The 56,815-nt window shown below is 36.3% G+C and overlaps 1 protein-coding gene across 7 annotated transcripts; it reads right to left on the minus strand.

The window, feature by feature from the left end:
* Nucleotides 1-4,934: 4,934 nt before the first annotated feature.
* NBN (nibrin) lies at nucleotides 4,935-56,612 on the minus strand. 7 transcript variants are annotated; one of them, XM_031650074.1, is made up of 19 exons: nucleotides 56,404-56,612; nucleotides 54,595-54,728; nucleotides 53,830-53,876; nucleotides 53,256-53,404; nucleotides 52,616-52,775; nucleotides 50,108-50,211; nucleotides 42,964-43,081; nucleotides 42,149-42,342; nucleotides 36,134-36,231; nucleotides 30,113-30,242; nucleotides 26,639-26,911; nucleotides 24,596-25,043; nucleotides 19,180-19,251; nucleotides 17,536-17,688; nucleotides 14,665-14,778; nucleotides 8,497-8,546; nucleotides 8,376-8,397; nucleotides 6,967-7,061; nucleotides 4,935-6,224 (listed from the first exon to the last, which is right to left on the minus strand). In XM_031650074.1, exons 4-19 carry the CDS (start codon nucleotides 53,327-53,329, stop codon nucleotides 6,173-6,175), a joined length of 2,157 nt encoding a protein of 718 aa, XP_031505934.1. In that variant the 5' UTR covers nucleotides 53,330-53,404; nucleotides 53,830-53,876; nucleotides 54,595-54,728; nucleotides 56,404-56,612; the 3' UTR covers nucleotides 4,935-6,172. The 7 variants fall into 7 exon arrangements, 6 of the variants coding, with proteins under 6 accessions (XP_031505934.1, XP_031505933.1, XP_031505935.1 ...); XM_031650073.1 differs by lacking the exon at nucleotides 53,830-53,876 and having other exon boundaries at nucleotides 56,404-56,595; XM_031650075.1 differs by lacking the exons at nucleotides 53,830-53,876; nucleotides 54,595-54,728 and having other exon boundaries at nucleotides 56,404-56,572.
* Between the last annotated feature and the right edge of the window lie 203 nt (nucleotides 56,613-56,815).

Consider the following 56,815-nt stretch of genomic DNA (forward strand, 5'->3'; position numbering starts at 1 on the left):
TTTGGGGAAGGAACAGGGTAAAAAAGGTAAAGATGATGACTGATAAAGCATAAAAAGAATGAAAACCTTCAAATTAAAAATAAAAGGATGGCATCCTGGTTTTAATCATGATGGAGTAATAAGAATGGGGCTTACCCTTTACTGTAAGAATCAACTACAAAACTCTTGAAAATACATAAAGCAGTGTTTTCACACAGTTGTAGACAGCAGTCCAGGACTGATTTTTAAGAGAAGAAACAAGCGGTGAGCTCCATAATCACCCTGACTTTCTGCTTGAAGGTACTTTGTAAACTAACATAAAGTGGAGTATGTCTGGTTGGAAGAAAATAACACAGTATAGGGTTCCTGCTAGAATTTGCTGAGCAGAGTACTGGGGAGGAGGAAGCTGCAGAGAAGCAGCTGCAGAAATCTGCATAATTTTCTTACATGTGGCACAATACTAAACAGTACAGGGAAAAACCATGGGGCTTTAGGGATTAGCAGCTGTAAGTTAGGGGTTGAGTGGAGACTTTGAAGGTATTCAGTTCTGGAAGACTTTGGAATTCTGGCCAAATAGCAGAGCCACCACCTCAAGCGTTCAGCTGAAACCCCAAAAAGGCCATGCCTTGCGAATAGGGGTACCTTAATTTGCCCCAAACTAAGCCGCAACAGGATCAAGCAGGTCTGTGAGTAAATGAACTGCCTGCCAGCACAAGACTTGACACTCCTCAAGGAAGACAAAATCCAGACTGTAACAACAGCATCAACAATGTCCAGCACACAGTAGAAGATTACTGGGTGTCCAGACAAGAAAATGTGACACAACCAGAAAAAACAAGCAATCAAAACATCTAAGAATTGATACAAATGTTGGAAATCGCAGACAAGTACTTTAAAACAGTTAATATGTTCAAAATATTAAAATGACACTAAAGAAGTGGGGAATCTCAGAAGAAATACTAAGAAGTGAACATTGTATAGCTGAAAAGTACATTCTGAAAAGAAAAATTCACTAGATGAGCTTAACATACAGGATACTGGAGAAGAAAAGATCAATGAACTTGAGGACAGGTTAATATAAACTATCCCAACAAAGCATAAAGAAAACTAAAAAAATAATTGCCAGACTTGATGGGATAATATCAAGTGTCTAACATGTATAGTTGGAATTCAAAAGGAGAGGAAGACTGAGCCAGAAAAATACGTATTTGGAGAATAAAAAGAAAAATTTCCAAATTTCATTTAAGAAATCTACAACCCATAGATCCAAGAAACTCACACTGCAAACAGGATAAAAAGGAAATCACACCTATGCACCTAACAGATTGCTGAAAAGTAGGAAAGTTTAAAAGCTGTCGGAGAAAAAAGGGAACAATGATAAGAAATACATGACTAGGAAAAATGCAATCAAGAAGACAGTCTTAAATATCTTTGAATTGCTGAAGTAAAAATACTGCCAAACTAAAATTCTATATCCAGTGAAAATATTCTTCAAAACAAAAGTGAAATAGTCGTTTTTGGATATGTGAAAGTTGAGAAAATATGCTGTCAGAAGACCTGCACTGCAAAAGGTAGAAATTCTTCACACTAAGGTACATGATACCTGCATGTATCTACATGAAAGAAAGAAAAATGCCAGAAATGGTAAATAAAAATTATGTATTTTTCTCATTTCTTAAATTATTCAAAATCCAGTTGACTGCTGAGAATGTGTTTAAGCATAAACAATTTAAACAAAAAGTAAAAAATTGTATGATTTAGGACATGTAGAGTAAAATATACGATAATTATAGCACTGTACAGAAGGACAACGAGAAGTATACTTCCCCCCTCCACGCCCGAGAGAGGGTATCACTCTGTCTCCCAGGCTTGATTGCAGTGGTGCAATCTTGGCTCACTGCAGCCTCAACATCCCAGTCTCAAGCGATCCTCCTGCCTCAGCCTCCCAAGTAGCTGGGACCACAGGCAAGTGCCACCACACACAGCTAATTTTTTGTAGAGATGGGGTTTTGCCATATTTGCCCAGGGTGATCTTAAACTGAGCTCAAGCAATCTGCCTGCCTTAGCCTCCCAAAGTGCTGGGATTACAGGCATGAGCCACTGTATGCGGCAGAAGTATACTTTTATCAGGTGTATACATTATACAATTAGTGGTGTGTTATTCTAGATAAGAATCCATATCCTTATGGTAACTACTAAAAACAAGTAAAAGGTACAACTATAAAGCCAATAGAAGAGATGAAATGGAATACTAAAAAATAACTCAAGGCAGAAAAAGAGAAACAAGGGACAGTGAGAAAATAAGCATGATCATATACTCCAACTCAACCACAGCAATAATTATATTTACATACAAGTGGCTTAAGCACCACACACTTAAAAGCAAAGATCATCAGATTGAATAAAAAGCTTCAACAAGGTTTACAATAGCTTTATCTAAATATAAAGATACCAATAGGTTATAAGTAAAACTGGAAAAAGACATACCATGAAAACACTAATAAAAGACTTCAAGACAAGTATTAGAGATAGATATTTTATCACAAAATGTTTAGTTAATGGAAAACATATCAATTCTAAATGTATATGCACCTAATTACTGAGTTTTAAGATACATAAAAGACAATGGAGAACTAAGGTGAGACAAACTCACAATCATAGTTGGAGATTGAGTAGACAAAATCAAAGGATGTAAGAGATATTCAATGGCATTACCAACCGCTGATCTGACATATATAGAAAAACTACACTCCTAAACTGCAGAATACTCATTCTTTTTACATGCAACCAGAATATTCACCAAAACGGGCCAACAATATGCTTGCCCATAAAACAAGTCTCAAAACATTTAAAAAGATTAAAATATTACTGAATATGATCTCTGACCACAGTGGAATTTTAGAAATAGTAACATATAGAAATAAATAAGAATTAACTATTATATCTTTTGGTAGATGGAAAAATTATATTTGGAAATTAGTCCATATGTCAGTGAAAAAAAATCACAGGGAAATTGGGACATTTTTTGAGCCAAAAGATCACACAAGTAACCAAATTTATCACATGCAGCTAAAGAGGTGTGTTGAGTGAAATTCTAAATACTCAGTTTTGAAGATGGATTTAAAATCAATGATCTACAATGGACTAGGGAAAAAGAGCAAATTAACCCTAAGTAAGCCAAAGGAAGGAAAGTGAAAATCAATGAAATAGAAAAACGAGAGGCCGGGCGCAGTGGTTCATGCCTGTAACCCCAGCTACTCAGGAGCCTGAGGCAGGAGAATCGCTTGAACCTGGGAGGCAGAGGTTGCAGTGAGCCAGATCGGGTCACTGCACTCCACCCTGGGTGACAGTGAGACACAGTCTCAATAAATAAATAAGTAAATAAATAAATAATAGAAAAAGGACATACACTAGAGGAAAATTAATGAAATTAAATGTTCTTCAAAAAATTTTAATATAATTTATAAAGCTCTAGCTAGATAAGAACTAAAGAACACAAGATTCAGATAACAAGAGACTCCACGACATATTACAGACATTTTAACACAAATACTATAAACTTTTATACCAATACATTTCACAACTTACTGGAAAATGTGAAGTCCTTAAAAGACACAAACTACTGAAACTACTAGAGGCAGAACATCTATAGCTCCTTGAGAGAAAAAATACAGACATTTAACATTGCATTGATAGCCACTGTGACAGGTAAGAAAAAGAGAAGACAAAAACAATTGGAAGGAAGAAGTAAAACTGCCTGTATTCACCAATGACATGATTGTGTACTTAAAATCCTAAGGAATCTGCGGGGAAAAAAAAAAAAAAATGCCAGAATAGGTGAGTTTAGCAAGTTCACAGGATCCAAATTCTATACACCAAAAGTAATTGTATTTTCATATAGAAGAAATAAATCATTGCAAGATGAACTTTTTGAAAGTATCATTTACAGTACCAAAAAAAATGCTTAGGGACAGATTTAAAACAGATGTCCAAGCCTCTACAGTGAAACTACAAAACAATGTGGAAAGAGTAGATCGATCGAAGTAAATGAATAGACATATTACATGCATGGAATGGAAGATTGAATATTTTTAAGATGTCAGTTCTTCACAAATTGATTTTTAGATTCAGCACAATAATTCTAGCCTATTTTTGGGATAGAAATTGACATGCTCAGAGGACTGATGTATCAGACTTCTAGACTTCCTACATAGTCCTGACTTACCATTTTTCGACTAGATGGTAGTATAAGAGTGATACACATTCAATAGAAAGCCTACTTTGAATTTTGTTCTTTTCCCTGGCTAGTAATGTGCCCATACAATACTTAATCTTGCAATGCTGGACAGCAGCAGCAAGCCGCAGCTCCCAGTCAGCCACAGCATCAGGAGGGTAAAAACTGATTCTTGCTCTTTGTGAAGAACACTATTCCTGCTAAACCGTCAGTGTCAGTGCCCTTAGTGCCTTCAACCAATGCTTCTACTCAAGCCTAATCAGTAGGGAAATTGATAATCCTGTTGCTGTAGTATTCCCCATCATGCCGCAATTTTAGTGCAATGCTTCAAACATTCTTCAGGCCCAGTGTCCTTTCAGCTGTGTATGTTAATAAGTAGCTATACAATCATTGTTTTTTGCTTTCAGTTTAGTATTTAATAAATTAGATGAGCTATTCAGTACTTTACAATGAAACAGTCTTTGTGTTAGATGATTTTGCCCAACTATAGGCTAATGTGTCATGAGTACATTTAAGGTAGGCTAGGTTAAGCTATGATGTAGGTTAAGGTGGATTAAATGCACTTTTGACTTAAAATACAGTATTTTCAACTTACGTTGCATTTATCCCAACTTAAGGAGCATCTATGCAGCTACAGTAATTCAAGGCAGTGTGGTATGAGTGCAAGGATGGACAAACATTTCAATGTAACAGAACAGAAAGTCCAGAAACAGATCCACCATTATGGTTAACTGATTTTTTACTAAATGGCAATGTAATTTAATGAGGAAGGGATAATTCTTTCAATAAACAGTGTTACAATGACTGGATACTTGTATGGGGGAAAAAAGAACCCTGATCCATAATTCACAACATACATATCAATTCAAGATGGATCACAAATATAAAAAATAAAGTTTATATAATAAAGCAGAATACCTGAAATCTTGGGGTTAAATTGGAGAGAAAAAATATAAAACATAAAAGAAAAAAATAAATTTGACCTTCAAAATTTAAAACTTCTATTCATGAAAAGACATAAAGAAAATAGTCAAGCCACAGACTAGGTGTAACATTCTCAATATATATATCTGACAAGAGACTTGCATCTAGAATGTATAAAGAATTTCTATGACCCAATTATAGTTATCAGGGATATACAAATTAAAACCAAAATGAAACATCACTACACACCCATTGGAATGGTTAAAAGGAAAAATACTGACACCACCAATATTTGTAAAGATAGGAGGTACCAGAATTCTCATTCATTATATTCATAAATTGACAAATATAAAAATTGCTATAGGTAGGGCAGTCTTAGAAAGGGATTGTGGGCATGACAGAGACCAATATTAATCTGTCCATTATATTCCTTAACTGTAAAATGGAGACCATATGTTCCACCAGCTTCACTCGGTAATTATGACACATGGCTATTAACAGACTCAAATGACTCCATTTCATCAATTAATATGCCCTGTCAATTCTACTTCTAAGGTATCCCATGTTCTATCCAATGTCATACCACTATCATAATTTAAGTGTTCATAACTCTCTATAATATTTCTATAATCTAACTGATCTCAATGCATATAGTAGAAATTGCAGACTGACTCACCTAATTTCTGCTCCCTAGGAAGGCTGAGAAGCTTTAAAAAAAAAACTTCATTTCCCTAACTCCCTTGCAGCTGGAGTTCCACCTGCAAGTAGACAGAACTTGGAAGTAAGTTTAATTTGGTTCTGGCAAGTAGATGCACTTCCACAAGATTTGGAAGGTGAGAGTGATGTAGAGGCCAACCTCTTGTCCCTTTTGTTGCTTCTGTTTACAAGGGAAGTCATGGAAATATGGCCTCCATTCCTCACTGTTCCATTTCTCATTCTCCAGACAACTAAGCAGTTGTAGTGATTCTTGATTGGAGCTTCCTTCTTGCTGGATCACAGGTACATGAATATATTCTCGAATACAAGAGTTGAAAATCACTTGTCAATAAAGTTTGAAAAAAGACATTCGTTGTTTCTTACCATCTCCCTTTAAGGTAGAAAAAGAAAACAATCTCACCATTTCTACTTTTTAAGTAGGAAAACTAGGACTCTAAATAAGCTCAAAACAGACACACACCCAGCTCAGTAAGACCATCAAAAATGGATACAGGTCTTTCCATTCTGGTGAAAACTAAACCCATGTTTGATGAAGTCTCCACATGGTATTCAGTTTCTAGTACTAGAACAACATGTAGGTGACATCTGCACCACTGAAGCCATTTTGTTTGGATCACTAGAGTTTAGGTAAGACTACAGCAAAATGGAAAAGAAATAATAATAAAAAATATATTGATATTCCTATAATTTTTAATCTACTAAGTAAAAAAGCAAGGTGTAGAACACTGTATATGTTATGCCATCATTTGTGTAGGAAATTATTTAAAAATAGGAATTTGAATAGGACTCAAAAATCCCAGGAAAGATTCATAAGAAATGAGTATCATGAATTTTTTCTCCAGGGAACCAAGTAGCTAGGACAATGGTGGAAGGGTGACTTTAGTCTTTACCTTATGTACATTTAGAATTTTGAACTCTGACTAAATAACTATTTAATAAACAAAACACATTGAAAAATGAAAAAAAAAAAAAAAGATGCAATGAGAAAGCCTGAAAACAGAGTAACTGTTACACACAAAAGAATCAAAGTTTTGTGCATTTTATTTAATAAATTTAGGCCATAAAATATTGTAACTTAAATCTCTTCTATATACTATATATATTCATATAACCTTGTTGGCCTGAAGTAGATGTTTACTAGGAAGTTTTTCCATGGCTTCTTTTTAAAATCCTCAGTTATCTTCTCCTTTTTAAATAAGGATTGTATCTGCAAAGAAAGAAATGGGGTTAAATGATATTTAGATAAGGGATAGTATTTCTTTTAAAGGTAAAGGACTTTCAAACTGTAGTCACACTTTGGCAAATAGGATAGGAATGACAATTTTGTCCTTAGGATCAGATATTAATCACTGACATTTTTATTTTCATTTATCCCTTTGATGTTGCTTTGATGAAAATATGGTAAAAACCAAACAAAAAAATCAACAATAACAAAAATCCTGTAAAGCTTTAAAATAATTAATGAAAACAGTTTAAAAATGAAGGTATGTTTATACTTCTTTCTCTATGGCTTCAAAGATCCCCATTCCTCCCCTTAATGGAAGCATATCATCTATATAAAAGAGCATAATCTACTTAAATGTAATTAGCACTTTACAACATTTTCTCCTACAGCAGTTAAACAAATATGGCTGAACAACTTATCTCATTCGACTAATGACAAATCAGTATTGTTTGTTAACCTTTTTTTTTTTTTGAGACGGAATCTGGCTCTGGAGTGCAGTGTCATGGTCGCAGCTCACTGCAGCCTCCGCCTCCCGGGTTCAAGCGATTCTCCTGCCTCAACCTCCTGAGTAGCTGGAATTACAGGTGCATGCCACCACGCCTGGCTAATTTTTGTACTTTTAGTAGAGACGGGGTTTCTCCATGTTGGCCAGGCTGGTCTTGAACTCCTGACCTCGTAATCTGCCCACCTCCGCCTCCCAAAGTGCTGGGATTACCCAGCCTGTTTGTCAACATTTTTACCAGCAATTTATACTCTCAAGTATGAAATTAGAGAATCAATCTAATTGGCTGCAAAACAGACTCAAAAAGTATTTCTTCGTTTTGTCTTTAAGTTGGGAAAATATTCCTCTCCCCTACCTGATATCTACCTCTACAGTATTGTATTAGTATTTCAGAGGCAATTATTATAATAGGTTTGTTAGGTCTGCAGGAATGCTGAAAATGTATTAAATCAGAATTAAATTATAATCACATAGTACAACTCTAAAACCTCCCATAAAAAACCTGCTGTGAAACTCTAATCCAGCCTTTTGTTTTTATGCATGTGCCAATTAAAACTAAACAAATAGTCTGGCATTTTACTTGTCTTAATTCAAAACTCAATCATAATTCTACTCAGAGCTGAAAAATCTCACAAATTTACACAACAGTTTCACACAATTCAGGAACCGTCTTTTTGCCTGAACGCCCCCATACAAATTTTAAGTATCTTACAATACGACTTAACCCCAAACCTCGATGCTATATTCAATTAACCCAATCGAGAGGTGCTTAAGTAATAAAAATAAACACTTACGTTAGGTGAAGGGACTAGTTGTCTATGAGGACACAAGAAACAAATTCTTAATTTCTATGAACAGAACTAAATTTTATATACATCTCTCAAAGGTACATGAGAAAGCTGAATCAAACTTTACCTAAAAAGATCATCAGCAAGAGACTCTTCTTTTGCATGTTGATTTTGTACCTGTCAAAATTAACATAATATCAAACACTTGCTCAGTGGTGAATATATAGTTAATGAATTGCTATAGTGATAGGTCACTGTCATCTTAGAGATTTCCACATCCTGGAGGTCACCAAGTCTATGAGTTCTTGCCTCTGCAATATTTCATTTAACGGATCTTCTATATTTTCACTCCATGCTAGTATTATTACGAAAGAGCTCTAATTAAACAGCTTTCTCCCACCAATCTCCACTCAAAGACAACCAATGTATATTGCTAGCTTGCTGAGTTTTTAAACACTCTTTCCAGCAAAACCCTTTTACTAAATGAGATTTCAGTGCTTGGGGATCAGACCACTGATGAGACTAAGAGGGCAACATTTACCCCACCTTCAACTACAGCAGCTCCACAGTTAAAGGGGCTCCTGTGTTCTTGGTCCCAAATCAGGGCTTAGAGGCTGCTGCTAAATTACCTCTCCTCTAAAGTCCTTTTAAATACAAACTCACTAAACTACTACAGCACCTTACAGAGTCAAAATCAAAAAATCCCTGTGCTGAGTGCATCTTCCTGAAGTCCAGCTATGTCCCTATCATATGCCATCTGAAACCCTTCAGTGACTTCTCCCACCTACCAAGGAAAACACAAACCCTTGCATGTGACCCGCTGAAATGTGCAGGGTTCTTCATAACCTGGTTCCATTTTACTTTCCTAATCACTTCTCAACCTCCTCTTCGTGGGCTCTGTATGCCGGTTAAAACTGAATCACACAAAAAAGAAAAAAGCAAAACCAAAACAAAACCCCAGAATCATCTCCTAATAAATATTCTGTGACCTTCTATCTGCTTTTGTTCATGTTTCTCCCTCTGCCAAGGAAGTTAATTCCTTTTTTTCCCTCTTCCCACATGTAATCATCTTTAAAGGTACATTCATTCAATACTTATTTAGTGCCTCTTTAGCAAAGGCTTCCCGATCCCCTTCTTTCAAAAACAATGCCTGCTATGAAGAACTCTCCCAAAACTTCAGCTACAGAATTCCCAAGAGGCTTATCAATTTCTGCCTTCTGTTTAATTATTTATGTTTGCACCCTATCCTCTCTAAAAGACCAGAAGTTCCTTAAATACAGATAGAGTAAGTCCTGACTTAATGTTTTCGATAGTTTCTTGGAAACTGCAACTGTAAGTGAGATGACAAACAGCAGGTCCTTAAATCATGTTGTTTTGTTGTACTCATGAGAAATAATACTGTTTATGTCATTTCGCTTAAAGTTGCAGTTTCCAAGAACCTATTGACAATGTTAAGGACTTACTGTGTTTATTTTTACTGTTACTAACTTACATTTGAACGCTTCCAGATACTATCTTAAACTCTCTCTCTCTCTCTCTCTCTATATATATATATAATCTCACTTCATTTTCATGTAACTTCATTACTACTATTATACTACTATCTCAATTTTAACCAATGAGGTAACAGAGACTTAGGTTAGGTAACCTGCAGAAGATAAGGGAACTCAGATGGAATAGCTGGGATTTGACCAGGTCTACCTTATTAAGAGCACTAGCTCTTAACCAGGCTGCCTCAGGGCTTCTGAATCTCTAGAGCAAGCCTACAAGAGTGACTTGCAGGGATTCGATCTTACAGACTGATTTTTCTATCATACAGTGAAACAAAATTACATCTTATCTTTTCAGATTTTCTAATAGGGATAGCAGAACATAAATGGGAAGACACAGTTTTAATAAAACAGTTGTCAAAATAACTACTGGTATCATTTTTCTAAATATTCTTAGAGGTTTCCTGGGGAATAATTTTAAAGCTGTAGCATAGTAAAGAAAAAACAGTGAGGAGAAAGCAGTTTTTTCACATATATTTTAGTAAAAACATATAAAATAGTATTAAGAAACAGGAATGCCTCATATTACTGGCATTTTTCAGAGGTCTGCAATAACTACTACTCATAGTCTTTCAAATTCAAATCAGGTTGGATACAGTTCAAATAATTTTTGTTTGATGTACACAATGAAAATATCCTAAATTCAAGGGAACTTCAGGAACTGACGCAGTGATTATGAAAACTAAGACTGGTGGGTCTGCAGCAGAGGCAGAGAAAGAAGGGATGAAAAAGAAAAATAGGAAGGGAATATAGAAAAAGAATAGCTGCAGCCAACAGGGAAATGAGATGGCAGTACAGAACATTTACATAAATAAACAGTAGCCACGCAGCAAAAGAAAGTCAAGTCTGTTATAGAGTAAGTCCTACCAATAGCATCTAAAATGACTCTAGCAAAAAGAGAAGTGATTTGGTGAAATCATCTAGAACACAGTCCATCTAATTCCTAATGAAATAAGCAAAAAATAGAAAACAGTCAGCAGATGTATGATGTATCATCATTCTCTCAACTTCTTCCCCATCTAAAATTAATCAAACAAAACTTGACTGTGTTAATTAATGAAGGAAAAGAGTTTAAACCACGTCATACACTTAAAAAGTGCAGTTGTGCAAAGAACCAAATGATTCTGATGCAGCTGATTCCTAATACTGTCCCAATCCATTAAAAGCGCTACAGAACTGGTCAAACCTGAGGGTTCTTACTAATGCCCCAAATTTGGGGAAAAGGTAGCGTCAACAGGGAAAACAATTGCTAGTAGGTTGCTGGGAAGGGACTAATGGTATAGAAGGTGAAGAAGTGGGGCTGACACTGACCAAACACATAGGCTCCAAGGATCTAACAAATTAGGTAAACAACCCAATAATGCTAGGTTATTCTCTTTTAGCTAGGGCACACTCCCTGGTACAGGACATTTAATTAAAATCCCAGGAGACAGCTAGCCCAAGCTGCACACAGCTCCAGCTGAGCCCTTCCTCTCCCAGATTCAATGTCTTCAGACAACAGAAACTAGATGGGACATGCCATGTGCCATTGACTGTTTGAGCATGATGCCATGCTGACAGTGAGGCATGAGGGAATTCTGTTCTTTAATTTTTATTTTATTTATTATTATTATTTTTGAGACGTGGTCTTGCTCTGTCACCCAGGCTGAAGTGCAGGGGCTCCAATCATGGATCACTGCAACACTGACCTTCTAGGCTCAAGCAATCTTCCCACCTCAGCCTCCTGAGTAGCTGGGACTATAGGCACACGCACTACCATGCCCAGCTAATTTGTTGTGTTTTTTTGTTTAATTTTCATTTATTTATTTTTTTTTTGTAGAGACAGGGTCTCAAGATGTTGTGCAGGCTAGTCTTGAACTCCCAGGTTCAAGTGATCCTCCAGCTCCCAAAGTGCTGGGGTTATAGTCATGAGCCACACCATCGCGTCTGGCTGAATTCTGTTCTTATGGGCAAGTTAAGAATGTTATAAGTAATTTTGATTATACTCAACTTCTGTCTCACAAACTTGCTTCTGAATGCAATCCCTGCATAAGATGGCATATGATCCTTTATGTAGCAAACAGAGTATCTGGATAAGACATTTCCCTTTACCCAAGTGAAGACAAAAACAGGAAAGGGATACTGGAACAGAACATGCAGAAAACAGATAAAGAACCTAATCTGCAGGAAATAATAATCTATGAATAAAAAGCAAAATAGAAATATGAAAGCAATGAAATAATGACAAAAAATTAGATGTTAACAGAACAATGAAATGAAAAAAGAACAAATGCTAAGTAAAAGAACCATAGTAACAGCCTTTCAGAATTAAATAAATTAGAAATAGCTAACACTCTAACACTTTCCACTGTTATAAATGATTTATATGTAGTATCTGATTTAATCCTCCCTCATATGTCTGTGAAATAAAGGTACTACTATTATTCTCATTCTGCACAGATGGAAACAGACATTAAGTAATTTGCGTAAGGTCACATACTTGGTGAGAAACATTACAGACACACCTGAAATGTAAATTTTTGATACAGTGAAAGAGCCTAAGAAAACCACAGTGAATGCAGAAAAAATAGATGTGGAGGACAAAGGTAATCCAATAAAACGATAGTTATGTCTTAAATGTAGAGAGCCCAGCAAATACAAAATATTTTAAAATATATAATAGAAAAAAGTTTCCTGAGAAAGAGAATTACACCTGCAAATCAAAACAGCATACTATATGTCAGGAAAAACTAATGGAGAATGATCGACACTGAGATGTATTCTGACTGTTACTGGCTTTCAAGCTTAAGAAAGATGGCTGTGGTCATGCAAGTCACCTAAAAAGGGGACAAATAGGACTGGCATAAGGTGAGGGAAGCTAGGTGGGAGGAAGTACTAATAATCTCCTCACTTTTCATTGTAGGGAGCCAACAAATAATTGTATATGTGAAATTAAAAATGAAGTTTAAAACAACTACCAAATCCGACTTACAGTGATTTTTATAGTTTTCTTCCTTAATATTAGACAGATCTCACAAAATATCTTGGAGGGAAGACACATTTATAGAAATTCAGCAATGCCTTCATTTTAACTTCTTCCTATCAATGTCTCCCTTCCTTCCCAGTCTGTCCCTGCCTCTCAGTACTCCTCAATGAAGAGATATCTGGAATGTTGTTCACTTAACTGTTTAAACAGGTAATTTCTGGGCTTTAGGTTTTCACATCTTCATTCTTTGTGTACTACCATAGTTCTGTGGAATGCACATGTTATAAAATAATAAAGTCAATTTATTCTTTAAAAAAGGAAAGGAGAAAGGATGTGATTTCCATTCTTTCATTTTTTAAAAATAAGCATCCTGAATGACCTTAACAACTCTACTTCATGGGTGACTTTCCTAAATAACCCTTTTTAAAAATAACTGATAGAAAAGCATTTTAAAAAGCGAATTACACTACACCAACTATAAAGCAAAACAAGGAACCCTGAGAGATTAGCAAGGACCACAGTCAGCTTTTGCGTTGCCCTGTGAGTATCTGCAAGTCATGAAAAACCTGAACTCTGCTTTAATGTCTATATGGGGTATGAGTGATACGAAAGAAAACCCAAGATGGTGACTTTAATAAAAGACCCAGCACTAAAGGAAGAAAGAGAAATAAACCTTACAACACAGAAGGAGCTAGCAAAGAAACTTGCCCATCTTCATCCTGGCACTTAGTGAAGGAAAGAAATAAAAATCTCATTTGAAGTTTCTAATGACAAGCTGGCCTTCATTCACTCAGGCTTCTGGTCCAAATATTAATACATACTAACTGTCCGGGTGATTCAAAGAATCACAAGAAGATATTTTAATTTAAAGTGGTCTCATATTGGTAGAAGAAGACTGGAAGATAAAAAACATACCTTTTCTAGGGGAAATAAACCCGAACTTAAGACTCAAGAAAACTTCACAGATTGAGTTCCAAAGAAAACAATCGGTTCATATTCAAAAATCACAAAGCACAAACTTGAAAACAAGGTACTGTAAGAGCAGAAAACAGATCAAACATTTTAGTAATGGTATCATTAGGCAAAGAATATAAAAGGAGAAGCTTGAAAAAGAGCAAGGAACAAGAAGATTTAGAAAGAAATAAAACAGACTTCCAGTAATGAGAAAATGAATGAATGGATGCAATGCCAACTAGAGTTGAAGACAGAAGTAGTAAATTGGAAGATGATCTGCAGCAGTTGCCAAAAATATAACCCAGAGAAACAAAGACATGAAACACACAGGAAAGGCAAATGGAAAAGAAAATTTAACTGACATTAAATTCGAATTCCAGAAGGAGATAATGGGGAAAACAGCAAAAAGGTAACTAATATTCAAGAAAACGAATGAGAAATTTTCAGAATTGTTAAAACACAATCTCCAGATTTAAAAAGGCCAGTCCCTTGACATACTATTTAAGTGATATATTTGTAATATCCTCCACATTCTTTTAGTTTTCCTTAAATTTTTGTGGCTTTTATCTCCCCCTTTTCATTAGGATGTAAACTGAATTTCTTAGGTCTCGCTTTTTTTTTTTTTTAAACAAAAGTAAATTTAGTATTCCTTTAAAGCAGTGTTACAGAGGGGTATAGATTAACGCTGTGTAACTCAGGAATTTTCCTGAATGAATGACTTTATGTCACTTATTTCAATTAGGTTTTAAGAAGAATTTGCTTGAAGGCCACCATAAGGGACCAAAGTGCAATTTAAACAAGTTTCTGGGCCTCACTTCCTACTAACCTCCATTTCCTGCCTTAGCCACTCTTCTAGTTCTGTATTCTTTCGAGCATGATGAGGTATTAGATCTGATCCTCCAATGATGTGTGGAAGTTTTCCTGCTCCAGGATATGTGACCTATTGAATAATAAAAGTAGTACGATAAAACATATTAACAACAAAGATGACCATTTTAAAAAAAAGATTAAAAAGCAAAGATGGTAAATCACACGTAAGTGCCAAAGACGTTTATATTCTACAAATAAAAGTTAGAGAGCAATAACTCTGTTCTAAACCCATCTGTTTTCGCCCTTATCTTTTATAGTTATTACTATATACAGATCTGGACATGTCATGGGATTTATGTATTAAAAATAAGTTAACACTTTTAATTTCCAGTTTTTATTTTAAAATGGCCTTACCTTATCATTTAACAATTAAAGCAACTCGAGATGAACACAAACACTACAATTTACAGCACTACTGTATTTTGTTCAAACGACTTCAAAGCTTAAGCTCTTTCTAATATTGATGAAAATTTAAATCTTTTTCAAAAGTTTCCAGTTCACTGAGTCCTAGCAGGAGATGTTGGGGATGCCAACAATTTACACTTTCAATTGGTATTTTAATTGTTTACAAGTAAAGAGGTGCTTTAAGAAACGGAAATTCCATGTGAAAATGCCTATCAAGATCATTGTTAATACTTATCAGTTAATACCATTGTTAATAGTAACAGTTCCTTAATATTTGTAACATGCTTTTAAAATTCCAACATATGAAGTAGAAAGAGAATTTTAAATTTATTTGCACCCCTAAGCAGTATTTTAAAAGTTTAAAAAGCACCATATCATTGATTGGGAGGGTTGTTTGAGACAGGGTCTCACTCTGTCATCTAGGCTGGAGAGTGCAGTCTGAGGAGAGAGAAAATCACCTGGTGACCATTGAAAAGGCCCCAGAGACAAAACTTCTCTGAGCAATTTAGAAGGGAGCAAAGACCAACTGGTGACCATCAAACAAGCTAACCGGAGGCAAAACTCCTTATGTGGGGAATTTAGAAGTAATCAAACTTCCCCAGTATCTAAAGTCAGCTTCTGATTCCAGGCCTCTTTCAACTTTTATAAGTAACTAAAATTTTTATACATCTCTGGAATGCCATGCTGAAACTCATTTTACAATCCCAAACTCCCACCTTAAGGTCCATAAATGCTCCTAAGGACAATCCGCCATGGTGTGCTCAGTCCTCTCGCTGAGGTGCTGCTCTGTATTCTTCTGCAGTGTTCTTCCTTTCTAATAACCTTTCCTTTTTCAAATCTATACTGTTGTCGGTAAATTCTTTTTACCAACCCATGAGTTGACCACTTCCCAGTGCTGGGGCTCTGATACCTGGCCCAGCACAGTGGTGTAATCTTGGCTCACTGCAACCTCCGCCTCTTGGGCTCAAACGATCCTCCGACTTCAGCCTCCTGAGTACCTGGGACTACAGGCAGACGTCACCACACCTAGCTAATTTTTATATTTTTTTGTAGAGAGAGGGTTTCACCATATTGCCCAGGCTGGTCTCAAACTCCTGGGCTCAAGTCATCCACCTGCCTTGGCCTCCCAAAGTGCTGGCATTACAAGTGTGAGCCACCAGGCCCAGCATGACTCGGAGATACAAAAAACTCAGACAAATTCCTGCATTAATATCAATGCAGTTAAACATCCTCCTATAGAAATTTTGAATTGGATTTCTTCTATAGTTTCAGAACAGATTACTTGGTTAAGGATAGCAGTATTTTTAAGCATTTTAAGTATTTCCAAACCACTTTCCAGAAATTTATATCACTTCATACTTCTTCAATTGTTAATACACCACTCTGTGCCAATAGTAAACATTACTGCTGTTTCTTTGTAAAACTATAAAAAAAGTATTTTGAATTTTATGAGATCTTGTAACACAATATTAAACATGAAGTAACCATGTAGTAAGAATGCCTTTGTGCTATTCATGAACATCAGATACAGGGTGAGAAAAAGTGGGTATTAAACAAAAAGCTATCGTGGCGCCATTTAACTGGAAGATATTTCCATTTTCTGCTCTAAGTAGAAGAGATTCTTCCCATCGAATGGAGTTCAGAACCCTTTAGATACTATCATAGTAGGTAGAACTAATTTAACTGTGAAATGTTAATAGTAAATGCTCCCAGTAGAGAGAAAAACCTCTACTACCTCACAGTCATGACAAGATCATGTTACAGAGGAAAGCAGTTTTCAACAAAAATTACTTTTGAGTAATTACTGTACTCTGATCAAATGGGTAAGTAAAGGTTAGCAGTCAGAAGTAGGTCTGGAGCAAGAAGCAAATGTAAGACAACAAAAGAATACCTACTGGATAGAAGTCTTTTTTTAACCATTACCGAAAAAATAAGTATCAGTTCCTTAATGAGCAGAAACTCAGGTCTGACGATCATACTCAGCATACATATTTATATTGTGTTTTATACATAAATATAGACTATAGTTTGAATTATTAAATATGTTGTTATTTTAAATACATTTTAATCTTCATAAAGTCCTGAGCTAAAGAACCCTCTTAGGGTAGTTGTAGACCAATATTAGACTAACAGAGAAGATCCTGTGATTATCAACAAAAACTTTCTGCTTACGGTAGAGAAAACCAGGTAAACAGCAACTTGTAAAGAATTCAATCTTGATGAAATCTATTTCATTCTAGGTGTCCAATATATTCATTAACTGTAAGTTCATGTCCTTCCTAGAAGAATTTTTTCAAGCATTTTAAGCAGAAGAAATAATATCAGTTTTCAACATAAACTGCTTTTATTTTCGTTTAGCATCACTGGTATCTCTAAAAACATTTCAAACACTGACTTGTTGTGATACAGTTGAAATACCTACCTTTTTGAATTTCTTGAAATTGTTAAGTTGACCATAATCATTTATGCCAGATGGATTTCTGGAAGTAGAGTTTTCAATCACCAGTGATCTAAATTCAGTCAATAACAACTTTCTTGGAAGCATCTCACTATCATCCTGAAGTTTGTCATTGTTCTTAGATGGGGTTAAGATGGATAGGTAAGAAAGAGAAGCAATAACAAAGAAAAGTCACTTGTCATTTGGGAATCTATAGAAAAAAGTTCAAATACCTGAAAAAATTAGTAAAAATGTTTTATTTCTCATACCTGAATTTGTATTTGGAATCAAATCATATCTAATTCAAAATCAGAAAATTACTCAAATGCTCTCTAACTTTGGAAACATTTATACTCATCTGTGATAGAAGGCTAAAAACTGTGAAGTATTTTTAACCTGGCAGTTATTCTAATAAATATCATCTCAGTAAATAATTTACCTCCAGATATATATTTTATTGACATAAAATCTCAGCATTGTCTGCTTTTCATTAAAATTGTACACTGAGATTATAAAATACCCTGTTCTACAGATCCTCATCTACTTTTCTTAAACTTTTGGGATTGTCAATAGTTTGTATTTTTTTATTACTCTTAATATCTCAAAAAAGTCAATCATTAATTCTGGATATACTATCTCATTAACTGACAAGCCATTTTTAATTCAAGATTAATGGCTGTTAAATTCGCCTGAAGAGTCCTTCCTGTTATCCTTCAATTGCTGGATGAGATTCTTGGCTTCATGTCATTTACTATTAACTAGTCAGTTACATATCAACATTGTTACAGCTGCTTAAGGCTGACATCTTAGTTCTTTTAACTGCTGTAACTATGTAATTAATATGCAAGTTGCTAATAGGTCTAAGATAAAAGGAAAAAAAAAATGGGGAAAGTCAGAAGAAAAGGTTCATCTGATAGTGACAGAACGTAAACAGCACATTATTAGGAACAGCCTAAACTTTTAGAAATATTTCCCACCCATCACTCTATCTGATAGAAATCCTGCTAGAAAAGCATCAACCTCATTTGAGTATTTGAGGTTCTTAAATGTGAAAATGACTTGTTCAAGGCCACATATCTAAGGAGTAGAAGGCAGGGAATTAATTATACCCTGGCTTCTCTCTATACTCTTCACTGCATCATGGTTATAATATAATCGATCCAGACCGGGCACGGTGGTTCACGCCTGTAATCTCAGCACTTTGAGAGGCCAAGGCAGGCGGATCACCTGAGGTCGGGAGTTCGAGACCAGCCTGACCAACATGGAGAAACCCCATTTCTACTAAAAGTACAAAATAAGCCGGGCCTGGTAGCACATGCCTGCAGTCCTAGCTACTTGGGAGGCTGAAGTAGAATAGCTTGAACCCGGGAGGTAGAGGTTGCAGTTAGCTGAGATAACACCTTTGCACTCTAGCCTGGGCAACAAGAGCAAAATTCTATCTCAAAATAAATAAACATAAATAAATAAATGAAAGAAATAATAATATGATCGATCCATTTCCAGGCACAATCATGAAGTATGCCAAAATTAAGAAAGAGAAATAATCCAAAGAATGTAAAATGACAAAAACTGATGAGATGACAGTCTCTGTAAGCCAAATCTGTAAAAAATTAATAATACGTTTCTCACAGATATTTCTTCTTTAGTTGACCATAGTGATCCTTCCTTGAGTTCACGTTTCTTCCCAATTTCATTTTCTTGCTAAAGAAATAAAATAAAAAATACTGTTCATAGGAGTTATAAATTGTACCTTTATATCACTTCTTGACCTTTTGAATAAGATGAAGTGTTAAATGGTTCCTTTCTAAAAACTTAAGAGATATTCATGTTATGTATAACCAGGCATTTGGCTTTCAACTGCTTTCCAAAAGAAATTATGAGATGAAAATATATGTTGAAAGAGATACTGTAGTATCAGGGCAAAGAATTGGAAGCAATCTAAATCCACATAAATCACATGCTTAGAGAATATTTAACAGTATGGGAAAATGATTATAAGTAAATTAAAAATGACTACAAAATTTCACTAGTAGTCTGCAAAATAAAATGTAAAGAGAAAATACTAAAATATTAACCATGGTTGTCTGTAGATGGTAGGATTATCAACAAACTGTCAGTTTGTTTTATTTTATACATGTCTGTATGATCGTGTATTACTTTTATAATCAAAAAAGAAACATTTTAAAAGAATTCAAGTTTACAATAGTGTCTTAAATCACACTTAAAGAAGAAACAGGTACTTTAACTGTTTAAGATATTTGTCTGGAATAAAAGTGGACTGCCTTGCATATAGTCACAGTACCTTTCACATTAACATGTCTGGATCATGTTCTGGACGAAACAATATTACATAAATGGGTAATGAAAAATGCTTAACTTGAGATACAATTCTCTTGGATGCAAAGTGGGAGACCTAACATTTTACATCACATTTTCAGTAATACAGCAGTAAGTCATGAAAGTTTTAAAAAGGAAGTTGGAAAGGGCAGAAAAACAAATGTACTTTGTGCTTGCCTACAGAGTAAAGAGGATATTTTAATCAATAGGATTAAATGTATGTTTCAGGCCTATCACGTGCCATTTTACTTAGGCTGAGTACTTTCACATAAAATTTACAGAAAGTTGTTAACACAATCAGAACATTTTACTCCCTTTATACATGAATACAAACTCCCTTTACGCACCTTTTCCCCATCCTGCCCTACTCTCTCAAAGTTGCTCTTCCTCCTGAAGTTTTGATTTTCCAACTCAGAGAATCATAAAACCTACCTAGATACTCAGACTATAAGCTTGGAAATTATCTTTTATCCTTTCCTATCTATTTATTTCCCATATAAGCAAATCACCAAGTCTTGGGGATTCTACCTCAATGCCTATCAAACTTCTCTTCTCAAACTGCCTTTCATGGTAGATGCCCAATGCCTACAATCATGGAATAACTGAGTGAAATACACAGTGAAAGCTGACAAAAGAACAGTCAAAAGAGCATGGCAGATCTGTGTTTAAGTCCCAGTTGTCAAACCTAGCTATGTGGCCTTGGCAAGTTACTTAATAACTCCCACTGTCAGTTTCCACACGTGTTCAATAGGTATGTTTAACTACTGCATTGTAGGGTTGCTGTAAATATAATAAAGGTATCCAATAAGTGGTAGCTATTACTACAGGATACTGGAAAATGCTATAGTTTTAAGAATTTACTAATGAGTATTGAAAAAACGCTAAATAAAAATGCTTAACTTGAGATAGGAGGGTGGAATGAAGTGAAGAGGAAATATACTATAGATACAGGGGATGCTGTTAAGAAGAATGTTAAGGATCTTGAGTCAGTTTTGCATTTTATGGAGACTGTGAAACTGAAAGTAAGGCCAAGACACAGCTATCTATGCATAGCTATCATTCATATAAGGATAAAATCCTAGCAGGAATATTAAGCTAATAATTTTCCATTTCAGCTGATAGGAAATCTTACAGACATGCTATAATCTAAATTTAGATCCAAAAACAGAAATGACAGTTCTACCATCAACATCTTTTGGAAAGTGCCTTTCTGAAATATAGCTAAGGATTCCAACACCAAAGAGAAGTATCACAATTTTTGCCTTCAAAAAGTTGCAAAAAAATTAAATTAAAGGATTAAGAAGTATTTTTCTCTTGACAGTCACTTCTGCAGCTAAAAAAATTAAGCACCAATTCCTTTAATCCATGAGATTAACAAGGACTTTCAGACAAATTCTTAAAATAACAAAAATAAAATAATTTAAAACAAACCCACATTGAGTAAGGTTGATGGATTTTATCAATGTCAATTTCCTGGTTGTGATACTGTGCTATAGTTATGCAAGCTGTAACAATCAGGGGAAATTAGGTAAAGGGTTCACTGCATGTGAACAATTATCTCAAAATAAACAGTTTTTAAAAATAACCTTACATTGAAAACAGAAACACTTTTGTACCTATTACAGATTCTTACTAAAAATATTATAGTGCTAGAATACAGTGATTTAACCTGTAGTAGTCAATCCCATGGTATCCCTGGGGAATTGGTTCCATGACTTCCCATGGACACCAAAATCCATGGATGCTCAAGTCCCTGATAAAAAATAGCATAAATTTTGCATATAACATAGGCACATCCTCTCATATACTTTAAATCATCTCTAGAATACTTATAATACCTAATACAATGTAAGTGCTATGTAAATAGTTGTTAGGTAGGAAATAATAATTTTTAAAAAGTTTGTACATGTACAGATGCATTTTCTTTCCCAAATACTTTCAATCACATGCTGATAAAATCAGAGGATGTGGGACCCATGGATACAGACGGCCAACTGTATCTCAATCACAGATACTGCAATTAAACTGCTATTCTCTCTCCAAAAGCCTACTACAACATATTTTGTACTGTAATTTTCATTTAGAATGTCACGAATTCTGAAACAGTAAAATAAAGGAAAAGTGGAATTATGCTATAGGATCACAGGGCAAAATAAAATAATTATATTTCCTGATATCATTATACCTCATATAAACCTTACATATTAAATGAAAGTTCTGGTCTATGAAAGACTGTCTGATGGCTCCCATGTCAAGGGTGTACAGTGCTCAGTTCTTGTGTTTCCCCATCAGTGCTCTAACGCCCAGCGCCCTGAGTGACATAAGCCCTGGGAGAATGTGCAGTGAAAATAGGTCTTCAGGAAAATTCATTAGCAGTCATCCAGGATGAGCCAAAGAGAGCTGTTACAAACTAAAACCACAACCATCTCCAGACAGATTTGTGGCCACTGTAGCAGTGGACTAATCTGGGATGGAATTTAAGGGAAAAAAAGGGGGGTGCGGGGAGCTACTTAAAAAAAGATTAAAGTCACTTTGGGAGGCCAAGGCGGGCGGATCACGGTCAGGAGATTGAGACCATCCTGGCTAACATGGTGAAATACTGTCTTTACTAAAAATACAAAAAATTAGCCGGGCGTGGTGGCGGGCACCTGTACTCCCAGCTACTAGGGAGGCTGAGACAGGAGAATGGCATGAACCCAGGAGGCGCAGCTTGCAGTGAGTGGAGATCACGCCACTGCACTCCAGTGTGGGCAACAGAACGAGACCCCATCTCAAAAAACAAAAAAAGATTAAAGTACGTACTAGGACAAGAAGACTAAAGAAAATAAGAACATGTCAGAGAAAATCAGAGGAGAAAAGAGCATAGCAAGGGAAATGCATTTCCAAAGCTGTGGCCAAAGTAATGTAAAAAGTGCCTAACTTTCTAAACACTTACCTGTAATATTAAGTAACTGAATACAGACTCTGAAACAGTCTGGAACTAAAGTAATAATGTAAATCCATAATGCAACAGAATAAAGATAGCTTTACAAACATATGCAAATGTATTAAACTTAGCAAATAATGTCTGTATTTCAACAAATGTCACATTAAACTAATTTACCTAGCGCTCCACCATAGTAGAAATTGATACAGAAGTGACTTATAGAATATATAAATCTCTTGTTTCACTTAGTGCTTCTGTGAAATGAAAGTAGTCTTAAATCCTTCACAATAATAAAAAAAAAAAACCCTCTGTCTCCGAAGTTCTCACTCTGGCTGCAAAATGGAATCTGGTAATTCAACATTCATTCTCTCTTTGTTCCTTAAATACAACTCTTTATCAGGGACAGCAATGTGCCACGTTTAAAACATTTCCAGACTCTTCTAGACTGAGGATAGAGAGTGGCTAAATTATATCCAATTCTGGCCAATAACAAAAGTTATTAAGTTGGGTTTCTGAGAAAGCTCCTTAGAAAACAGGCAAGAATTCAGCTGGAAAGGCCTTTACCCTGTCCCCTCATCACCACATTCTTCCTCCCTGGAAAGTAGACTTGATGGCTGGAGGTATCCTCTCAAAGAGCAGAAAGACAGACACCTAGTAAATTAATACCATGGAAAGCAGCTCTGATAATCTACTTCCAGGCTACTTTTATAGGGGAAAAAAGATTCTATCTCATGGAAGCCACTGATTTTAGAATTTTTAAAAATATCAAAGGAATTCTTAGCTAACACAATGAGGGAACTTATCCTGGGAAGGAAAATCAGATATACTGAATGAAAATCTCTGGGGCTCTGGCCCGGGAATCTATATTTTCAAAAAGCTTACCAGCTGACTCCAATGCAGCTGGTCCACAGAAGGGCATTTAGGATCACTCAGAAGAAGTAACAAATAATGGGGATACCCTTGCCTATATGAAGATAACAATATACAGGCCAAATAGGACATAACGTTCTGTTTTTTGAGGAGTAGTTATAGATTTATAAGGTCCTTGATAAACTCTAGGTTCTCAACTGCTTAGCTAATAAACTATAACTTCCATTCACTTAATCCTATCCTTTCGCCTATTCCTATCCTTATTGTGCAGGTGTTATAGGAGAGGATTACCACAGCCATGAATGAGTGGAGCTAATGAAACCATGTTGGAGATCAGAATATTAAAATTTTACTTCATCAGGTCTGTGCTCTCATCTAAAGAGCTACCAAATCTATAGCCAGATCAACTTACTGATGTATAAAAAAAAGAAAATAATCTGAGGTGTTTTCATAGATCAAAATAGGTAAGACAAATTATCCACATTCATGAAAATAGACAAGGATATTAAAAAACCTAAATGAAAATGCAAATTCCTAGTGATGTCATATCCTAAAAATTTATTGAGTAGATACTTAGTTTTACTAACTTCATCTTTCTGTGCCTGTTTCTTATACTGAACCATCTCCTACACTTATCATCACAGCCAAATGTCTTTTATAATAGTATAGCCTAATTTGGAAATCTATTAAAACAATCTTATATGAAAGTTTAATTTGTGGTCATTTATTTTACACTACTGAAGAATCACTGTACTTTTAACATTTACCATTCACCTTATCAACCTACAAATTCCTATAGTACTGAGTGTTAAAAACATTAATGGATGCTCATACTGTCAATACAAAATCAAAAGTACCTTTTAACATTCTAAGCTTCTATGTACTATACCTCTCATTTAAAATGTTACTTACAGATATTTTGCTACTTTCTGGTACTGCTTCATCACTGAAAGTATCATTTGTTTCTATATCCATCCTTGGCCTTTTTCTAATATTGACATCTTCCTCTTGTTTTTGAACTTTCACACCAGTTTCTAATTCTGGTTTTGTGTCCTTGAATAACTGTTCCAATACTTCATCTTCTATGGCCACATCATCCACTTCTCTTTTTTTATTTGATCTTAGCTTTTCTGAAGCATGAGATTTACTGGCAGAATTTTTCACACTGGATTTTAAATCTGTATCTGTAAATAAGTTATCATCTGAGTTTGTGTCCACAGGCTCATTCTGAGATAGATGCTGCTCCTTATTTTGCCATAATGAGGGTGTAGCAGGTTGTGTTTGTTCTAAAACAGAACAAGACATTTCTATTCTTGCTGATTTGCATGAAGACATTTCTTGATTTTCTTCATCCCTTTCCCTTAGATTTAAAAAAAAAAAGAAGAAAACAAAACAAGAAAATGAACACAGCTAAGTAATCTTTTAGTTTGGCAAAATTCATCACTCCCTCCATTTAGTTCACAATGTACTCTTGATTTTATTAATTAACACTATTACTGGAAATCAACAAATAGATCTTTGAAAACAGTGCAGAACTCACATTTCTGCTGTTTTGATAGAACTGATGGACCCTGTGGCTAAAGCAGTATGGTGATCGCTATCTTCTCTGCTTAAGTTGCATTAGTTGATAATTACAGGAAAAGGTAGAAAAATATAAAAATACAAAGAACATGTTGCCAGGAAACAGCAGCTTACTTTATAATGTAGTAAGGTTGTGGGCAGGGAAAATTACCCTGGGAATATAACCTGATGGGTTAATGAGAGACGGATTTAAGATAGTAAGTCGGAGTGACTAAATCTACAATACGGTACTGACTGTATACTGCAAATGCTATGTGAATGTATCACTAAAAGTTTCCTACACAATACTGTATCATTCATTCAATAAATACCAAACACTTTATGCAAAGTGCACTAAGCCCATAGAGGACACAAAGACCTGGGACTCTGTTCTCCAGGAGTTTATTGGATTCATGTTGAACTAGAATAGTCAACCCAATGTTCTATTAACATTAATTTAATGCCAAGGTACCGGACAAACCAACCAATCAAGAGGTTTTTGTAATAATTTAGGTGGTCAGAATTTGAACCTGGCAATAGATGGAAATGGAGGGATTGACAGACACTGAAAATAACAATCAAAAACACTGATTTCAGGAGCCAGAGGACAAAGAGTCAAAAATTGTAACAATGTAAGCTATTTTACTAAAAAAAAAAGAAATCACATTGGGTGAGAGGACAGAAAAAGTTTTTAGGTCTATTACTGGGGAAACAGCATGAAACCCCTGTGGAAAAGAAGTAAAGCTTAAAGGAAAAGTTAGGGCCAAATATGTTGATTGTCAGTAATAAAGTCTCAAAACCTGAAGGTAGAGTATAAAGAGCAGTAGGGGGAAGAAAAGAAGTCCTCCAAAGTTCATAAAGAAATGGGAGAAATAACATCATCTTTTCTGAGAAGCTTAACAGGGACGGTACAAGACAAAAGGCAGTAGTAGCTAGAGGAAGAAACCAGGTCAAGAGAAGGTTTTCAAAAATAAAGGTGAGATTGAACTTTTGAAAACAGAAGAAAAAAATCTAGGATGATCAATATATTCAAAATATGGAAATTGAGAAAATAATTGATGGAATATGGTATTAGAGGGAGTGAGAGCGGTTCTCAAGGAAAACCAGCAGAAATGTGATTTTAGAACTGAGATGGGAGCTTAGTTCTTATTGAAGAGAATTGCGGCAAGGAAAACAACACGTAAGTACACGCATAGAAGGAGATAAAGGAGAATCTGTCTAGTGGCTCTAGTGAAGGAGATCAGGGACATTTCTGAGAGGGAAAGGGGTCAAAAAGCCGCAGCAGAAGAAGCATACTTAATCAGAACAGACTAAAGACAATACCATTCTACAACAGGATAAAAAAACTTTCATATTTTTTTTCCAGAGACATGAGAGAAGTTATCAAAAACAGACCTTTTTTTGGTAGACGGCTGAAAGTAGTTTCTGATGGAGTTGGTCTGCTGCTGCTGAGAAGCCCTATCTTTACTTTTATTTATACTTGGCAATTTAGTTGGTGAAAGCTGATAGTTTGGGATTCTCATCTTAGCTAAAGTATTTGATACCATACTATTATTATTGGAGCTTGTTTTGCAGGATTCCTTTATAGTGGGTGTGTCTTGTGAAAGCATTCTGATTTTTTGTTCCATTTTGGAGACTTTGATTTCTTTCGGCCTTTCACTCAAATCCCTGTAGAAAAAGAAATGAATGCAAGGTAAACAATCTAGTTTACAGCAACTTTAATATAGAAACAAAGATCGTTAAATAGTTCTAATGTAATATAATTTTAAAAGATAATTTTTAGACAAAAATACACTGAATATATTTTACCATCCCAAGAAAGCAATTCCTTTATTACCTGAGCAAAGGATGATACCTTACTCTTCTTTACCCCCTAGAGCACATATTGTTGCTCTACTATAGATGACTAACACACAAAGAATACCAACTGAGGATAGCCTATTATAAGTTAAACTAAGTAATAATCCTAGGCAATTTCCGTTTTGTTTAAAAATTTTTAATTATTCCCGCATAAAATCACTATTACTATGGTACTTTCATTATTATTTACTATTATATTATTATAGTACTTTTTTATTAAAAATGGAAAATCAGAATAAAATCACATATAAGATATCCAGGTCACTGTAAATGAACTGATATGATTATATTTCAGTCAGATGGCAGGCTCTAGAATAGAACATAACTCTAGATTACCAGAAAAATATTTTAAACACACATGCACAGAGTATACTTTTACATACTTTTTACTTTTACAAGGTATGGTTAAATTAGACACTGCCATTGCTATTCTTATTTTACAGGAAAAAAAAAAAAAGGTCAGGCTGTCATTCAAGTAACTTCCAAAACCTTAACAATTTCTCTTGAAAAAGTTAAATCTGGCCTCAATATGAGTGTAGCAAAAATTAAAATAAATATGGTTTAATATAGTGGTATCTTAAGTATCTTAATATGAACACTTCATTATGTAATATTTAAAATAAAAAAACATACTGTTATAAATAGAAAATAACAAATAATATAAAAGCACTAACCCCTTCCATTCAAAAAAACAAAATAAAACCCCTCTTCAGATAAAGAACCATAGAAAAACTATCTTTATGGACAACTATTAACTATTTAAATAGCTAGATAGACACATATAAAGTATCTTCAAAATTACAAGTGATATTCAAATATAGGCAACATCATACAATACAAATACATGTATTTCAAACTTATCTCACCAGTTACAAATAAGTTGAACAACTCTTTCCAGTCATCCATGCACATTTGCAAGGAATAAAAAAACTATCCTAAGACAGGAGTTGCCAAGCTACAGCCTGTAGGCCAAATCTGGTCTGCCACTTATTTTTATAAACACAGTTATTAGAACACAAAACTTTCAATTACAGTCACCGACACCATATAATGATATTTCTGTCAACAATGGACTGCAACATACGATGCTGGTCCCGTAAGATTATAAAGAAGCTAAAAAATTGCTATCACCTACTGACAGCACAGTGCAACCCATTAAGTGTCTATGGTGATGTTGGTGTAAACAAACCTATGTTGCCAATCATATAAAAGTATAGCACAGTAGCACATACAATTAGGTACAATACATAATACTTGATAATGATAACAAATGACTATGTTACTGGTTAATGTATTTACTATATTATACTTTTTATCATTAGAATGCACTCCTTCTTTTATATATATATACACACATATATATAAAACTTTAAAACAGTCTCAGGCAGTCCCTTCAGGAGGGATTCCAGAAGACATTGTTATCATAGGAGATGACGGCTCCATGTATGTTAGTGTCCCTGAAGACCTTCCAGTGGGACAGGATGTGGGGGTGGAAGACAGTGATTGTGATGATCCTAACCCCGTGCAGGTCTAAGCTAACATGTATGTTTATGTCTTTGTTTTTAACAAAAAAGCTTAAAAAGTAAAACAAAATATAAAAATTTGAAAACAGAAAAGCTTAATGAATAATATGAAGAAAACATTTTTGCACAGCTATACAATATTTTAAGTGTTTTAAGCTAAGTATTATTAAAGTTTACAGAGTACAAGTTACAGTAAGCTAAGGTTAATTTATTATTGAAGAAAGGTTTTTTGTATATAAATTTAGTGTAGTCTAAATGTAGTGCTAATAAGGCAACAATCATGTATAGTAATGTCCTAGGCCTTCACATTCACTTAGCACTCACTCACTGACTTACCCAGAACAGCTTCCAGTCCCACAAGCTCCATTCACGGTGTCTTCTTACACAGGTATACCATTTTTTATCTTTTATACAATATTTTTTCTGTACCTTTTCTATGTTTAAATACACAAATACTTCCCATTGTGTTACAATTGCCTACAGTATCAATACAGTAACATGCCATATACATGTGTAGCCTAGGAGAAACAGGCTATACCAGCAGTTCCCATCCTTTTTGGCAACAGGACCAGCTTCCTGGTGAGGTTCTGGGTTTACCGGTGTGGGGAGAGGGGGGAAACAGTTTCGGGATAATTCAAGCATATTTATTGTGCACTTTATTTCTATTATTATGATATTGTAATATATAATGAAATAATTATACCACTCACCATAATGTAGAATCAGTGTGAGCCTTAAGCTCGTTTTCCTGCAACTAGACAGTCCCATCTGAGGGTGATGGGAGACAGTGACAGATCATCAGCCATTAGATTATCATCAGAACCTAGATCCCTCACGTGCACAGCTCACAATAGCGTTTGCGCTCCGATGAGAATCTAATGCTGCCGCTGATCTGACAGGAGGTGGAGCTCAGGCAGTAATGCGAGCAATGGCGAGCAGCTGTAAATAAAGATGAAGTTTTGCTAGCTTGCCCGCTGATCACCTACTGCTGTGTGGCCTGGTTCTTAACAGGTCATGGACTGATACTGTGGCTGAGAGATTAGGAACCCCTGGCTATCTATACTATATAGCCTGGCATATAGTACTCTATATACATAAACATAGGTTTATGTCAACACACTGTTCAATGTTCACACAACGCCGAAATTGTGTAAGGAAGCATTTCTTGGAAAGTATCCTTGTCTTTAAGAGACTACGTATTGTCTCTTGACAAAGACCACATATCATCTATGGCCACTTTCATGCTACAATGGCAGAGTTGAGAAGCTGGGATAGAGATCAACAGTCCTCAAAACCGAAAATAACTACTCGCCAATCCTTTAAAGAAAACCTGCTGACCCCTGTCCTAAGATATCATTTTCCCGGGGCTCCCACTCTCCCATGCTTTCTCTCTCAAGAGACAACCTGATAAAGGTATTACCTCCTGAATACACTATTAATTTATTGATAGAATAATAACAATAGTTTGGTGACAAAGAAGCTTTACCATGTATCTGCTTGCTCTGATTCTGTGTCAGCTACGCATGTTGTAGTGTTCACTGGGGCGCTTGGCATTAGTTTTTCATCAACTGACAAGCCTTGTGAAAGGCTTGGTCCTGGAGTTGTTGTCTTTAATCCTGTAAATCACACAAATAGGAAGAAATAATCACAACTGCGAGATACAAGATGAACATCTGGTCACTTAAAACTGTTAGACTATGCCATGCTGAGGGGATTAACTAGGGAATACTGCACATGGTTTTCTCCAATGAGTGGCACCAACAAACACAAAACAGTCTATAAGCAGCCTGCTGGCATCTATGACGGGCTTATCTAAACCAAATCATTTTAAAGCTACATCAGACTCTTTGTGCTGAAGCATTATCAACTGAAAGAAAAATAAAATAAGCAAATTCTAATTCAAATTATCTTTTAAGTCAGTGGGCCAAAAAATTACATTTGTTCCCCCACAGAAAGTATACACACCCTACCATCTATATATATCAGAATCAATGAGTTTTATTTTCATAAGGAATACATTATTTGAAACAAACCATGTAAAACCATCTTAGACATAACCTTTGGCTACTCCAGAAAACCATAATGATTACCTCATCTTTTTATTTACCAGTTCAAGTGCCACCCTTCTGGAATACTTTTTTTTTTTTCTTAACACTTTTTAAATGTTTATTATTATTATTATTATTATTATTATTTTTTAGACGGAGTCTCGCTCTGTCACCAGCCTGGAGTGCAGTGGCGCGATCTTGGCGCTCACTGCAACCTCTACCTCCCAGGTTCAAGCGATTTTCCTGCCTCAGCCTCCCGAGTAGCTGGGACTACAGGCGTGCACCACCCCACCCAGCTGTTTTTGTATTTTGTATTTTTAGTATCATCACGTTGGCCAGGGTGGTCTCGATCTCTTGACCTCGTGATCCGCCTGCCTCGGCCTCCCAAAGTGCTGGGATTACAGGCGTGAGCCACCGCGCCCGGCCTGGAATACTTTTTTTGAATCTCCCGCACTGAATTAAGAGCTCTCCAATTCTGCTTCCATACCACCATGCACATCATTCTATTAACAATTCAAGCCAGGTGCGGTGCTTCACGCCTGTAATCCCAGCACTTTGGGAGGCTGAGGCAAGAGGATCACTTGAGCCCAGGAGTGTGAGCCCAGCCTGGGCGACACCGAGAGACCCCATCTCTACAAAAAATAAACAAACTCGCCAGGCTTGGTGGCACACATCTGCGGTCCAAACTAATTGGGAGGCTAAAGTGGGAGGATCACTTGAGCCCAGGAGGTCAAGGCTGCAGTGAGCCATGATTGTGCCATGGCACTCCAGCCTAAGACTCTATCTCAAAAAACAAAAAAACAATAAACAAAATTCACTTATGACTAGCTGGGTGACCTGTGTCAAGTCACTTAACTTCTTTATGCTTCCATTTCTTCATCTATAAAACGAGAATAATTATAACACACACCTCACAAAGTTGTTTGGAGGGTTAAATAGCCCCTGGAAAAATGCTTGGAACACAGTAAGCACTGTGTCAGCATTAGCTGTTATCATTATCATCACTTTACTTGTTTACTTGCTACTTTCCCTTGTTAGACTGGTGTATCCTTGAGAATAAGGACTAAGTCTTGCATATTTCTATATCACCAGTACCTAAAGTGATATTTGGTATAGAGTAGATGTAAAAAAGTTTACAGATTAAACTGTTAACTGAACAAATTTTTAAGTTGATGTTTACTAAATACCTAAGCTAAATTATTCTGTTAGGTCCTTGCGACATAGGATGTGCTTAATAAATATTAATTACTAATTCTAAATTCAGATACTTAAATGACTTCTGCCACTTTCCCGACGTGACCTCTAGAAGCTCACTGGCATTTCCTTTAAGACACATATCTCTAGTATTCATTTTCACTTGCACATAAGTTTGGAAAGACTAACAATTATAAATGTTTATATAATCACTGAGTAATTTAATATAGGCTTGGCAAGGTGGCTCGCTGCTGCTCAGCACTTTGGGAGGATAAGGCAGGAGGACTGCTTGAGGCCAGAAGTTAAAGAGACCAGCCTGGTCAACATTGTGAGACTTCATTTCAACAAAAAAATTTAAAAATTAGCTGGGCATGGTGGTGCGCACCTATAGTCCCAGCTACTCAGGAGGCTGAGGCAGGAGGATTGCTTGTGCCCAGGAATTCAAGGCTGCAGTGAGTTACGATCATGCCACTGTACTCCAGCCTGGGTGACAGAGTGAGACTTTATGAAATAATAATAAGCTAATGACCCAAAAATAACAGGTGATTGCTGACAGATTACTTACAATTTTCTCCTTGTTAAAAATACCATAAGGGCAGGAACTTGGTCCCATCTATTCACCTCTTTATTTCAAATGCTTGCCATAACACAGGTATGTAACAAATGTTCAATCAATATTTGTTGAATAACAAAAGAGTGAATATAAAAACAAAGGAAGGAGGAGAGAGAAGGGAGATGCATTCACTCTGTTCCCCCAAAGATGGTTGTGCTATAAAATTGTTTTAGTATCAGAGGACTATGACTTGGAACCCACATAAACCTACCTACGAAAATGTGCAAGAAGTAATACTACTTACAGTGTACTTTTAAATTCACTTTCATGACTCTGTTTCTATATGAAATAATACATTAGAAAAAAGTACCAGTCTGGTAGTCAGAAAACCAAATTTTAGAACTGGCTTGGCCATGAAGTAGTTATAGACCTTAACTTTTCTCAGCTTTGATATACCTTATCTTTTAATAGAATGATTAGATGATCTCTAAGGCCCTTTCATCTATAAACACAATTTCGACAGTGGGTGACAAAATTTTGTTGCTCCACACTGGAAAACATAATCTTGTGTACCAATAGCTTAGTACAATTATGCAAAATATTTATACCTACTACAAACAAGTACCATGCTTGCTGCTGTTAGGGGATTCCAAATTAGTAAGAGTCTACAATATATCCAGTGGCTGAAAGAGGCGTGCAAACAACTGGTTATACCCAAAGTAGGAAGAAACTCCGGCTGGAATGCGAAAGAGCTACTGAGCATAGAAACAGAATAATTAAATCTGACTTGGAGGAGTTGGGAGGGAAAACAATTTAGAAGAGCCTCACAAAGGAGGTAATCATTTGTAGAATGAGTCAGATTTTGACGAGCAGTACTGAGCATTCTAGGAATGGAATGTTATGATCAAGGTGAGGAATTGTGGGAACTATAAAAAATATGGCACATGTATTCTGTAGAGAGGCTATGTAAAAAAGGTGAGGATGGGAGAAGGAAGGCTGCAGCTAAACTACTGGGGACTCAGAAGTCTAGACAAAGGGTCTTGGAGATTTATTCTGTGGATAATAAGAGCTAGTTAACGTTTTTCAGAAAAGAGAAGGTAATTTAATAGTGGCATAGTGAAATATCAACTGTAGAGATGAGTCTGGAGTAAGGACCATTACTAGGGCAATTATTAATACAATCAGCTCTCCAGAGAGAAGGATGTAGAGGGTTCAAACAGGGCACTGGCTGTGAGAAGGGGACAGACACAGACCTCTTAAGCAGAAGCTGTAGAGTGAGAATTTCAGGTCTTGGTGATAAAACGGAAAAAGAAGTATAAAAAATGACCAAAGTTTCCAGTCTGAGTGCTTCTTCTTTTTATATAAAAGAAGACTCCTCTCTAGTTCATTTCTTCCCAAGATTATTCTAATTTAGTGGTTTCTGGAGTTTGTATCGGAAACAGGAGCTTAAAAATCAAAACAAACCAAAAAACTCAGATGTCTAGGATGCATTTCAGAATGTTCTGAATCATGGAGAATGTACATTTGAATTAAAGATTGCTTCTGAAGCATAATATCTAGTTGAGAATTGATTTGCTAAACAGAGAAACACAGGACACTGACCCCAAATGGGTGCTGAGACAAGGGGAGCTACTAACTTAGACCTAATCACCATTTTTACATGTCTGTTGTAGTTAAAGCCTAAAATTACTGATACTGGTCTTTTTTCTGTAGCAGAACAGAAATCTATCAACAAAATAATATGTACAGCACCTGCTAGTTCTAAAAGTTGGGCATATTTCTAATAGACAAGGAAGGAGTAGTTCCTCCAAGAATATGGCTCTCTTTGGCATCCACATTTAAAAAGTTCCCTTGCCAGGAGTCTGAAGAGTTGGTCTTTAGCTTTTCACTTTATGGATGAATTCTAGGAATTTGGTGAAAATATTAATCATATCACAATTCCACCAAAATAAGTTATTTGGATATATTTAAAACTTCACAAGCACTTAGAACTGTGTGTATTTGAAGGTTACCTATGTGCAGACACAAACATATCTAGTATACTCAATGGGATAGGGTAGAGATAGCACTTGAATAAACATTCTCATCCAAATAATAAAAAAACAGCCTGTCAAATTTTATCAGATGTCTGTCCTTTTGCACCAGCTCCCAATCATCCCTACACCACCATTTCTCAAAACGTCACACATTAAAATATAAGCCATTTGCACTGCAATGTAATAATGTCACAACAGCTTTAAGACTCAGTTTGAACCAATTACTTGCTATGTGACCTCCAGCTAATTTCCTAACCTCTCTGTCTGTCAGTTCCCTCATCTACCAAAAGTAGATGATGCCCTTCCCTCTATCTTACAAGGATTGTTTTGCAGATTAAAGTTTGATGATGTACATAAAGTGCTTACTCTAGTCTCTGCACACTCCAGAGGCAGCAGTTATTACTACTACTCATGGTTACTAATGATAGACATATCTAATAGCTTCCTGGTCAGTAGGCCTAATGGCTAACTCCTTCCAAAATTTAGCTTAGCACATTCCTTACTTGTTTAAACCAAGGTTGCAGAGCATGAGGAGATACACGGACTGACTCCATAGTGGCCATTCAATGGACTACAGTGAATGGTGCTCCTCGGAGTGTGCAATGCGGTGGTGCTGTTCTCTAACTTGTCTCTTTTTGCCCAAGTTCAATAGCTGCTGATGAAATAACTACAGAACAAATCCAGGAAGCAAATAAATATATATAGGAATACAGAATGGATGCTCTGAGAGTTAGGCAAATTAGAAAAGTTAGTAGAGAGAATAAATGTAAAAATCTCCAAGGTAAAAAAGCAAGAAGAAAATAAAGACACCATTTTTACAACAGCTAATTAAAAAATTTTTTTAAACTATGGAAATGTGTTTTAAATAATAAAGGGGAAACAGTGACTGTCTCTGAATACATTGGCTTTCGTGATTAACACTGAGATTATTATAACGCACGTTCTTCATCTCAGTAAATGGCACCACCATCCACCCAGTTACTTACGCCAGGAAACTAGGAGTCGTTTCTAACTCCTCCACAGGAAAGTCCCACCAGGTCTAGTTCTAAAATATATCCTGAACCTGTTCATTTTTCTGCATCTCTACTACTATCATGCTGGTCCAAGGCACCAGGCTCTTTCACATCTAGATTTCCACAACAGCATTCTACTCATATCTCCTCTTACATTGCTGACCCTTAGAATTCTCCACCCAAACCTAAGAGTGATCTGTTCCTTCTATCTGGAATTATCCACCACCCAGATCCTCACAAAGCTGCCTTTTCTCATCATTCAGGACACACAGCTCAATTGTCACCACTTGAGACTTTCCTTGAATACCTATCTAAAACAGCCTACTACCATCACTATTACATATCTCACCTTGTTTTACCTGTCTTTATATTTGGCTCGATCTGAACTTATTACATATGTTTGTTTGCTTGTTTACTAAATCCTGATCTTCAGAACATAAAGTGTACAATAATAAGGATCTTACTTTATTTACCACTTCATAACAGTGTCTGCTACATGGTAGCCAGAAATATTTACAGAATGAATAAATGAAAGTATAAATGGATGAATTTTAAAATATGGTGAATATGCTCACCCCAGCAAGTATATAAGCAACGTATATTTAGCTTATCAATTTACATAATAAAGTTGTTAACGAATCAATAAAATCATGCTTTAATTACCTGTACTGGGATGGCCCCGAGGATCACAGTAATTCTTTGTAGTCATGAAAATCACCGCCAATCCAATTTCTGCTTCAGGAATAGGTCTAAGACCTTGCCTATTAGAATAAAATAGTTGAAGTATGATAATATATTAAAACTAGCAACTTTTATTAAGACAATGTCAAGATAAAGCAACCTCTTTTTTTTTTCCTCCCAAATAATTTTATGGTATAGACAAAATTTCAAATGCAGAGTACTCTAATAGCTTACTCGCTGGGGCACTGTTACGTTGACAAGTCTACCATCTTTCAGTAACTCCATTAACTTTACCTGTAAAAGAAGGGGCTAAAGAATATAGATCTTCCCAGCTGTACAATTCTACAATTTTTGGAATAAAAACAGTACTACCCACATTAAACAATAGAACAGGCTTTTATGGCCAGGCATGGTGGCTCACACCTGTAATCCCAGCACTTTGGGAGGTTGAGGCGGGTGGATCACCTGAGGTCAGGAGTTTGAGACCAGCCTGGCCAACACGGTAAAACCTCGTCTCTACTAAAAATACAAAAATTAGCTAGGTGTAGTGGTGCACACTTGTAATCCCAGCTACCTGAAAGGCTGAGGCAAGAGAATCGCCTGAACTTGTGAGGTGGAGGTTGCAGTGAGCTGAGATCATGCCACTGCACTCCAGTCTGGATGACAGCATGAGACTCCATCTCAAAAAAAAATAAAAAATAAAAAAAAATAACAACAGGCTTTTACAAACAAATCTATGGATACTATGATCCTAAGATGAAACTTCAAAGAGAAGAAAAAAAGAAGGGAGAGAGGAAGGATGGAGAGAAGTAGATAGAACTATACCTAACGTGTATCTATACATGTGTTACAACTTTAAGTATAGTAAATCAAATCATTTTGCCAAATTTACATGTACTAAGGTATCTTCACATTAAAGGAATCTTATGGTGAACCTATTTTTTGTTGTTCTGTAAGGTCAATGACTGATTTTTATATAAACAAAAATACACCGTTTAATATCATATAAAAATTACACCTCAAATTTTAACAAAGAACTACGACATGTCTTTTAATACTCATTGTAAAGTTGTTGTTGTTGTTGTTGTTGTTGTTGTTGTTTGAGATACAGTCTCGCTCTTTTGCCCAGGCTGGAGTGCAGTGGCACAATCATGGCTCACTGCAACCTCTGCCTCCCAGATTCAGGCAATTCTTGTGCCCTTGGTTTCCCAAGTTGCTAGGACCACAGGTACACACCACCACACCCAGCTAATTTTTGTATTTTTAGTAGAGATGGGGTTTCACTATGTTGGCCAGGCTGGTCTCGAACTCCTGGTCTCAAGTGATCCGCCTTTCTCAGCCTCCCAAAGCGCTGGGGTTACAGGCGTGAACCACCTTGCTCGGTCAAGATATTTTAAATGGTTAGTTTGCAAGGTCTTTTTCAAATGCTTAATGTGTCTTTTTGTGTGTATTGAGCTTACTTAAATAGGATTCAGTTACATGTGCAATTAAAGTATTAGACTAAAAAAATAAAATTTTAAAAAGCTTTATAATCAAGTGATCACATATACCTACCTATAATTCAGATAATTCAAAACTGGTATTTTATTACTCTACTAACTTTTGCAACTATAAATTATACTATGTGAATTAGTTATGAAGAATGGTTACATAAAACAGAAACGTTTTAATACATATTTAATAATGCTCTACAGAAATTACATCACCCTTAATGGAGAAACACTGGAAGCATTTATTTTAAAGTCAACAGTGAGATAAATGTGGACATTATCACCACTTCTAGTTAACACTGTTCTGGAGGTCCCAGTTGGTATGAAACAAAGAGACAGAAAAAAGAGGTATCAGAGAAATAAGGATTAGAAAGGAGGATGGAAACATTCCTTATAGATGATATGATTTATAGAAAAGACTACAGATAAATTATTAGGAAAAAAGAGGAGTCTGGCAAGACGGCTGGATATAAGATGAATATCTGAATGTCAGCTGAATTTCTTTACAGCAGTAGTGAACTAGAAAAAGTAATTAAACTGACAATATTCACTTATAATAATATCAGAGAATATGTACTAGCTAGGAAGAAATACAGTAAGATATTCAAGACCTCTATACACAAAGTATAAAATTCTATTAAGAGATTTCAAGAAAACCTAAATAAATGGAGATACCACATTCAAGGATAAAAATAATTAAAATTTACATAAATTGCTAATTCTCAAGTTTACTTGTAGATTCAGTGCACTTCCTAATCAAAATCCAAACAAACTGTAGCAAAAGATGATTCTAAATGTAAACGAAAAAATAAAGGGTCAAGAATAGCCAGGATGCTTCCGAAGAAGAGCAAAAAAAGACTTGTTCTACCAGCTAGGAGGACTTCATGGAAGTTGTACTAATTAAGACAATGAGGTATCGGTACAAAGAAAGGCAGACTGATGAACGAAAAAGAATAAAGTCAAAAACACAGAAGTGCATGTACGTAACTTTTGTATAAAACAGAATTCCAGATAAGTTAAAAACAAATGTCAAAAACAAAAGATGGTATCGAAATACTAGTAAAAAACATAGGTGAGTATCTTTAAAGCACTGACTAACACAGAAAAGATTTTTACTATATAGCAGGTCCTTGAACAATGTCATTTCATTCAGTGTCATTTCATTATAACATCGGCAAGAAAAAAAGCTTATTCCTAACCAGGGCCGCTGTCTGTGTGGAGTTTGCACTCTCCCCCAGTGTCTGTGTGGGTTTTCTGTGTGTACTCTGCTTTACTACCACATTCCAAAGATGTGCACATTAGGTGAACTGGTGTGTCCAAATTGTCCCAGTCTGAGTGACTGTGGGTGGGTGTGTCAGTGTGCTCTGCAATGGAATAGTGTCCTATCCAAGGTTGGTTCCCACCTTGCACTCTGAGCTGCTGACTAGGCTCTGGCCATCCACACTGTTAACTGGATTCCGGATGACAGTCATTTCACACAGGAGAAAACTGGGCTAGGGGTAACCATGTAAGTTATTTTCAAAGATCTGGCTGGTATTTTAGATGATAGATTTTTTTCAGACACTTACTGTCTGAAAAATAACTAAATAAATAATTGGTGAACAAAATAAATGTGTATTATGCACAGATCAATGATGAGCATGTGTCACAGACCAAGGATTATGATTCATCCAATTCTGTGCAAGGCTGGGGAACAGGTCAGGAAAGAAGGAAAAGCAGGAGGAGATAATAAAGAGAAAATAATTAAATTAATAACAGGAAGAGTTACCAAAATTTGAGCTGAGATACCAGAAAAAGGTCTCAGCAAGAACAAAAATCAGGGTTGTATTGTTCCCCTGGACTTCTAATCTTCTCCAGAAGACACTTAATCTTTACTACAGATTTCCTATACTCACTTCTGACATCTAATCAACAGAGCCATGGCAATCACCGATCACAACGTTGCCCTGTTGAAATTCGGTCAACAGCTGGCTTTACTGGCCACTCTGCTTCATATAATTGCTCCTTCATTGGCTTGAACTAAGTTAACAGGTATTATTTTAAGTGACAGTCTTTCTCAAAATGTAATACTGCACTACCTCCAAAAAATGTATTGTGGCCAGGTGCAGTGGCTCACACCTATAACTCCAGCACTTTGGGAGACTGAGGCAGGCAGATCACTTGAGCTCAGGAGTTCAAGACCAGCCTGGGCAACATGGCAAAACCCACTCTCATAATAAAGAAATTAGCAGCAGCGTGGTGGCATCCGCCTGTAGTCCCAGTTACTTGGAAGGCTGAGGCAGAATTGCTTGAGCCTGGGAGGCGGAGGCTGCAGTGAGTCAAGATCACACCATTGCACTCCATCCTGGGGCAAGAGAGTAAAACCCTGTCTCAACCCCCACCCCTACCAAAAACCCAAAAAACCGTATCGTAACAGGAGTCAAGTGTCACCTCATGATTAAGGCACCAGCGTCTGAGCTACCTGGTACTCCAGCTACTTTTTTTTTAGCCTCAGGGTGTCAATATATGCTGAAAGTAAAGAGCCTGGACTCCAGAATCCAACTGCCTGGGCTCACATCCTGGCAACCCTGCTCACTGCCTCTGCTATATGCAGACCCTCTTCTGCCTCAGTTCACTCATCTGCACAGTGAGGACCACAACAATAAATAATATATAGGTTGAGGATTAAATGTTTATACATACATAAATTCTTAGGCCAAGACCTGCTATGTAGGATAATTTTTTCATTATTATTATATATTACTGCTGTTGCTCTGCCTGGCACATTCTTTGTCTGGCTCTTTGAAAAACTGGTCATAGGTAAGACATTGTCTAAAAGAGGCCTTCTCTGTTTAGAGTAAGCTTCTTCCCCACTGCCAGGTTACTGCTTCCTTTATATACATGTGTAATGATTTGTTTACTTGTCTTTCTGTGTCTCTCCCTCTAGACAGTAAGCTCCAGTGATGGCAGGGACCATGACTATCTTGTTTTTCATTACATTTCCAGTGCCTAGAACACAATGGAACTATAGTAAATTTGTGTTGTAGTAGTAAGATAGTATTTTTGTTATACAGTACATCTTCTTTTTTACAGTAGTTAATACATCTCAATTAAGTAAAATATTTATAGGATAGATGACTAAAATTTTACTTTTTATTTCAGCAAGCCTGTAAGAGAAAAAAAGAAAATCCCCATGGTCAGAATGATTCCTGGGACAGGAAAAATGAATCTTTTGTAGGAAGCTGGCTGTGGACTTTTCAGGCATATAAACACTTTAGGACTCACCTACTTTTTGCTACATGAAGAGCAATTTAGTCAGAAGACTGCCAAGCCTGGTATTTCTATAATACATACTGGCCTCAACAACGCTAAGACTATTAATGCAAATTAAGGTCTAAGGAAAATCCTTCAGTTAGCTCTTTTACAGTCTCCCTCCACACTACAAACATCATTTCAACCAATCTGCCTTTTTTTCTGCTTTCCCATAATAGCCTGTATAAGGATAGAAACGTTTGTATGTCTTTCTAATGGGTAATAACCATCAAAGGGCAACTACATTTCAACGCTAGGCAACTGCAGAAAACCTTTCACCTTTGAGTTTTAACTTTCTCAAATGCAACATATTCTGTAAAAAAAACTTAACACTACTTTGTTAATTTACAGAAGTAAACTCTACAAATTCTATTAAAATAACAAAAGAGCATAAAATATTTTTGAGTAAAACTGCCATGAATAAAGATATTCTATATCTAATATACCAAGTCACAATTAATTTTCAAGTATACTACACTATAAAACCTTTTATTAATTCTTGTATCAGCCGGGTGCAGTAGCTCACGTCTGTAATCCTAGTACTTTGGGAGGCCGAGGTGGGTGGATCATCTGAGGACAGCAGTTTGAGACCAGTCTGGCCAACATGTTGAAACCCCGTCTCTACTAAAAATACAAAAATTAGCTGGGTGTGATGGTGCACATCTGCAGTCCCGCTACTAGGGTGGCTGAGGCAGAGGATCGTTTGAACCCAGAAGGCGGAGGTTGCAGTGAGCCTAGATTGTGCCACTGCACTCTAGCCTGGGCAACAGAGTAAGACCCTGTATCAAAAAAATAAAAAATATGCCAGGTGTGGTAGCTCATACCACTAATCTCAGCACTTTCGGAGGCCGAGGCAGGTGGATCACCTGAGGTCAGGAGTTCAAGACCAGCCTGGCCAATGTGGCGAAACCCTGTCTTTACCGAAAGTACAAAAATTAGCTGTGCATGGTGGCGGGCACCTGTAATCCCAGCTACTCAGGAAACTGAGGTAGGAGAATCACTTGAACGCAGGAGGCAGAAGTTGCAGTGAGACAAGATCGCACCGCTGTACTCCAGCCTGGGCGAGAAGAGCAAAACTCCGTCTCAAAATAAATAAACAAAACAAAACAAAAAATTCTTGTATCTACTTTTCTGTTGTTAGGTGAAAAGCAACAAAAAAGGTTAAACATAAAATCTCCTACTTGCAGTTTTCTACAAATAAAGAATAATTCTATACCTTTGGAGCATATCCATTATCGACTGAATCCATTTCTTCTGAGAGTCAGGAATTAAGGTCTGTGAGTTTGTTATTCCTGTATCAACAACACACGTTTCCGGAGCCAAAAAGAAATTATGTTCTTCTTCATTTTCTTCTGTTATCAACCTAGCTTCCCCACCTCCAAAGACAACTGCAGAACTCAATTTCTTATGCTAAAAATGGACGGAAACATTTTAAAAAGTAAAATGTAATAATGTCTTGAACACATTCTTATAAGCATTTGATTTGGGAAACATAGAAGTACAATTCAAGAAGACTTGGTGCTACTTCTTGAGTAGGTAATTTCAGCTCCCACTCTGAGAAAGTCCCTAGTTCAACAGGTCTCTGCAGCCCTGGAACTGTTACACTCTCTGTGGTTCCTCATCACACTTCCTAACAGCACTGTAACTGTGGGCTTACCTGCATTTCTCCACTACAACATAAACTCTCGGAAACCCCATTTTGGCACACAGAACATATTCAACAGATTGAACTTCTTTAGTTAGCTTACTACCTAAAGAGGTTTAGCTTACTAACTAAAGAAGTTAAAACCAAGTTTCCTGTCCTCCTGTGTATTTATGAATAGGCCAGTTATCACAGACTTTAAGAAACCCTGTAATCACAGCCATGATCACTGACTGGGCAAGTCTGGTGCATAGGCGGTTTTTAATTCTACTTCACACTTTCACACAAAATCCCAAAATGAAATACATTAACAACTATTGATAAGAGTTAATAATGTATTCTAGTTTGTAATGTATTCTTTAGGAAAATTTAGCTTATAACATAATTACCTGTTTGGCACTCAAAAATATAAATGTTTTCCCTTTGAAGATTTGTTTTCTTTCCTGTCGTCCTGACAGATCAACATTTTTACTTCCAATAGACGGTTCATCAAGAGGTGGGTAAAAACTGTAAAAATAATTAAAGTATATTCTAATTACATACTACTATGTTTGCTATTAAATTTGTAAATGGAGTGACTATCTGACACTCAAAAGGCATAATTTCCATAATACCATTATAGTATTTTTTTTTTCTAAGAAAGAATTTTATCTGGGACAAAATGACAAAAAGCATCTAATTGCCTTTTCTAGAAATATGGTGGCAGGTGACACAAAGAAGAGCTAGAATTGATCATTAATACCTCAAAATAAATAATCCAAGGTAGACAATCATAACAATATGAACATTAAACACACATGACTCAAACAAGGTACTGAATTACAAAAGGCTGAGAGAAACATCATCCATAAAGATCAAATTCTATTAGCATCTTGTGTTTGCTTAGGAGCCAATATCCATTAAAACGCTCATGTTTCAATTCTATTAACACAATCTATTATGAGTGTTTTGTTAGAGTTCTCTTTGGAGAAGTTCAGGAAATTTTTAAACTTACATTATTTACTCAGTTTAAATAAAATTTACAAAACAAGACTAAAGAATATAACATTTTAGCTCTTTAATTTAATGCTATAAGAACATCTTAATCATCCATGAAAATAAAGGAAAATAAGAAAATAGAGAAATATCAACAGCCTCTCATCAGAGTTTCAACTTCCTGTATAATCAGATCTTTTGCTACAGCTGTTCATAACTGACCAGCATTTCAACTTCTCTCTCTTCCTTTCAGTAAAAATTACCAACCCATGATGATGATGATAAGGGGACAATGCAGGGAGGGAGAAATTCACAACCTGGATAATCAGTCACAAATCAAGAGTTAACTATCTGCAGAGATCAACATCCAGCGTGGTAAAAACACTGTAGTCATTAAGAGTCACCATCCAGCATTTTAGAACTAATTACCTTACATCTTTCCCCTGGACTTCTCCTTAGAAACATACATGTTTCATAAAGGAAAGCTGAGTTATGATTGAACAGTTACATTACTTTAAAATTTTTTTGATAACTGATGCATGTATTTTAATTTCACTACAATGGATGCTGTAAGCCTATTTTGAAGTAATGATTTCCGGAAGCTGCAATCTCAAATGAGTTATCTGCAGGCAAGAGCAGACTCACTTGGCAGGACAGAATGTAGGCCACTGTGTTAGTTCTGGTTTTTCTAAATAACTAACTTAAAAATTCTATTTATTGGGCGAGGTGGCGGGCGCCTGTAGTCCCAGCTACTCGGGAGGCTGAGGCAGGAGAATGGCGGGAACCCAGGAGGCGGAGCTTGCAGTGAGCTGAGATCCGGCCACTGCACTCCAGCCTGGGCGACAGAGCGAGACTCCGTCTCAAAAAAAAAAAAAAAAAAAATTCTGTTTATTTTACTTTTAAAATATACAGAGAACAATGTAAATTATTTTAACTGTTAACGAAAACTAAATCTACAATAAGAGCACTGGAAAGTTAGTAGACATTCGGACACATAAAAAGGATCAATTTTAGTATCTCTTTGAATCTTTTTTATCCCTTATCTCGTAATAAATATTCCCCCATAACTTATACTTCTTTTTTAGTGTAAAACCTAACTAACACTTTACTTATATACAAATAACTAGTTTACCAGTTAGTCCACACAATAATGTAACAACACTAGGACAGATTACAGAGCCAGTTACAGACAAAAACAGTAAGTAAATGTTTAACACATATGACTATGTGTTACAGTCATATACGACTACAACACTATGACTGAGTAGATGTGACATTCTTCCTGCTTTCCCAAAACACTAAAGTTGAATGATTTTTAAATTATCTACCGCTTTATATTATTCACACCGTCATTCTTAATTATGCCATAGATAATAGTTTACAGTAGCCAGGGAGCAGCTAACTGTAGCTTAGTTCAATGAAGTCTGAGCCAGGTTCCTAAACATACGTGTACGGTAGCCTGTTAGGCCTCTCTAACAGCTCCACCAGAGTTCTAACTTTATTAGTTTGATTCTTTAACAGCTGACTCCTCCACTAAGTGCCGTGAGGGCAGAAACTGTAACTTTTTTGGCTCATCATTATATCCTTAAGTCTATCTTGCCTGCTTCACAGTAGGCATTCAATACATATTTAGAAATAAACTGACATTACAAAATATAAATAAAAATTCAACCTAATAATTGAAAAGTGAATAAAAAGTAGAAACATCTTTCAATTCCCTCAAGTATAAATTTGAGTATTAAAATTCCAGAACTTGTACAATGTATTTTGGTTTTGTTTTGAGAACACTGATAAATTTGAGCCCCAATACTTGGTAAGATCAATCTTGAACAAAAAAATACAAAACTGTATTATCTAGAAGCTAACCAAATGCTGGCTATGACACCAACACGGATTATTCTTAGTAATACATATATCTAATATATGATAGATACATTCATACATAATACAGTGATTAAAAAACACTGTGTTCTAGAACTTCAAATACCTACATAAGCCTTTTTCTTTTTACCAGTGTAATGATGAGAATGAGAAAGAAGAGACTAGTGATGAATGTGAAGAGATCATTAAAAAATCAGTATTTCTGAAGCATTACATTCTAGAAGTTTTAAAGCATTTCTGACACTCTAGTAATTTAATAAACTAGTACAAAAACTGGAAAATAGGAAAGTAACCTGTCAGAGACCTAGGCTAGAGGCATATTGACTGAATATAATGACACTACAAATAAAAAGTGATCTCCAATTTCTATCATTAAAAAATTAAAATGTTTTGGGTTCATTTATATAGAAACTTCAAGAGCTACAAATAATTATGTTTTATTACATAGTAACTAGTACATATTACGAATCATACATTCTATAAAATGTTTAATCTAGAAATTTTGCTTTTTCCCATTCACATTTTCTACTTAAATTCGTTACATGATCTTCAATAAATTTCATATAACCTACAGTATATCATCTTCACTTCTGTACCAAGATTTTGCAAATAAAGAATTTTTCTGAATCCATGTATAATTCTGGCTCTAGAAACTGTATCCCAAGCCACACATATTTATTTGTCCAATATCTGGACAGCTGCTTATTTCATTAGTCCTGCAGGCACATGTTCATAATTTTTAGAACCATTTACTATATGGCTTTATTTATTTATTTTTTTGGTGATCTGGAAAAGGCTAGACTACAGTGACATCCACAATTTGCAAATGTGAGGTTCTATCTCCTGAAAAAAATTACTAATACCAGCTAAATTTCTTGCCTTCGATTTAAATTAACTATGTAAGGTGGCCTCTATAAGCTTCCTAAACTGTCAAACTTTCATTTAATGAGATTATTTCAGGCCAATGTGTCTTTTGGGTCTGAGATTTGATTACCAGCTGATAAGTCAACCTGTTCCTGTTTCAAGGATGCTGGCAGAAGACAAACACTCCTGAGTCACAGCAAAGCAAGCAGCATGAGCCCCAGTATGCTTGCTGCAGGTCTCCTCTCTGACCAGGTGCCATAGGTAAGACGTAGGGGGTACATACAGTGGTGTGTGTTACAGGAGAGAGGAACACTGAACTTGGGAAACCACCAGTATTACAACAGGCCATAAGCAAGCCTACATTTTGTCACAGGAAGGAAACATTACTTCATCCCTCGAGGTTTCTCACTGCAAACATACCCTCGAGAAATGGTCTGCGTAAGGAGAGTCAAGGCCTTGCATTCTTGGCCTATTCAGCAAATTGTTTATGAATGCAAGGGACCCATGGAGGACTCCACCTCTCAAGAGTATCTCCCTAAAACAATACTTGTTGTTTGAAATAATTAATACACCATCCTACAACATGACTTTGTAAAAACTCAAATAAAAGCCAACTCCCCCTCCTTTCTAGGGGGTAATCTCCTTACATTTAGACATATAAATCTCCTCTATTAGAGCACAGATTATCAAAATTGAACACTCCTTTTAAATGTATTCTTCTAAAAATGACTTCATCTACTTCAGCTACTTTGATGACAGTCAAGGAAAATGAGATATTGCAAATCATTTTATGTACATGAAGTTATAACTGTCATATCCTGTTTCTTGATAACAGTGCAAAGATGTACACACAGCTGTACTAAATAAGACTGTACATTTTATTGGAAAAAAATATTATAGTATGCCTCCTAATTTAAATCCAGGACTAGCAGTCATACTTTTTTGGAACATTAGAGGTACTTACGTAATCAATGGAGTCACCACAATTTATTTCATATCCCTTTCGTAACCCATTCCTTCTACTAGTTAATGTTTATAAATTGAATCTTTTTTCTGTTAACTGAGTACTCAGACAAATGAGCTTTCAACAAGCACATCAAAATGGATCCAGATGGGTACAGGACTCTATTAAGGCAAATAACTACATACATTTAAAAATTTTATTATCAATTGCCATCATCAAACATGGGCTAATAGAATAAATAACCTGTTCTACTTAACACCGAATTAGGAGTTATTCAACAATCTTATGGTAGGGATGCTGCATAGTCGTCATGTACATTGATACAATCAAAAACTGAATCTAGAAAAAAATTATGTTGAACTTGATCAAAAACAACCTTAGGTTAAACAAAACTGACAATCTGAACAAAAAGACGAATCAACAACTAATTCTAAAAACTCCAAGACCACAAAATATATCACTAGTAGTGAAAACTTATCAGACTCCTCTACCCTCAATCTAGAATTAAGAATCGTTCATTATCTGTAGCCAGAGTCATTATTTACAAGATTTTATGTACTTCCTCAGGGAGACTTACCAAGAGGCTTCAGGGAAAATTGTGATTCTGTTAAAATACTATGCAATTTTGTAGTTATGTTGGTGAAGTTTCTTGAGGAGAGACCAGTGCTTTCATCTTCTTCTTTTTTTTTTTTTTTGAGGCTGGAGTGCAGTGGTGGGGTCTTGGCTCGCTGCAACCTCCACTTCCTGGTGTCAAGAGATTCCTATGTCTCAGTCTTCCAAGTAGCTGGGATTACAGGCACCTGCCACCACACCAGCCTAATTTTGTATTTTTAGTAGAGACAGGGTATCTCCATGTTGGTCATGCTGGTCTCGAACTCCTGACCCCAAGTGATCCGCCTATCTTGGCCTCCCCAAGTGCTAGGATTACAGGCGTGAGCCACCAGGCCTGGCCTGCTTTCATATTTGCAGGAGTTCAGTCAGGGTGGTGGGAAAAAATGTAGAGGGATGCAAACCTTGGAAGGCCAGAAGGTTTTACATTTGAAGGCAGCCAAATTCTCTTACACAGTCCCTGAAAGCTTAGGTTAGATAACAAGGGATGTGAAGAAACTGATCTAGGTAAGTTACTTAGCTCGGAACCTGGCCTTTTATCATTCGTAGGACTGCTCTCTCCGGACAGGAACCATGTTAATTATCCACAAGTGTGTAGACTCAAAGCCTTTGTCATTAAATCTATACTGAATAAACGACCACAGCACCAGCTAGTTGGGCTGTGGCTGCTAACTCTACAGCATCCTCCTCAGTGTCTGTCGGTGGCTCAGCCCCCTAGCTCGCTCTTTCACTGGATACCTGTGTTTGAGTGCATTTGTTCATCTGTCGCTGGGTCAGGGTCTGTGGGTCAGACCTGGCACATATTCAGGGGTCTTGGACTCAAAAAACGTTAAGAATCCTCTATTTTAAAATCTGAGTATCTTTTTCCAGAGTCCAAATATATCGTATTATCTGCCAACTGGAGTATAAAATACAAAAAAAACTTCCCAGATAAAAATTATAAACAAAGAGAAAAACCTGATTTTTGGTTACTTTTAACAGTTGTTATCAGGTATAAACAGTCCCTAAAAAACTAACATTAAGCAAAATAGCTTATAACAGCTCAAAACAGATTAAAATCAGCAGTAAAATTTCTAACTGGCATAATATTTTAATTTTTTTTTTTTTTAATTTTAAGTTCTGGGATACATGTGCAGAATGTGCAGATTTGTTACACAGGTATACATATGCCATGGTGGTTTGCTGCATCTATCAACCTGTCATCTAGGTTTTAAGTCCCGCATGCATTAGGTATTTGTCCTAATGCTCTCCCTCCCCTTGTCCCCCACCCCGACAGGCCCGGGGGTGTGATGTTTCCCTCCCTGTGGCCATGTGTTCTCACTGTTCAACTCCCAATTATGAGTGAGAACATATGGTGTTCGGTTTTCTGTTCCTGTGTTAGTTTGCTGAGAATGATGGTTTCCAGCTTCGTCCACGTCCCTGCAAATGACATGAGCTCACTCTTTTTTATGGCTGCATAGTATTCCATAGCGTTTATGTGCATGGGTATGGACATATACCCAGTCTATCATTGATGGGTATTTGGGTTGGTTCCAAGTCTTTGCTATTGTAAATAGTGCTGCAATAAACATATGTGTGCATTTGTCTTTATAGCAGAATGATTTTTTAATACTTTGGGATTGCTGGGTCAATTGGTATTTCTGGTTCTAGATCCTTAAGGAATCACCACACTGTCTTCCACAATGGTTGAACTAACTTACACTCCCACCAACAGTGTAAAAGCGTTCTTCTTTCTCCACAGCCTCACCAGCATCTGTTGTTTCCTGACTTTTTAACTCGGCTAGGTAGGTATTGGTCTCAATGTTGAAATGAGTAAAATGGAGCTCAGAAAAACTGAGTTACATTCCCAAAGCTATGGTGCTGTTAATATTCTGGACTATGTGGCTCCCAAAGAGGGTTGCTGCACCACACAATTCCAGAGCTAACTGTGGTGTGATGCCCGGACCTGACAGATGTGCTCTTCCGACCATACCTCAGTGCCATTTACTGTCTTTCCATTTTTTTCTTTAAATATTAGCATATATTTAACATTTGTTTCAGAGATACAGAATAACCAACAAAGAAATTTGGGAAACTCTTTCTTTACATACTAACAAAAAATCTTCCATTAATAATACTGAACTATAACAGCAACTATTACATTCTGAAACAACCATTAAAGAGGGAATCAACCTAAATAAAAATCAATGCTATCATATATTATAAGTGATATCTTGTTATATTTAAAATACATAATATACCTTTCAATTTGTGGAGGCTGCTTCTTGGACTGAACTGCTTTCAGGAATTCAGTAAAATATTCTGGCTTTACAATTGGACGTCCACAGATGAGTGCACATATAGTCTAAAATGAAGAAAACATGTGAATATATATATTCATATGCTACCATGTTTTTAAAGAAAAGTTTTAAATTATAAACTACAAAGAGGCTGTTTACATTCATAAAAAACAATGTTTTCCCTTTCATCTCTCTAAATTTATAAAGAAGCCACAATCTATAAAACAGAAGTCAGTCTTTGGTCACTGCATCATTTTAGAACATAAATCACAATATAATCACGCAATTATAAGAAGTCACCAATTATAATACTAATTTTTAAAACTGCTTTTTTGGAAGGGGTGCAACAATATAAAATAAAAGTCAATTTTAAAATGCATTCCACTTTCAAAGACATTAAAGTGTTAAAAATTATTTAAGAATTGAGAAAATGTAACATCTGCTGCAGGGAAGACAGTATTAGGAGATGAACATGAGATATTTTTAGACTAACTGTCTTTCAAAAAATGTGTAACTATGCAGTAAAGCGTTTTTGAGAAAGTAAATAAAGAAATCACTTTTGGTAAAAGCACAAAATAAGTATATATAAAGTGGAAAAAAAGAAATTTAAACTTACATGTGAATTAAGCTGTAAGTCTCAAATATGATACATCCAAAAAACATGACAAACATTAGAAAATACTACAGTGGGTAATGAAAATAAAATTCAGAATAATATAAATATGCTTTTTTATTTTTGAGACAGGGTCTCGCTCTGTTGTCCAGGCTAGAGTGCCGTGGCGCGATCCTGGTTCACTGCAGCCTCAACCTCCTGGGCTCAAGCAATCCTCCTGCCTCAGCCTTCTGAGCAGCTGGGACTATAGGCACATGCCACCATACCTAGCTAATTTTAAAAATTTTTTGTAGAGATAGAGTCCCACTATGTTGCCCAGGCTGGGCTCAAATTCCTGGGCTCAAGCAGTCCTCCCACCTCGGCCTCCCAAAGTGCTGGGATTACAGATGCAAGCCACAACACCCAGCCATGAATATGCTTTTAATAACACAGGGTACTTAATTGTCTAAATAGGGGCAAGCAGATTTAGAGTGTCTCTCAAGTATGGAACCTGAAAGATATCACCTTCCAAAGTGAAAGAAATAAACTAGCATGAACCAGTAATGTGCAAATCAACACTGTACTGAGTAATCTCTAATACACGTGACTTGGGAAATTAATTAGTCCATGCTTCAGAAAACAAAAGTTGAACTGAAAGGTTTTTTTGTTGTTGTTGTTCTTGTTGTTTTTTTTAAGTAGCTAATAGTAAGAAAAAAGTGGTCTTTGACTTCCTTTTTGGCTCTAACATTCAATGACTTGAAAAATATAAGCTAACTGTACTTTCAGAAAACTTACCAAAAAAATAATATAACAACAAGGTTTTCTATTTTGGCATATGAATGATCAGGAATTTTTTTTTTAACAAGTTAATCTGTAAACCATGTTGGTGTGTGTAATAAAGCAATTCACAAGGTGGTCATCAGCATCCCACTCACTGGAAGTGCCAGGTCTGTCACAGATGTAGTAAAATATCTCTCAAGACAATCTAACTACCTTTGATCTTATTTCACACCAACCAAGCAAGTGTATGATTACCTACTCTATTTCTTAAGTAATATCTTAAAGAGGACTGTGCTAGGGCCCACACTTAAATATTCTGGTAAAGGTGCAACCCTTCTGAAAACCATAAATGGACACTTTGATTTGTAAATCTACTATTTGTGAGTTTATATGCATATACTAGTACTCTGGAGGCTAATCACACTGCTGAATTTATAAAATCAACTTCATAAACTTGCAAAAATAAAAAAACCCTTGATTACAGACAACCCCACCAAAGCACAAGTTGAGTTCCAGCTGAGCAGCAAGCCTTTCTCCATGATAACTCTTTAGCTATAAAATATAATTCTAGTTTAATTATATTAAATACTAAAGGATTTTTAATAAAGGAATCTAAGTATTTGTGGTTTTTTACTATAGATATTACTCTAAAAGAATCCCACAAACCTACAGTCAACCTGTTAAAAAGGAGATGAATCACCTGGAGACTGGAGGAAGACAACTTGATAGAAGAGACATGAGATGCTAACTTTGAAGACTGGCAGTTAATCTCTAGTTGCGTTGCTTTAAGACTGAAAACGCAAACTATGCACTGTCATAACCTTCTTGGTGGAAGGACAACAGAATCACTTTTTAAAATGCTAAACAAAATGTGAAATATAATTTTAGTTGCTTTGGCTTGTCTCAGATAATAAACAGGTTATCTGAAAAGCCACTCAAGCCTAAACGGTATACAAAGGGATGGAGTGGGTATATATATATCTACAACTAACAGTTCTGATAGTCTTAAAGTAATTAAAAAAAAAAAATCTGTGTATAGTGGGTAAGCTTAAATTCAAAGAACTTATTTTAACATAAGAACAAGACATTCAACCTACTTTAATGGTAACTTTCACTGATACCATGACAAGGTGAGTGCATTCTTCTGTCCAATTGTTTACAGTAAATCCTCCAAGTTGCAATATAGCTTGATTTAAAGCAGTTTTCCCAGACACATCTAAACAAGAAGAGCATGCAACCAAAGGCTCATACTCTACTCTGTAAATGAGAATAAGTTAAATAAAGTTATAGTATCATAGTTGCAGAGATGGCAACTTTTAGTACTTTAAAACTTTAAGCTCACATCATATACTGTTATCGTAACTTTTATTTATTGTTACCCTTTGTAACCTATGAAATTATCAATTCCTCATCATTATTAAGCTTTGTAACCTAGAAAATTATCAATTCCTAAGTCCTGAGTCCAAATGAAGAAAACACAATGACCAAAAGTTAACATACTTTCACCAATGAGGAATCGAAGAAATGTAATTTCCCATGAAGTCCCTCAGGGCCCACTCAAACTCCCATCACCATGACGTACAAAATGCACTAACCACCCCGGCACAGAGTCCAATACTGTGCTAAGTAGGAACTAAATTACACTGTTTTAAATTCATTAATCAGAAATATCATTTTCCTTTAGGATTTGGCTGAAATAAAGCTGTCCATTTTAATATCAATTTAAAAATTTCTTACCTGAATTTACTTTCAAACACTCCAAAAGTAATACTATCCCCCGACCTCAAAGTTCGGGAAAAGCCATTCTGCATTTTTTCCTCATTAACAAAGGTACCATACTTAGAATTATCTTTTAATGTCAATACAGGGATTTCATCTGTTTGACTCTGAAAAGTTAGAAAATAATTTAAAGTCTTTTACCACTCAGTACATTCACTTCTCAGAGAAAAAGGTTTTAAAAGAAAAAACAATAGGCAGGTGGCAAACCTCCCAACACAGCAGAAAATTACTGCTTTCGTTGCCTTGAGAGGAAGATCCCTCAACTAACAATTCATATTTCCCCTTAGGGAAGTTTCTTAACCCAGGATTACCCCTCCCAGAACACACATTTTTTTACTTGTGTACATCAGTGGGGATTTTCCTGACCCCTCACACACATTCCAGAATTTTTTGCTTTGGTGTAGTCTGTTTCATTTAAAACATGACAATTTCATTCTTAGATCTTTTTTTGTTTGTTTTACAGTATCAAAACCACATTGCAAAAATTAGTCCCATGAGAATATGAGGTTATAGGCTAGTGTTTCTGACTTACAGTAACAATTTTACTTTTTCTGCAGAAATTTCAATGTTTTTCTATACCTAAAAGAATAGAAACAAAACCTAAATAAAACTAACAAATTCAGATCGCATATATGCAATCTTTGATTAAAATAATGGCTTACCTTTCTTATTCCACCAGCGTTATCATGAGTACAGATATTTATGTATTTTTTTTAGCCCTTTTATCACCCACGGTTGTGATCAAAACAAACTCAAAGCCACTTAAACGAGCTGTGGGCCTAAGTAAGCATTTCCCTAATAAAACAAATGAATTCCCATTGCAAAAACTTGTGTTATATGAGAAATGCCCGTGTCCACACAGCTACATAACCTCTTTAAGAGCCAGAGCCATGAAGAACTGTTCATTGTTCTATTCTCAGGGTTGGCACAGTTACTGACACATAAAAACACATTATTGCTAACGGCAAAAACAGCAATTACTTTTGCATCAAACTAATAGTAAACAATTAATATTTAGTAAGCAAATAAAAATAAATATATCCTACTTCCTCTGAGATTCTAACTAACTAAAACAAAGAGTAAAATACTGAAGTAGAAACTTCAAATCTCAAAATAAACAAATACCACTGGTACCACTGCCAAAATATAAGTATTTAATTTTGTTAACATTAAAAAAGTCTACACAGCTCTATAAAATGACAAGTCCTGTGATCTCTCTCTCACATACACACCAAGAGAATATTTTGTGATTTCAACCCCCTTACTGGAAACTAGCGAAACAAAATTAGTAACGTACCAGGTTGGTTACCGAAAAGTTAGCAGTTAACACAGCATGATTTCGGCTGATTGACTGATCATTTTCAATTAGAATGGCACAGTTTTTCCTTCCAACAACGTACTCAACGCCAGTCAAAAGTCTGTATGGCTCTCCTGAGACAAATTTTTTTTAGAAAAAGATAACTTGATAGACACATACACATGTACACGAACACACACATACATGTAAGTATATATGATATAGGTATGACAAATATTAAATAAAACATCTTTATTGTTATTCAAATGTTACTCAACTTTATATATGTCAAACTTGTGTTTTCAGTAAAGCCTCACTGAAGGATACCAAAGGTTATCTAACTATGGTGTTTCAGAAGTAACAACAACAAAATTTAAAACACAATAAAAAAAGAGGAAAAAAAAGGTTATCTAGATAGAAGGCTACATCATTTTTCTAAAGGGAAAGCAATGCTGAAAGAAGTCAATGTTCCCTCAAATTAACTTAAAAACTTAATGTATTACCTAGCAACAATCACAATATTATGTTTGGAACTTGATAAACAAAAATATCTGAAAACTATAAAAAAGATACTCAAGCCTGTAATCCCAGCTACTTGGGAGGCTGAAGCAGGACAATTGGTTGAACCCAGGAGATTGAGGTTGCAGTGAGCCGACACGGTGCCACTGCACTCCAGCCTCGGTGCCAGAGTGAGACTCCGTCTCAAAAAAACAAAACAAAACAAAGATAGTCAAGAAAAATGTGAATAATATTATAGGAGCTTGCCCTACCGGATGGCAAAACATGTCATAAAACTAAAAGTATGGTATTGGACCAGGAGTGAACAACACAGACCAACGCAACAAAGTCCAGACTAAGATGCACGTGTACATTTTTTGCAATTTTGTTTTTATCTTAAAGAGAGCATCTCCAATCAGTGGGAAAGGGTTATCACTTTCTTTTAAAATTGCTGTAAATCATAAGTTGTCGGAGTAACAGTATATACATTGGAGACATGCGGAGTTCCGTCTGGGAGCGTGATTTCGTTACCCAAGTGGCAGAGAGATTAGGGCAGATAAAGAGTAAGGAGTCCAGGAGAGCCAGGTCTCCAGGAACGCCTTGACCTGTGAGTCTTCACAGTATAATATTTATTTAGTTTGGCCGTCTCCACACTCTCTTACCCTGCCAGTCCATGTAGTCTCTACATAGATCTTTGCTAATCATCACGTAAACTTCCCGAGGACAAGACCCTTCACACCCACCACAGGCAACCAATTAACATGTGATCACATTTCACACAGCTGGAAATGAAGGGGAAAAAATCGACTTTTCCCGTTGTTCTGATGACATTGTGGAAAAGGAGTCTGAAACAAAACTGAAAGTAAGCCTTCTCGTGGTAGTCATTTCCCCAAACTGTCCGGTAGTTCTTCACAAAAGTCATGTGTGGCCTCCGTGTGGTCCGCCCATGCTAACTTCCCGCCGGGGGTTCCCACTAGGCGCCGGCTGCCGCTCACCCTCAGGCCATCCAGCCCGGGCGCTGCAACCTCGCCGCGGTGAGGCTGGGAGAAAGGGGGAGTCGGGGGAGGGGCGCGGAGGACGGCCACCAGGGGGCGCAGCAATCACCCCACCGCCCGCGCTGCATTCCGGCTCACAGCCGCCGCGCCACCGGGAAAACGCGCTTGCCATACAGCGAACTCGCCGCTTCTGCGACCGCTTCCGCAGCGTCCCCGAGCGGGAACGGACGCGACGCAGGAATCATCACCCGCAGGCCCTCCCCCGAGGCAGTCGCTACCGGGAAAATGGGCCCCGAGGCTTCCCTTCCGCCCTTACCTCCTGCCGGACCCGCGACGGGCAGCAGTTTCCACATGGGTCCGGCTCCTCAGGGCTGAGGCCGGCGTGCAACCGCGTAACCTGGGCTGGTAGACGAGCGCGGATACGGCGCCTGCGGTAGGCACGGGCTCCGGGACGTGCGCGCTCCCGGGAGCCACGCAGGCTGCCTTGGATGAGGCGGGAGTGCGACTTGGGCGCTTGGCCGCCACCTGGTGGTTGCAAAAGGAACAGCACAATCTGTATTGAAATGTGCTGCGTTAAAAGGGTACGTTTCTAAGGTGTCGCCGAATATAAGGTTACTACCTTTCCTGATTATGAACGAAAAGAATTTTAAAAACTAATTCCAAAGCAACATAAGGAACGTTTTTAATTAAATGCATTAAAATACTGACCAGTTATGTAGTTTCGTGCA

This window comes from Papio anubis, chromosome 8 (genome assembly GCF_008728515.1).
Source record: "Papio anubis isolate 15944 chromosome 8, Panubis1.0, whole genome shotgun sequence".
In the NCBI taxonomy this organism is placed as follows: Eukaryota; Metazoa; Chordata; class Mammalia; order Primates; family Cercopithecidae; genus Papio; species Papio anubis.

What these genes read in the sequence shown, in the direction of transcription:
- NBN (XM_031650073.1), bottom strand. Translation starts at nt 56,440, where the DNA reads ATGTGGAAACTGCTGCCCGTCGCGGGTCCGGCAGGAG. An exon ending in ATTTCAAGAAATTCAAAAAG is followed by an intron (nt 14,779 to 17,535) that starts GTAGGTATTTCA and finishes ATTATTCAATAG; the next exon opens with GTCACATATCCTGGAGCAGG. An exon ending in ATCTACTTCAGGCCAACAAG is followed by an intron (nt 6,225 to 6,966) that starts GTTATATGAATA and finishes TCTACCTTAAAG; the next exon opens with GGAGATGGTAAGAAACAACG.